The sequence below is a fragment of the Durio zibethinus genome, chromosome 4, assembly GCF_047325235.1.
Source record: "Durio zibethinus cultivar Kanyao isolate XHJ-2024 chromosome 4, ASM4732523v1, whole genome shotgun sequence".
Classification (NCBI taxonomy): domain Eukaryota; kingdom Viridiplantae; phylum Streptophyta; class Magnoliopsida; order Malvales; family Malvaceae; genus Durio; species Durio zibethinus.
Genome location: NC_143165.1, coordinates 11759704 through 11820651, shown reverse-complemented (window position 1 = coordinate 11820651; position 60948 = coordinate 11759704). Strand labels below are relative to the sequence as shown.

The 60948-nt window shown below is 28.5% G+C and overlaps 1 protein-coding gene and 1 pseudogene across 1 annotated transcript; both read left to right on the top strand.

Annotated features, from left to right (window-relative positions):
* Positions 1-6978: 6978 nt before the first annotated feature.
* Positions 6979-9991, top strand: LOC111288856 (G-type lectin S-receptor-like serine/threonine-protein kinase LECRK4). Its single transcript, XM_022879816.1, has 2 exons — positions 6979-8142; positions 8200-9991. Exons 1-2 carry the CDS (start codon positions 7487-7489, stop codon positions 9989-9991), a joined length of 2448 nt encoding a protein of 815 aa, XP_022735551.1. The 5' UTR covers positions 6979-7486.
* Positions 9992-58480: 48489 nt separating this feature from the next.
* On the top strand, positions 58481-60825 carry LOC111288858 (G-type lectin S-receptor-like serine/threonine-protein kinase LECRK3; annotated as a pseudogene).
* Positions 60826-60948: the final 123 nt, after the last annotated feature.

Below are 60948 nucleotides of genomic sequence, written 5' to 3'. Positions count from 1 at the left end.
ACTAGTAAAACAAGTAATGAAAATATTTTTTTAAAAATAAAAAAAGTAAGTCAAAAGAATACTTTTCTAAAAATAAGAAAACAAGTATTGTAAAATAAAATCAAGTATTCCGTAGGAGAACAAGTAATGAACATCAGTTTTATTTTTCTAGAATAAATCAAGATAGCTAATATTTTTAGCAAATATTATAAAAAAAATTGTTCAGGTGCAATGTCTTACCTTACGCGCAAAGGCCTACCTTATGCACAAAGGTTAGAAAGAGGATGGGTCATACTCATTTGTTAACCATTTTTTTTATTTTTGTCATGTTTCACGTTCATTTTGTTTGCTTTCCAATTGTTGTTGCAAGTAAATTTTTATCTGTCAAACATTAGAGTCAAAGTCAAAGAAACTATTAAAAATAAGTAGGAAATGTGTTTGTAATAAATACTAAAATCAAAGTGAGAGAAACTAATAAAAGTGAAATATGAAAAGTTTAATTTTATCAAGAGTATATATAGCAACCTTTAGTGTCCTATCGGCCAGGAAATTTTTTTACTTTTTTATTTTTTAAAAAATTAAAATAAAATTGCTAAAATGTATATTTAAAAATTTCAAAAAATTGAACTCACTTAGAACTTCATTTTTTTATAGAGTATTCCTTTGCATAAAAGTTCTGTTTTTTAAATTAACAAAGGAATCTTTCATGCAAAGAATTAAAAAAATGAATAATATTATTGAAAAGCTGCATGACAACTTGAATCGCCTTTTTTAAAAGAATAGTTTTGCTTGTGAACCGTTTCTTAAAGTGATGTGCTAGCAAATTGAGATTTTTTTTTTTAAAAAACGAGAAAAGCTTTTTAGAGTGATGTATGAGAATCATTTTTTAAAGAATGATGAATGAAAAATTTTTCATGGAAAACATTTCTTGGAAGTGTGCTCAAAGAATACTTTTTAAAGAAAAATATTGTTTTGAATGTTAGGAAGTATTTCTTGAAACAATATAGAAAGAGCTCTTTTAAAAGAAACATGGAAGTACATCATAATTTTTTTTAAGTACATTTTAAAGAGTGCATAAGAAGTGACTTTTGAAATAGCATGCTGAATTTTTTTTTAAGAATTCTAGGTAACAAATGTTTCTTAGGTAGATTTTCTTTGAATTATACATAAATAAATAAGATGTGTTTCTTGACAATCACCCCTTGAAATGTAGAAAACAATCCTTGTAAGAGTGTGAGAGAGGTACTTTTAAGAAATTATGAGCGAAAATACTTTTTGAAACAATATATGATAAATTAGTTTTAAGGAATCATCATTTAGATGTAAAAAAGTGTTTTAATATAGAAGTATGAATGAGAAATAATTTTTTTTTTTAAAATGATAGGTAATGAGAAGTGTTCATAAGAAGCATCTCTTAAAAATACACATAAATATTTTTAAAATTCTTTTGAATAATAAAAAACAACTTTTAGAAAAATACATGTGGAATACTTATTAAGTTATTACAAGAGTACACCAAAAGAAAAAATGAGAAATGCTTCTTAGGGTGGCAATTGACAACACTTTATTGGGATGATTTATGAAAAATTTCTTATGATAAAAAACTTTTAGAATAATACATGGGATGCTTTTCTTAAGAAATACTTGTACTATAAAGTAAAATGAATAGTAAAATATTTTTTAAAAATGATTTTTTTTTATGTTGTGTGAGGATATGAAAGAAGCAATTCTTGAAAATTACACATATAAGACATTTTAAGATATTGAATAAGAAACATTTTTTAGAATCATTTGTCAAAGTAACACATGAAATGAGCTTTTTTAAAAAAATTCATGAAGTGATACACAAGTATCAAGTATGAGTGAAACATCTTTTAGAGTAGTAATGCGAAGTTTATTGAGGTGTTGCATAAGAAGTTTAACAAATTAAACAAAAAATATGAAAGGTATTTCAATTGTCATTTTTTTTAAGAACTTGTATATAAGAGTAATGTAGTAACAATAAAAAAGTGTAAAATGGTTCTTTGTTAAGGTGAGGAAGCATTGCAAACAAATAGAACACAATGTGTCGGGAGATGGTGAAAAGAAAGACTAAAGTAAACCCTAAAATATTGAGTGCAGTAGCAGATGGTGAAGCAAGGCTGAGTAAGGAAAAGAATAAAACTAAGAAAAGAATTTAGGAAGAGAGAATTACAGATAGAATTGAGTAAATTTGCAAAAAGTCTCCAAAAGATCCCTTAATGAATTGTGAAAAATCCTATTTATAAGTTTCAAGAATAAGAATTACATATCTTGAGTATTGAATAATAATAATGGTGAAAATGATAGTTTTAAAAGGTATTACTATATTAAATATGACTAATAGTGAATAATGGGGTAATTGGCCATTACAAAAGAGGTTAATGTATTAATTAATGAAAGTATAATTAGCTTTTGATGATAGGCATAATAAATATAGAAGTTCACTATCTATTCTGAAAGAAAAAAAGAAGCACTCATATTTTAAAGAAGGATTCAGAAGAGACCTTTGGTTATTAATATATATTTTTTAAATTCTATAAAGTTGTTAAAGTTAAGAATAAATCAGAATAGGTGATAAGATTGTTTCAGTGAAGGTTATTTTACAAAAATAACTCTTTCATAGAACAATTGTTTATAGAACAACTATTTAATGAATAACTTTTTCACGAAACAACTATTCTCAAAATAACTTTCTTAAAGAACAACACTAGTACCTTTATTGAAAGCTCTTTCACCAAAAGTTGCTTCACTAAGAGTTATTCCACAAAAGATACTTTACCAAAAGAAGAAGTGAAAATAACCTCAAAATATAACAGGATTCTTGAGTTAATTCCACTATTATGATGTTTTAGAGAGTTTGGCTTGGTGGATTAGATATGGACTATTCCAAAGAGTTTTAAGCATTATGTACAGATTGTTTTTGTAGCAAAGTTAGCTTCTTGCATATAAAAATATGTGATATAATTGTAATATCTCCACTTATGAGGTAGGTAAGGTGTATAATAGTAACACTAATATAATTGTGTGTATAGTCAAGGAGAACTCTTAACTTCATGTCAGGGAGATAACTTCTCAACCCAATATAATGGAGATGTTCAATCCAAATAAAAGTATTGAAGCTGTGACCAAAAGCATCAAGAAAAATAATTTACATCATAGTACTTAAGAGATTGAGACTAAGAAATAAGTGATAAAACTATAGCCAATAATTGTATTCTTAATTTATAGGAGAGATAATTCTCAAGTTGATATCAAGAGAGCTCACTTGATAACAAGTATCAACAATAAAGTTATGGCCAAAGAATGAGCATTATAGCTGCGGTTAGAGAACAATTTTTCTATTTATAAGAAAAAGATGATTCTCAACTTGGTACTAATTAAGTTTATTTGATAACAAGTATCAATTATAAAGTAGCAACCAAAGAATGAGCGATAAAGCTGCAGCTAAGGAGTGATTTTCAATTTTATACTAAGAAGGTGAATTCTCAACTTGGAAAGAAAAAGATCAAACTCCACTATGTATTAAGAGGATAATTTTTTCTCAATTTAGTACCAAAGAGATTAATTTGATTTCAAAGCATGAATTGTTAAATTACGGCAAATAAAAGTGAATTCAACACAGTTTATAACAACTTTATATCTCAATTTGATTTTAAAGATTAATCTCATGTACAACCTAAACTAGAAATTATAGAATCATCAATGAAATTTTACTAACGAAATTATTCCTTCGCTAACCACTGATGGATTATCGATAGAATATAATTATAAAAAAATCCAAAATCATTGACGGAATATCAATGGATTTGGATCTATTGTTATTTCGTAGGTACATATTTTGTGAGAATTGGCATGGGAATTCCTGAAAGAATATTTTGTTGGTAAAAAATTTTGTACAAAAAAGGGTGGTTTATTTACGAAATATAAATTGTATTGTTACATATTTCATTAAATATGTCTCTAAACAAATTCTGTCACTTGAATTGCAACGAAAACTCACATTTATAGAAGTTTTCAATTGTACTCATAAACATTCAGAAGGATATGGTAATTTCATTGACAATAAGTCCAAATTTGTTAGTGTATTTGACTTTTCAATGACTTTGTGAATACTTTCAAATTGTTACCTTGCTTTATTGAAATAGATAATATATTGTGTGTTTTAAGATACAAAAACTTTATGAAAGGTGAAAACTGTTGTGTATTTTATTTTATGATTCTGGTTATGTATTGTGATTGTGAATGAACTACTTGTATAGTAATTCAAAGTAATAAATTTATAGGAAATTCTTTATTGAAGTAGATAGTATATTACGTGTATTGTGATGAGATCACATTTTCAAAAGGTGAAAACTATTAGGTATTTTGCTTTGTGATTATGATTGTGTATTGTAATTGTTGATGATCTATCTTTATAGTAATTGAAACCTTAAACATTGTAGGAAATTTAGTATTGAACTAGATGGTCTTTTATGTGTATTGAGATGTAGTGACTTTATGAAAGGTTTGCGTATTTTACTTTGTGATTCTAGTTTTGTGTTGTGATTATTGATGAACTATCTTTATAGTAATTGAAAGCCAAAAATTATTGAAAATTCAGTATTAAACTAGATAATGTTTTGTGCATATTTAGATGTAGTAACTTTGTGAAAGGTAAAAATTATTGCATATTTAGTAATAAAATCTTAATGTTTTAAATTGTTTGAAGTTGTTTTACTTTATTGAACTATGCGGTTAAAATAGAATAATAATTGTTTTAAACTTTTTGCAGAAAAATTATGGTGCTACATTATCTCAAAAATATAGTGAAGACTTTCAATTATCTAGATTTCAGTCCATACACATGGACTGAAGCTATTTGAGGGTTTGAAGCTGCACGCCCTCATATATATGGCTTTGAATCTATGGATAGATCTAAAGAACTACTTTACTCAAGTTTGTTCATTGTTACAGCAACAATATTTCACTCAGTTTGTGGTTCGTCATATTTTGTCTTCTTAGCTTTAGATATAAGAACAAATTAATGAGTTGAAGACTGAGTTTAGGTCTTTCATTGATCAGATAATGCAGTTGATGGGGTCTAAACAATATTCACCAACATAATCTTTTAGACCTAATGACAATAATGAAAACTTTAGATCAAGAGATGTAGCAACATAATGACATATTTTTTAGGACTTGTATGATGGATTTTATGGATTTCAATACTATATTTTAATGATGTTATGGATGTTAATTTATAATTTGGATTATTTTAGAATTTCTGTAGATATAAACCTTATGATGTGGATTTGATCTTTAATGAATAATAATAGACAAATAATGACTTTTAAAATAATTAAACATGTTTTTTTTTTTAATTTATAGGTTTTTAAAATAATTATAGATGGAATGAATCAAATTATCAATGAAATTATAATTTTACAGATAAAATTTTAGTATTATAAACGGAATTTCAATATTATAGACGTAATTTAGGCTATTATTAACGAATTACTGATGTAATATTGATGGATTATGGATTATAGATGAAGAGTAGCCTTTATTGATCGATTATCAATTAATTGCTGATGGATTGTATCGATAGATTATCAATGAATTTTACCAATAAAATATCGACACATTACCGACAGATTGTCGACACATTCAATGGAATTATTATCGATAAAATATTTACTGATGAAAATTAGATGGATTACTATTACCAACTTGTTTACTACTGACAAAATTTTTCATCGATAAATGTATTATTGATGAAATTTAGACTATTGCCGATGAAAAATGCCGTTGGTAAAAGCCTTTTTTCTGGTAATGAATTAGAGAAAATACTCAACATGGTTTAGGGTAATGACTTTTTTCCTAAAGTTATAGAAAGGCAAACATTTTTATCACTTTTGCAATATTTGATAAAGGAGCATGCATTAGAATAGACATTTGTTGGAATAATAAATGTTTTTTATTTTTCTCATTTTAAGTTTTTTTTAATTAATTGAAATTCTTAAATGTGTATGCACTAGATAATAATAGTAAAAAAATGCTTAGATAGTTGAAAATTGTAAAGGGTAAAGATTAAATATTTGTAACTGATTCAACTTTTAACATGAAAGAATAAATGTTCTAACTAGATTATTACTCCATTATTGAGTATCTTTGTGACAGTAGGATTTTTCATATCTAACATAGTTGTTCATGTCATGTCTTTAGTGAAGTTCTACTTAATGCCTTTGTTCCTCCTATGTAAAGTCATTAAACTGTAGAAGAGATTTTTGTTGAGGTAAGAAAGCATTGCAAACAGGTAGAATAAGATGTACTGAGAGATGGTAGAGAGGAAGATTGGAGTAAACTCAAAAGTATTAAGTGCCACGGTAGGTGGTGAAGCAAGGGTGAGTAGGGAAGAGAAGAAGGCTAAGAAAAGAATTTAGAAAGAAAGAATTGTAGACAGAGTTTGAGAGAAAATTGTGAAAAATCTATCAAAGTCTTAAAGTCTCCTATGTGAATTATGGGAGCTCTTATATATAGGTCTCCAAATGCGAGTTACATAACATGAGTATTGAATAAGAATAATGGTGAATAATGATGAAATTGACCTTTACAAAATATGTTAACATATTGTCTAATGGGAATTTAATTAGTTTTTGGTGATTGGCATAGTGAACGTAGAAGTTCACTATTTGTTCTTAAATAAATGGAGAAACACTTATTCTTAAGAGAAAAGTTAAGAGAAGACCTCTTAACTATCTTCATATCTTATCCACTATCGAATTCTCTGCAATATCTCAATAGTAGAATTAATCCAAGAACCTTGACATATTCTAGGGTTATTTGCACTTCTATATTTAGTAAAGTAACATTTGATGAAGTATTTTTTGTGGAATAATTCTTAGTGAAACAATTTTTGGTGAAAGAGTTTTCCATAAAGGTGTTGGTGATGTTCTTTGAAGAATTTATTCTGACAATAGTTGTTCCATAAATGTGCTGTTATGTAAAAGAGTTGTTCCATGAATAACTGTTTGATAAAAGAGTTGTTCCATGAATAAAATAGCCTTCACTACAATAATCTTATTACCTATTTTGACTTATTTACAGTGGTAACCAAAATTTAGAAAAATTTTAAAAATAAAATATTAGTAATCAAAGTCAAATATCTATAATGTCAGTAATAAGTTTGAGAAATTTCTACTTCACCGTTAAAGTTGGGGCTGACTCCAAGATTTGAAATAATTGAACCTAGTCTGAAATTATCAAACATCTGTGAAAAACATTTGAAAATATGCAATAATGCAGACATGTAGAACTATTGGTCGTGCCAATTTCTATTCTTTTTGCACTTTCCAGGAAGTTGTTCCCTGGAATCCTTTGATAATAAAAAACCAGCAAACAACAGGCTCAGTCCCTATTAAAGTGCAGAGAATCATACCAGACGGTACCAAGTTTTTGTTTTTGTCACATTTGAGATTCATACTTGAACTCCTATTGGAGAGATTCAATGATCTCAACACTTTTTCTTAGTTATCCTTTCTTGTTTATTCTTGTAAGCATCCATGGGATTCTTGCAACAGTTCATGCTCAACGTAGTATAAGTGTAGGTGATTTTCTATCTGCAAATGATAAAAACATGAATTGGCAATCACCATCAGGTGATTTTGCCTTTGGTTTTCATCCCATTGCAGGCAAAAAAAATCTATTCATTCTTGCAATCTGGTATGCTAAGATACCGGAAAGAACTATAGTATGGTATGCGAATAGAGAGAATCCAGCAACTGATAGAGATTCAAAGGTTGAGCTCACCAGGACCGGACATCTTGTGCTTAAAGACGCTAAAGACAAAGAGTTGTGGAGATCCGAAAGCATTACTAATGATTCTCAAGTGTCACATGCAGCCATGCTTGATACAGGGAATTTCGTGATAGCAAGCAACAACTCAAGCAACATATGGGAAAGCTTCAAATATCCAACTGATACCATCTTACCAACTCAAGAATTGGATGCTGATGGCAGTCTTTTATCAGCTTTGCATGAAACAAGTTACAATAAGGGGAAATATCAACTTCGTTTCGATGAAGGATCTCTCATACTTAATCAAATAGATATGTTCACCAGAAAACCTTACAATGATTATTTTAGTTTTGGAACCGGTTCTCAGTTGATCTTCAACAAGTCAGGGTATATCCAATTCCAGAATTCAAATGTCGAAACCAGTTCTCGGTTGATCTTCAACAAATCAGGGTATATCCAAATCCAGAATTCAAATGGAAGTCTACTGAACCTTGCACCAGAAAATGCTGTTCCAAAACCGGAGTCAAACTACTACAGGGCAACACTTAATTTTTATGGAGTTTTTACTCTTTATTCTTATCCAAGGAACCCCAGTGGTCGTGAAAGCTGGTCTGTCTTGTGGTTCAGGCCTAGGGACATCTGTCGTAGCTTTGTAGACATTACAGCTACACTTGGAAATGGCCCTTGTGGTTATAACAGCTTTTGTGAAGCTATCAATGGGAGGCCTAGTTGCACATGTCCCCCTGGATTTTCTTTCCTGGACGTAAATAATCCATACACGGGCTGCAAACAAGATTACACAAGCTACCCTGGAGATTGCAAGCCGGATGGATCCACCATTAGGGAAGATCGCTTTGAGTTCAAGTCAATGTCATTTGCTGATTTTCCTTTCAGTGACTATGGAATATTGCAACCTGCAACTGAGTTGGAATGTAGGCAATCTTGCCTTCTTGACTGTTCTTGTGCAGTTGCCATTTTACAGGATCCAACTTTAAGTGCAGATGGCAGTGGAACTTGTTGGAAAAAGAAGTTACCACTTTCAAATGGGTGGTTTGATAGAGATGCTCTAGATAGAACAGCTCTATTTAAGGTACCAAAGTCAAATGCCTCTAGGACAAACCAAGCCGCTCCAAATCCAAGCAATGAAAATCAGAATCAAGTTATCTTGATCCTTTCAGTTATCTTAGGCACCTCAGCAATTTTCAACTTCTTTTTTTTAGTTGCAGTTTCTCTGATCTTCTTCTGTTTATATCAAAGAAGACTTCGATACTTAGACGGTTTTTCTAGCAGAAGAGATTTGGAGACTAATCTGCGTTCTTTCACATACAAAGATCTTGAACAAGCCACAAACAGATTCAAAGAAGAACTAGGAAGGGGTGCCTTCGGTACGGTTTACAAAGGAGAGTTGCCATCAAGTTATGGAAATTATGTTGCAGTCAAGAAATTAGAAAGGTTTGCAAAAGAGGGTGAAAATGAATTTAAAACAGAAGTGAAGGTCATTGGCCAAACTCACCACAAGAATTTGGTGAGACTACTTGGATATTGTGATGAAGGTGAAAATAGACTTCTGGTCTATGACTTTATGCAAAATGGTACATTGGCTAGCTTCCTTTTTGGAGTGCTAAGGCCTAGTTGGCAACGAAGACTGCAAATTGCATCAGGGATTGCAAAAGGCCTCACATACTTGCATGAAGAATGCAACACACAAATCATCCACTGTGACATAAAGCCACAAAATATACTATTGGATGATTCTTTTACTGCCAAAATATCTGATTTTGGGTTGTCAAAGCTTTTGATCAACAACAACACTCGAACGCTGACCGGCATAAGAGGGACCAAAGGGTATGTGGCACCAGAGTGGTTCAGAAACACCCCAGTCACAGTGAAGGTAGATGTTTATAGTTTTGGAGTCGTGCTGTTAGAGATCATATGTTGCAGAAGATGTGTTGAAGTTGAGATGGAGGAAGCAACAATATTAACAGAATGGGCATACGAATGCTACAGTGAAGGCATAGTTGCAAAGCTGGTGGAAAATGATGAAGAGGCTAGAAGTGATGTAGTGAAAGCGGAGATGTTATTAAAAGTGGCAATTTGGTGTGTACAAGAAAATCCATTTTTGAGGCCATCCATGAGGACTGTTACAATGATGCTCGATGGTGCCGTCCAGGTTCCTACTCCACCATGCCCTTTCCTTGTCGATTCAATGATCTAGTCGATTATTGTTCTTATCTTTGAAGTTTGATCCCATAACTATGTACAAAAGTTGCAATTTACAAATTTATACAGTTCCAGTTTTCAATAATTTAATTCTCAGAAAAAGAAAAATTGAGAGGAAATCATCCCAGCCTAGATTGCCTTACTTACTGCTAATAAATGAAATGGCAGCTTTTTAGAAACATTAAATTTGCATTCTTATTCAAATAAAATTAGCCAAGAACCACAAATTAGTTCGTCATAAGATATCTAATAATTGAACATTTAGTTTAATGATTGACATAATTTTTTTTTTTTTACATATTTATTTTACATAAAAGTCCATAATTGATAATAAAGAAAGGGATTACAGATGTTAAAATTAAAATTTCAAATTTGTTGACTATCATTTTTTAAGAATGATTATATGAATCAATTAAACTATATACTAAATTCATTGACATAATCTCTTTTCTAAAAAATAATTGTCGATTTCTCGAATTAAAAAAAAATTACAATTTACAAAATTGGGTTGGAGTGGCGAGCAAAAAGAGTAGAACCATCAATGACTATTTTCGAATGGGAAATGCAACAACTTATGGTCTTTTGACCAAAGGCAATTAAATCAAATCAAGTGGCTTTAAAATATTTATAATAACCTAACAAGGAATTGTTCAAAGAAGTGAAATTAATTAATCATTTAGGTTGGCCCCGCTAAACATGATTAATTATCAAAAACAATATTTGGTGTATCAATTTTCTTGACTCACCAACAAGTATAGTTCTTTGGATAGGTTCGATGGTTTGATGTGATCATATTCATCATTAGGAGAAAATAAAATGAAAATGTAAGAATTGTTGAAACTTAGTCAATTCAATTGAAAATAGAAGTGAGAGTTAAAAAAATGTTTGATAATCAATGTTTTCTTATTCATTGATTTTATAGGACTTAACATCCTCGTGAATCATCAAATTAAAAAATAGCTGAGTGATACTCGAAACGGTTCCAAAATTGAAAGTATTGAATTTGAACTTTAATCATAATCCAAAAAATTATATATATATATATATATGTATTCATCAATCCTGCGAGAATTCAGCTGCTTTTATATTATGTGCTTGATTTTTGATTTAAGATAACACAAATATTGTTAGTATTTCATGTTGATTTGCTTGGTAAAAGGGAAAAATTAATTAAAAGAAATTCCTTTGGGGTTATTCTATAATTGTTGAGCGAAGATATTATTTCTTCTAAGGAGTCTTCATTCTTTATTGGTGGCTTATTAATTAAAATAAAGTCCACCTTAAATTTTAATAAATTCCCAAAACATAAATGGCTGGTTTTAGTTGGTCAGGTCCTAATCTAATACATGAAATAGTCTTTTATTAACAACAAAATCATGGAACCATCACTTAGTGGTCCTAAGTCCCTATACAAAAAAGAAATTGAAAGGCAACTCTCTTGGGACCACTTTGCGCATAGCCCATCAACTTCACTTTCAAAAAATTTTAGAAAATAAAAACCAAATTTAAATTAGAAAATAAAACTATTATCCAAAGAGAAGAAAAGATATTGTAATTTTAAATTTGATAAGGTCACACGAAAAAAAAATATAAAAGTGATGATAGTTTAAAATTTTTGAAAAAAATTCTATATAAATTTAACAAAAATAAAAAAAATTATATTTAATAAATAGATATAAATTATAATATAATAATTTTCATATTATATATATTTAACATAAAATAAATACGACATTAATATATAAATTATTAAACTTATAAAACTCAAATATACATCCAAAAAGATTAAAAAGCACAAACTTTTAAGCTGCTAGAAAACTTTTAAACTACTAGAGAAATTTCCTTGGAAGTTACGTTTGTTTCTTAATTAGGAGATTCGTTTCAAGTTTTCTTTCACAAATAATTTGTTTTTGTTTTTTAGCCCAAATCAAAAGCTTCAATTTTTGTTTCTTCTTGGCAAGATATATATAAAACAAGCGTGTGTTGTGCAATTCTTTTTTGCTCAAATTTTCTTTGATTCATTTGATTTGTTTTTGAAAATTGGATTTTGGTTGAACAAAACCGTGTTAATTCCAACAGAATTTGGCAATCCAACATCAATTCTATTACTAACTTTGAAGCATACCCATTTTGCCACGTGTCCCTTTGTCTCATGATTTCTTCATTGATAGTTTCTATGATAATCACTAGAGTCTTGACCACTCAATGTCGCAGGAATGATAGCATATTAAATTCAATAGAATAATACATTACAGCAAAATAACGTATTAGCGATAGTTTTGTAGTGATTTTTTACTTACAAATATCGTTAGTTTTTGTATTTTTATAAAATTTTAGGCATTTATTATCCAAACATCATCAAATATTCAAATAACGGCGTTTATACATATAAATACCATTAAAGATAAAAATTAATGACGTTTATCAATTAAAACGCCTTGAATAATCCTATTTGCTAAAATTGGAGTAATTATTGAAGGCGTTTCAAGTAAAAAAACGTCTTAAATAATCTGCTCATAAAAAATAAAAGTGATTATTGAAGGCGTTTTTAGCTAGAAACGCCCTCAATAATTTTCTTAAAAAAATTGTAGAGAATTATTGAAGGCGTTTTTTTTGTCAAAAACACCTTCAATAAATCTCTTTGTTAATTAATTTGTGAAAAATGGAGTAGCATTGATGGTTAGAGTATATGGTTGTTAATTATAAGGTTATAAGTTCAATCATTTCTTTTTGCATTTTTTGAATTTTTCAATGGATTATTAAAGGTGTTTCTGGTCAGAAACGCCTTCAATAATCCCTCAAAAAATGTAAAAAATGTTGAAAGAAGAGATCGAACCTACAACCTTATGATTAATAATTATATGCTTTAATGACAACGTTACTCCATTTTTGATAAATTTATTGATAAGAAAATTTATTGAAGGTGTTTTTGACCAAAAACGCCTTTAATAATCCTCTACAATTTTTTAGCAAAATTATTGAAGGCGTTTCTAGTAGAAAACACCTTCAATTATCGTCTTTATTTTTTATGAGCAGATTATTCAAGGTATTTTTTGCTTAAAATACCTTCAATAATCTCTTATAAAAAATTGAAAGAGATTACTAAATGTATTTTTTACAGAAAAGGACTTCAATAATCCCCTCTAAAAAAATTGAAGGGGATTATTGAAGGCGTTTTTTGTCAAAAACACATTCAATAAATATTCTTATCAATAAATTTGTGAAAAATGGAGTAGTATTGACGGTTAGAGCATACAATTGTTAATTATAAGGTCATAAGTTTGATCTTTCTTTTTAGCATTTTTTGAACTTTTCAAGTAGAAACTTCTTCAATAATTCCTCAAAAAACCTAAAAGATGCTGAAATAAAGAATCGAACCTACAACCTTATAATTAACAATCACATGCTCTAATTGACAACGCTACTCTATTTTTTACAGATTTATTGATAAGAAAATTTTATTGAAGGTATTTTTGTCTAAAAACGCCTTTAATAATCCTCTACAATTTTTTAGCGAAATTATTGAAGGCATTTTTGGTAAAAAACACCTTCAATAATCGTTTTTATTTTTTATGAGTAGATTATTCAAGGCATGTTTTGCCTGAAAATGTCTTTAATAATTCCTTATAAAAAATTGAAAGGGATTATTAAAGATATTTTTTTTATAGAAAATGACTTTAATAATTCCTTCCAAAAAATTAGAGAGGATTATTGAATGTATTTTTTTTTTATAAAAAACGCTTTCAATAATCTTCTCATTTAAAATGAAGGGGATTATTGAAAGCATTTTTGGTCAAAAAATGTCTTTAATAGTCCCTTTAAAAAAATTGAGAGAGATTATTGAAGGAGTTTTTTTTTTTCAAAAAATATCTTCAATAATCCTTTTTGCAAATAGTGACTTTTTTTTTTTTAAGTAAACGTCGTTATCATGACGAAATAGCACGGCTAAAATTTTTTTTCAAAATTGAAACCCCCTTGTTCTCTTCTATAATTTCCTTTCTTTTCCCAACTTCTTCTTGGAAGAGAATGGTGAGAAAGAAAATTCAAATCAAGAAGATTGACAACGTAGCAACGAGACAGGTGACTTTCTCAAAAAAAAGATAAGGATTTTTCAAGAAAACTCATGAGCTTTCCACTCTTTGCGATGCTGAGATAGCTCTTCTAGTCTTTTCAGCCGTTGGAAAGCTCTTTGAGTACTCAGCATAAAGTTGGTCTCACTTATCTCATATTTATATGTGAATGCTTTGCCTTGATTCTTGCTTTTTCTCTGCCAGTTTAATATAGAAATCTTTGCTTGTTGTTTGATTTAATGTGTTAAATGTGCTTAGGTGAGTGTGAGAGAAAGCGAGAAACATAATTGTTTTGAAATAAGATCTTTTGAATCAAGAGAATTGTATAAAAGTATAAATTCATGATAATGTACTTGAATCTTATATTCTATTACAAAAAGAACTTCTATTAATAATTTGCCAAAAGCTGAAGGCTTTTGAAGTGAGAGACCCTGGTTTCAAATGAATGTCTGTATGATATTTGTTGATGCTGGTTCATACTTTAATGAACCTTGTTTAGGCCATACTTTATGACTAATCATCTGTCTTATAAGAAGTTTATGCTTTCCATATATCTTTGCTGCTGTAACTTAGAGCACAACATTGATATTTTACCTTTTCTTTTTCTTATTAGAATTCAATTTTCTTAATTGAATCTTATTACAATTTTAGGTTTCCTACACTTTTTTTGAATGTTCTTTAAGGTTTTCATAATGAAATTTACAAATTCTCATGATTTCCTTTTCAAATTCTGTAAAATTCATGTTGAACTCAAATCTGGTTTCAAAATTGCGCACTTGACCTATCTTCAATCTTTTGATCAAAACTTAGTGAATTCTAGCTTGATTTACTTCAAAATTTTTTTCTAGATTCGTAGTTCATAAGGCTAATAACAATTCAACCTCAAATTCCATTTGTACCAGTACAGTTAATTTTTCAAAGTTAAGGGTGAATTCAGAAGGCAGAAACAATCCATGTATGAGAACTTGATGAATGATGATCCTCTCTCTTTCTAGGTAATCGATTTGATTCTCTCATATTTTACATTCTTAATTTTACATGTTTGCTTGTTATTTTTTAATTTACTGCATTTATTTTCATGAATTCATTTGGTGTTTGGATAGATTTAGTTGTTAATACTCTGTTTTTCTCTATTTTTAGTATCACTTGAATTGCTAGTTCATTAAGCTAGTTTTTCTCTATTTTGCTACCATTTTTTTGTTGAATTTGTAGCAAACTTGATTGATGAATTGTTTCTTAGCTCATTTGAAGTTCATTTTCATTATAAGCTTCTAGACCTAATTTTTTCTTTCATCAACTTAGTGAGTTTTGGTTGAATTTCACTTTATATTTTAGTTGTTTTTAGTTAATTCTTGTATTTTCTTGCACTTTTTGTTCTTCAAATCAATTTTCCTTTTGGTACCTTAATTGATCTTTTCAATTCCAATTTATGATCACTTGTTTTAGCATCAATTAGGTGTAGATCAATGAGATCTTGTATATCTTCCTTGATTTTATCTTGCATTATAAATTTTATGCTACATTTTATAGCTTACCCAATGACATTTTTCAATCAGGATGGAACATGAAGTTATGGAGAAGATAAATGAAATGTACTGTGATGCAATTCTAACAACACATTTTGAGGTTCCTAGAGAAATGTTTTCTTTAGCAATGGAAGCCAAGAGGAGGAATAGGCATTGTAGGCTCCACTCAATGTAAGTGCGACTCCCTCTATGGAGTCTGTTGATGGGCAAGAGAAAAATAAATGCAAAGTGGAATGTTATTACATATATTAAACTTTGTGTTACATGCATATTGAAACAAATTATGTATTTAGATATTTAAATATTTATAATATTCAGTTTATGAATTTAAATTCAATTTTATTTCTTTTAACAATTTTTATTTAATTATAATAATAAATATTAAAAAAAATTAAAAAAAAGTAAAATTTTTTATTTAGCGATGTTTGTATTTAAAAATATCGTTAAATACTAAATTTAGTGATGTTTGTATTAAAAAATACAGTTAAATTTAGTGGCATTTGTATAAAAAAAACACCATTAAATTTAGCGACATTTGTTCTTAAAAACGCTGCTATTTATTACGATGCATGAATAGGTGGCACTCTGTGTGGTATTTTTTTGCAAATGCCGTAACCTTATAGTGACGTTACTAAACGCTACTAAACAGTAAAAAAAACACCATTAAAAGCTAAAACCCTTGTGGTGATAGCATATTAAATATATAGTATATAAATCGATTGACAAGAATAGATATCAAAATGTAGCATATTAAATATGTAGTATATAAATCAATTGACTAAAAGATCAAAATGAAGCTAAAATAGTAGGTGTAAGTCATTGAAGAAAAATAAAAACACAATAACTAAAAAGTAACATAAGAGTTTACACAAAAGATCAACCAACATTTCACATATCTAATACCAATTAATAAGAATATAGAATATGCCTTTTTGAAAGATTTGAAAGAAATAATAGTCATAAAGGTTTAAATGTTCATTTGCCAAAACTTTTCTCTAATCACCTAAAAAAGTTTTATTTTTAGCTGAATACCTGATTTGAACAAAGTAGCTTATGTGATTTTTTGGAACCATCAATATGACATCGACATCAAGTGGTGGAGGATATTTTTTGTAGAATGCAGCAGGGATATGTTGCATTTTAAAAAGAGTTGAAGAAACAATAGTTAACAATGATTAATGCATGTGTTATTCAAAAATTTAAATTATTTAAACGTAATAGGAGTTATATAAAAGCAATTTATATATATTGTATTATCAAGACACAAGATGATTAAACATTTGTTTTTGTCATAGTTTGTTCAAATGATAGATAGTCAAAACCATAGTTGTCAGTTTCAGTATCAACATCCTTATCAAGCTCAATTTTGACATGTTGATCTAACTCATAAGTTGTATATTCAAGATAAATAACTTTGGTGGTCATCCTTTTTGAAGTGATTAACTTATAATGCTTTTGTTTTCTAATCTTTGAAGAAGTCGCCTAAGTTGCTTCTTTTTTCATTTATGAAGATAAAAAAAATAGAATTTAAAGAAAACATTATAAGATGATCACATTGTCTATAAATGAAAGATATTTGAAATCAAGATATTATTTATTTTTACTCGAATGATACTTCCTATGATAATAGTACCATTCTCAGCATATAGAAAAGCATGAAAAGATGCATCGTTATTGTATTTCAAGATTACTACATCAACATATTGCAAACAGTGTGCATTAATAAAAGCTTTCCAACCATTTTTAAACCATAAATAACCAGTCATCTTAATTAAGCACATTTTGAATCGAGTCGAGAGTAAACTTTTAAAAAGTATACTTATCGAAGTTTTAACATATTACAATTATCTTTTTATAGAATCCATTAGAAGTCTCTGCAACCATAGTGTTTATTTAAAATAATTTGTCAATATGGATTTGAACAGAGATATGCATGTATTGTTAATCAGGATTAACTTTTCTTTTTACACTATCATTATAGAAAAACAAATCAATAAATTGTTGTTTGTTGCCTTTTATCTCGAATGTATATATCTATATAAATATAAACTATACATATAGAACATAGAAACAAAGTTGTTATTTTAGTTAAAAAGCATTGATAAACTTAGAATATACAAAGTTAAATTGTATAACATTAAGATAACAAATCACAAAATAGAAATTAATGAATAGTTTATTGAAAATTTATATTGATATATTTAGAGAAAATACGTTAAAACAAATAGGTTAAATATATATATATATATATATATATACTTGCACATATGATAAAGCAAGAATTTGGCTTATTTTTTTTCAATCAGATTATATGTAAATGAGATAAAAAAAAGAGAAATTTGATTATATCTTTTAATAGGTATTGAATTAGCCAAAAAAAATATGTATTTTACGAAGGTAATGAGTAGAAACAAAAGGAATTATATTATTTGAAGAACCTAATTTTTTTTTCAATTAGGAAACATTTGCTTAAAGTGTAATTACAACTAATACAATAATTCAACTGAAAGGAATAATATGTAGAGCAAAATCATGAAAAATAATTACAAAAATAGTATACTGCAGAGCATTCAATTGAAATGTTGAGTGAAAGTTAAAGTTGAAAAGAATGATAAAATATGTATTTTTCATTGATTTTTATGATTTAAAATAGCAGAAAAAAGTAGAAAAAAGGGGGAATTGTTGTGAAACAATTTGGTTACATAAAATCTTTAAAGATATCCTCTTAATGCAAAATCTTGAAAATTTTAGCAACGTGGTCAAGATTCACAAGGTTTTGTAGTGATTCATCTTTTGGGTTTACCATTTTCAATGAATGAGTTGGTACATCACAAGTTTTAATTTCTTGAAGAATTTCAAAAGTTCGGTTTTAGGGTTTGTATAGTTTGAGAAAAAGAGTTTGAGTAAAGTTGTAAAAGTGTAAGTAGAGTTCTAACCAATTAAAAATTTGAATTTAATTGTTTTAAGGAAGAAGGAGAAAAGTTAAATATTGTGATTTCATGCCTTTTTTTCTTAGGTTTTATTTCATAGGAACATTTTATGTAAACCTAATTTTATTGCCTTTTTTTTAATGGGCTTTAATAAAAAAATATTTGGTGATGTTTTGTAAATTTTAATTGGAGTATGATAACATTTTTGTTTTTGTTTTAATTTGTTTTTAGTAGATTAACACTAATAATATCTTAATCATCAAAATTCATTTTTTAAACTAGTTTGAAATAGTTTTTTTTTACAATAATTTAAAATTGACACTTGAAAAGTTAAAAAAAATTATAAATGAAGCAAGGAAAAAACAAATATAAATAAATAGTTTTACTTATAAAATTTTATGAAAATGATACATTCAATATAATAGGTGCAATATTAAAGATACAAAGTATAAAATGGAGTTAAAATCAAGAATATAAAGATTAAACAAAGTGATATATTTAAATGATCATAGTATGAATGTTATCATTGATACATATATACATATAAGTTCAAAAAAGAACAAAAAAAAATGGTCATTCTATGATAAACATTCTTTTCAACCTTTTGAATAATCTTCTTTTTTAATGAACTATAGATCGTGAAATAGCTACCTAATCTAGACTAAAGATGATTTAGTGCTTCTTTGCTTCATAAACAAATAATGATAAATATAAAGTCTAGTATATTCATTATTTACAAAAGAAACAAAAAGTGATAGAACTAAGTATTATGATGATATACCAAAACATAACTGCAATATGATATGTTTGGCATTCCTTATAATGATGAACTTAGCACGGGTAATTAAAAAGCTAAAAACAAAAAAGTAAAAAAATTTGGATGTAAGGGATGGTTGACATGATCTTTCAATATATCATGGTTCTTTTTTTGGCTCTTTGCCCCTATCGAAAGAAATGATAAGTAATAAATGTTGATAAAGATATCAAGATATCTAAAAAAAGGTAAAAGTGAAAGAATAAAAAGAAACGCAACGTTCTTTTATCATTTCTAATATCATAGTTTATTTTATAGCCAAAAAGTTGCCTTGTTTTTAATTTTTTCAATGGAAAGTAATCAATAGTGGTTTTTTTTTTTTTGGGCACTTGTTTTATAGTTGGTGCAGTAGCTTTTTTTTGTTGGTTGCAAAGTAGAATAAAAATATAAAAAATGTCAATTTAAAAATAGTTGACATAACCATTTTTTTTTCAACTTATATTTACACCTAAAACTCAATTTTTGGTAGCTATTGATTTGGTGATAATTTTTGTTGAGGCAATACTTTTCTTCATAGCAGTTAAAGTTGGTTCTTTTATGCCTAAAATGTAGAAAAACAAACAATGACAATGCATTAATTCTATATAAAAAATAAAAGCATGATGTTATAATATTGTAAAGAATGATTTAAATGTTTGAATAAGGTATGTTAAACTTATCTATATCTAGATATTAAAAAAAATAAAGATTAGAAAACCTGATTTCTTGTAGTCTTAAAGGTTTTTTAAAAGGGAACAAATCAATTAGAACATTAAAGCATGGTTGTATGGTTGTTAGTTCTTTTCCGTGGTTGTCTCATATTGAACATTTTGTGCTTTTGAGTTAAGCATATCAGATGAAGAGCTACCACTAGTTGTAATTAATGTTTGTTCTTAATGAATGAAAAAAGTTTTATTAATTGCAAACATAGGGACGTTAGATTCTATTGCTTGTTTTGTTAGATTGATCTTGAAAATTCTTTCTTAATTGATGAGATTTTTTATTGTTAAAGGAATAACCATCTTGTCAAGTGTTTTTTCTATGACGATCTGCTCAATTGTTTTGCCAATAAGTGTTTTTTCATTTGAACAAAAGCAAACTAATTATGTGGCACTAGTTTTATCTTCAATTGTCATTGAAATTTTCAACTAAATGAATGTTGAATAACAAAATGATAAATTAGTAATATAGAATAACAGAAAAAAGTAGACAATTTATTTGAAGTAAATTAAAATTATTGAAATTAGATAAAAGAATTTGTCTCATGAAAACTTTGGAATTGTTGTCCTTGTTTTGCATCTAGACAAAAAAAATTGACCATTGATTTATATCGAACTTTTTGGACATTCATTGCAGGAATTATCGAACCATCCATTAGAAACATCAATTTCTATAATCTTGGCTTGACATATGAAGAATACATCTTATAAATTATAACAAAGGAAGATAATTTGGAGGTAAAATAGCAAATAAAGGTTTTAGAGTTTAAAAATAAGATTTACCAAATGAATTGATTAGTGGATCTTGTTTAACCTTGAGTTCACTAAGTTGATTTTCATGAGTAGATCTATTGTTTACTTATATTCATTAATGTCATCTAAGGTGATAGATCATGATTGACTGTCATCTTACAATAATTATACAACCAATAGTGCATATTAATATCTAAGTAAATGTAATATAATATAAGATAATGATATATGTGAACAAAATAATATAAGACATAATAAGGTTGTAAATCTTGATTTTAAGATTTTGGTATTAACACTTGTTAAATCAATGTATATCTTGGTGGTAAAAGAGCTGTTGAAAGTTGGATTTCCTGATTTAATTGTAAAAAAATTAATAAAAAAACTTGGATTTAGCTTCTTTAAAAAAATGTATTAAAATAGTGAATTTATTAAGAAATAAGGAAACTTATTCTGAAATTGTCTAATAGTCATACCAGCAAGGATGACAACAATATGACAATGATGTTTGATTGTGATTGCAACAAATCTTTTTTTAAAATATTAGCATTTGTAGCCAACAATGTCACATTTAGAGTGATACCATTGAAAATAAAATTATATTGACATCTTTTTAAATATGTATTAAATATAAGAGAAAGTCATGGCACATATATTAACTCTTCATTTTGCAACAAGATTATTTCTTTATAAACTTCATTATGTTTGTCTTTGCCATAAATTTTATAACATGACCACACCTACAAGAATCCTTATAAAATCTATAATTAAATGAAGATATAAATAGCATCAATAAATTATTAATATCTGAAATAAAAAGTTGAACACAATGATAGTTAATTTTGATGGTTAACTAAGAAATAATAGTAATGACCTGTTAAAAACAAATTGGTATCAACATGTTTTAAGAATGATTCAAAATGTTGAAATTCAAGGTAATGCCATGGGAAACATCCAAGAAGATAAAAAAGCTCAACAATTTTTGTTCTATGCACAAAGTAGATGACAAAAGGAGTAGAAATATAGTTGAAAGTTGATTTCCTTAGCCCAACGAAAAAAATAATATATTTCATACAAAAACTTTCCTTTAGTTTTGGTTTGAAATAGTAGGCATTATTTTTCTTTATTGAAACTTGCATGGCATCTTTTTAAGCACATGAAATATAAATACCATTGTGATTGTACCATGTAATTATTAATATATCATAAAAAGTTATTAATATTTAAGCTGTATTTTTACCTTTTCATCAATAACCAATAGATAAAAACTTATAAGTTTTCTTTCAGAACTGGGAAGTACTGAATCCTACATTCTAACAACACGTATTTTGATTTTTTAAAAATATTCATACTGTTTAAGCTAATCAAAAACTTGATAATCGTTCATTACCTACATGTATAAATAATTTTATAAAAAGAAGATGCAAAGAAGTATATAGTATAAACAAATAATAAAAGCAAAAAGAATACTTATTGATCACACACCTTATCAGATTGAATCAATTAGAAAAATTTGTTAACAAAAATAAATAAATATCTAACAAAAAACCATAATTTCATAGTGAAAAAGATTTATGATATTCAATATAAAAAGCAAAGAAAAGGTAATTTATTCATAGTAAGCAAAAAGATATCAAATTATGAAGAAACAATGAAAAAACATATAATAAATAACTTGGTGTTAACTCATCAAAATTTTCTTAATACATAATGTTTTTTGTGTAACAATATGCTTTTTCATTTAAATTTTTTATTAGTATTTTCAAACCCCTTTTATGGGTTACTTTAAAAATTGCAACATATAATTGCTTATGAGTGAAAACAGGTTTAGGCAAATAGATTCCAACAAATTCAAGAGTTTGACCTTAACTCTTATTAATGGTCATACCTTATGATAATTGAATAGGAAATTATTTTCTTTTAAAAATAAATGGCCATTTACGATTTTTAACTATAAAATAAATTCTAGGAATGAAAACTTTATTTCCTATATAACTACCACTAATAATTTTAGCTTTAATAACATTTATAGCTAATTGTGTAATGATAAGTCTTATACCATTGCATAAACCTAATGTTTGATTGAAATTTCTAAGTAGTTTTAACACATGCTCTAATTTTAATTGAAGTTCATGATTCAACACTCTAGTAAAAGTCAATAAATTCAAGAATTCTAAAGAATGTAAAGCATCAACATCACCAATATCACTATCAACATTCACAATTGAATCATAGTTGTAATATATTTTAATATCATCAGGAATAAAAAAAAAAACATTAGCATTGATTGAATCCATAATTTCATTTAACGAAGTTATTGTATAGCTCTCTCTTTAAGATATAAAGAATCAACAAATCTATGTTTTATGTTAGCATAAACATATTTCATCAAAGATAGCATATAAGACTCATCACATTTCAATAATAATTTTGCTGGTATTTTGATCCATGTGCACTAAGTATAGACATCATAAAAAAAAATTCAATTGTCCTATCACCCACATCAAACATCCATTAAGCAAATTCTTCTATTCTCATTTTTTATAGTCGAATAGATGACACTTATTTAAAATCTTCACCGGGCAATACAGTTTTGTCATCAAAAGGCTATTCTAATGATATATCACCACCTTCGTGCATAATATCACAAGCGTTCATTCAAAGGTCTTAAAACAGTGCCTATAGATCATTAGTGCTTCATTCTATATAATAAGAGCTGTTGTTTGAATCAATCTTGCAAGTTCAGTTCTACAATTAATTTGATAGGTTGAGATTTCATCAACATCTAATGAAATTTTGAATCTAGAGTAAGTAGTCTTACCACCAAAGAAGAGTAACGATGCAATACCAAGTGAAGCAATAACTAAAACAATTTTTTCAGTTGATTTTATTATTGTTATGATAGTTTTCTAAAGAAATGTTTCTCTTGTGCCACCATGGCTGTAAACAAAAAACAATTGCCCTTCATTTTGGTAAAATGATTTTAATACAACATTCAATTTTGCAAATGACTTCTCATGTTCAATTCGTAGATAATTTAAATTATAAGCTATCTTTTTTCTTAACAATCTATCATTCATGAAATCAACTGTTGATGATGTTGGCATAGGTAATTTATATTAAGTAAAAAAAGATCTATTTTTTTCAAACAATTTTTTTAAAGACACTAAAAGATTATTTTTTTAATACGTCTTCTAGTATATGAAACCCATCTGTTCTAAACAAATTATTCAATCTTTATTCAATGCCTTCAGTCAAATGTCTCCAATTATTTTTCTAATATGTATTTGCATCAATAACTTTACAAAACATGACCAAGTCACAAACAATTGCCTAAGTTCAAATCTTGTTACCCAAAATGATGCTTGCTGCAAAGCTTCTTTCCATTCTTTATCATCTCTTAATAAACCATGAATTCAACATGCAGTTTGAAATTATTCATAAAGAACTCCATTCATAATTCGCAATTCTTCAAAACTTCTTGCACTTTTGACAACTTTTAAAGGCATCCTCAAAAAATAAAGTTCACAAGTTGCTAGATGAACAAAATTGATACGTTTTATCACCTTGCCTTGTTGCTTTGGTTTTCAAATCTTGTCTCTGTTGATCCATGCCCATTTAGTCCAAAAATCAGTGTAAGTAAGCCATAGAGCATCTAGATATATCTTGTTCACTTCCATCTATTTAGTGAACATAATTTATCTAACGTAGGTTGTTGAATAACATTGGTCAAATTAGCATTTTCATAAAAAGTAATGTTATGATGATTTGACAAATTGATATGCAATTTGACAACAGCAGGTTCTTTATGATGCACATCTAATCCAACAAGACGTTAACATGCCTCATAGGCTAAGATATACATACAATTCAAAAATATTTTAATTTTATCAACTTTAATCGAGTCTTGTCAAATATCAATGGCTTAATTATTGGCACTTGTTCAATAATAGCTTTAGCTTTATCTAGTCTTTTGTTTATATATTTAAACAAATACTTTATTTATTTGGTCTTGCTATAGATTTCAACATTCATGTGTGCTTGGTGTCGCACAATTAGATCTACATTATGAGGTACAACAAGCCTTGAATCCAAATTGACTTTACATTTTATCGTAACTATATCATCATTTTGAGAAGGCCTTCTTCTATGATAGTTTCCTCTTTATATGACTTTGGATAAAATTTAGAATAGTTTTTATCATTTATACATAGAGCATTAGGATCAATAAAATCGCAAAGACCATGCATCATAAAAATTGTAACAAACTCATAAACCAGAGAGTTTAAATGCTTATATAAAATTTCAATAGAGATGATTCTGTCAACATTAGCAACATATGGCATTTGTTTCTTGGATGTAATCATAATAAAATATGTGTATGTAGCAACCCTTTTTTTTGAAATTCAATTGTATAAACTATTACATAAAAAAATAACAAAAATAAAAATTAGATTGACTTATTGAACAACAGTCAACAAACAACAGAATTAACATGAATCATAAAGAACTAAACAAATAAACATCAATGTAAGTAAAAAAAATAACTACCAAAATTTCACCAAAATGTTTATTTATTTATCATGTCATCCATTAAATATTTAAGCCTCAATTTAAATAATCTTGTAAGAATATCAACTTTGTTTTAAATTCGTCGATCATGAATCATAGATAATGCTCTTGCAACTTCAGGCCATCTTGGATTACAAGTGAAAATAATAAAAAAGATCTGGATAACCATATTGTTTACATATAGCCATGGCATCCTAATAATTTTGAAATAGAATTTTGGAATAGAAACTTAGGACTAGACACAAAACTAGATGGAAGGATAATTCATTTCCCAATAGCATTCATATCAACATCACCTTGCTAATTACATCTTTAACCCTTTAATAAACCTTAGATTTCAACTATGCTTGATTATCTCAATTTCACTGTAATCGCATCCGTTCAACACATAAATAAACATTAACTATAAAAAACTAAAAAAGTCTTCCACCCTTTAATAATGTGCATCCAGTTTCAATGCGCTGTTGAATCAAATAGGCATAATATTCCATCATGGTGAGTTTTCCTCTCTTTATCATGGTTTTGCACACCTCTTGATTGTGGTGTTTGATATTTAATCCCTAATAAGAATCTATCTTCACTAAAAAAAGGTATAAAAAAAGGTATTGTGTAGACACCAATTTTGTATGGGTCTCGGTTCAAACTTTCGAGTTTTATCGAGTTTGTGGACCAAGGCTCAATTTTTCTTTGGGCCCGAGCCCATTGTTATGGTTTCATTTTACCATTGTTTTTATTTATCAAATATCATTTATTAATTAAATATTAAAAAATACAAAAAATAATAAACAAAAAAAATTAAAAAAAAGAAGAAAACAAAAAGAGGGAGGTTGGTGTACGACACCGCTGCCGCCTTTTGTCCAATTCCTTCATCAGCCACCCGACTAGCCATCTTTACCTTAACCAACTATTTGTTTAGCCTCCTGTCTAGTTCTTTCACCAACCACCACTTACAACCTACCTTAATCATACTTGTAACTGCCCTTTACAACCACCACCTACAGATGCCCAGCCCTATAAAGCACCCACCCTCCTCCTTTTTCAACTTTCTTAGACATATAGAAAACTTAGCCCTAGAGCCTCTGTGTTCTGCCCACCAGTCACCTTGCTTAAGCCTTATGCAATCATAACCCTCTCAGATGCCCAGAAACCCCATTAAGCTATTGCCAAAGACCCCAATACCTCATACTCAGCATCCAGAAAAGATCCTAGCCCGTGTGAGACCAAGAATCCACACACCCAGCATCGAACCTCCTAACCTTCATCTAGTTGAGCATTAGCTCAACCCATCTAATCTAAACATAGATCCCACTAAAGCCTATCGTAAACCAAAAACTACCCTATTAAAATACCTACAACAACCTCCAACAGAGACAACTACCCACCAAAAAAACCTAATAAAAAAAATCAGCCACAATAAAAAAAAAAAACAAAAAATGTACAAAAAAGGCAAACACAGTCCTCACCTAATCTGACAAGGAACCATCAGTGCCAAAGAGTTACCTGTAAAAAAAAAAAAAAGTCATCAGTTTTGGTTTTACAAAAAAAAAAGAGATAAAAAACTTCAAACCCTGATCTACACTTTTTGGGGCTATTTTCAATAAAAAAGAGATCGGATCTGAAAAGATCGCATTGAAGAAAGCTTTTGGAAGTTTTTTACAATTTTTCAATCACTGGTGACCACCAGCAGTGACCTCAGGCGGTGGTTGGCGCAACGACACAAGGGTAAAAGGTTGAATGTCGACAAAACCCTTGAAGCTCTCCCTAGAGCTCTGAATTTTTTTTTTGGGTAGAAAAGATCAAATAAAGTAAAAAAAGTTGGTTTTATATAAAGAGATAAAGCCCAAAATGATGCCCTTTTAGCTAATGAGGATTCACGTGTGGACTTGGACCTGACCCAAGGTTCACGCACTTGACCCAACAATCCATCCTTTAACCAACTTTGAACCAATTCAACTGAATCGTTCATCAAATCGTTGATCGAGTCACCCAAACCGTTGACTGAACCACTCAAATCGTTGATTAAACTGCCCAAATCATTTATCAAACCATGAAATAGCCTGAACAGTTGACCAAACTGCCAAACCACTCGAACCGATCGAACTGGCATTGACTCGACTGTTGACCGATTGGGTTCAAGTATTTTTTATTTTTATTTTATTTATTTTTTATTTATTTTTTATATTGTTTTGGTTTTATTAATGTTATTTATGCATGTTTAGTACCTCTAAATTTGTTAGAATAAAAATTTTTATTTTATAATAATAATTGATAATAACAACAATAAAAAAAATGATTTCAAATTTTTGATAGATTTTTCTTTAATGATAATAACCTAGGTGTTAAATAGAAAATTATAAAATGATTATAAAATAAATTAGTTATAAGAAAATTTTTCCTGCCTAGATGTTGGAAAGAATTGAATCGTATTTTAAATAATGATAATTTCGCTTAGATGTTAGGGAATTATTATTATAAAATAAAAAAAATAAAAACAACAACACTAAATAAATTAGTAATTTTATTAATAATAAGTTATTATAAAAGAAAATAAAAAAGTTTAATTAATTTTCAAAAATTATAAAAGAGTCGAACTTGCTTCGAAAATCTGCTTAGATGTTGAAGATTTTCAAAAATATTCACGCTTTCTTTGAACCTTAAAATCCAAACCCTAAACCCTAAAATCAAAGCCCTAAACCCAAAAATTTCAAAACCCTAAAATCAAAATCCTAAACCATATATATCTTAAAATCAAAACCCTAAACCTTAAACCTTAAAATCAAAACCCTAAAATCTCCACACCTTAAAATCGAAACCCAAACCTCAAACCCTAAAATCATAACCCTAAACCCTTAAAACACTAAAACTAAAACCCTAAACCCTAAACTTTCCAAACCCTAACACTTAAGCCTTAAAATATTTAGACCCTAAAATTGAAACCATAAACCCTAAAATCAAAACCCTAAACCTTAAACCTTAAATCCAAAATCTCAAACTCTATAATCCTAAACCCTAAATTTAGCACACAACCCAGAATCATCATTAAAAAGTTGCCTAACCTTAAAACCCCATCATGCTTAAAATTATTTTGTAACTTTAAGGATATGTGTGAAAATCTCACATGAAATGATTTGTTCCCAAATGCCTCTTAGACGATGGGGTATTTAGGAAACTTTATTTTATTAAGTTTTTTCATACGAATCCTTAATTAGAATTAATAATGGGATTAATAAAAAAATATAATAGTAAATTAGGACCTTAAATATAAATAGTCACACCTAAGCTCTGCCTAGATGTTGAAAAGTTAGGGTGGTCTTATTATACTTAAAAACCCAACTTTAAAATTGCATTTCATCACCTCATATAACAACCATTGGCATACATACATCATCATGTTATTATTGACATCCGTTTTGCATTTCTCTATCTTTAATTTTTAGTTGTTATTTGATAATATCATTATTTACTTTTTCATATAAAATGTTTTACAAAAAAAGGAAAGAAATATGTATTTTAAAATTGTGATATTATAAACTAATATTCTAAATAAAATAATTCTTGGTTCTCTGCCTAGATGTTGAAGAGTAACTAACAATTATCTTCTACAAAGAGTGTTTTTTTTATTTTAAGAATTATTGTGTTAAATCTTAAGTGAAAAAAGTTATCTTAAATTCTGCTTAGATGTTAGAAAATTTTAAGATAATTCTTTAACTTAAAGATTTCCTTAATATTTCTAAATAAAGGGTTTTAACAAAATTTTATTTTTTAAAATGAAAGGGATTATTATAAAATTTCAAATTAAAAATATTTCATCCAATACCGAAAATAGCGCATAATTAATTGGCACCAATTTATAGGCATTGTATGAGTGCTAATCCTTCCCTACATGTAATCGACTTCTAGACTCAACCTAGTTTTTATAGACCAAAATTTATCTTTTTGATAAACTTTAAACCTGCTTTTATAGGTTTATTAAAAAGATAAACTTTTGGGTAGTCAATCACACTCTAAAAAAGATTGATGGTGACTCTTCTCATTTTTTCTCAATTTTAAAATTCTTTATGTCTAGCGACCCCAAAATCGTTATGGCATATTGCATCATCGTAAACAAAAGATGTAACTTACTAATCTATTTCAAACCATCATTGGTGTTCTTAACAATGATATCATGCTCATCAATAATAGATTCATCATCATTGATCAATAATCCAACAATCTCTACATTCAAATGATCATCATATTATTTATCCTATTCAATTTTATTTTCAATTAGTCGCAATCCAACAAGAAAAATTTGCTTCAACAAATTGATCTCTTGCTATTCTAAAAGCTTTCACAATATGATTGACTTCATTCAACATGTTCATCAAACTATTAACAATAATAGGGCTTGTATTAGCAATTTCATTGATTGTGTTATAAATGTATAACTATGCAAAATTCCAAGGATGAACTTGTAAAAGTAATAAAGATCTTCTGGCCACATGTTTTGAATACATATGGACCAGGTATTGTATTGATAAATGCATCATTCTTATCACTAACTGATGTAAATTGAAATATTGAGTTATATATCCTAATATTATCCTAAATTTAGCAACTTTTCCACCTTTTCTATAATTTAACAAAAAGTCAAGAAACAAATGTTTCTAGTTAATATGTGGCAATTTGACAATCCTTTCTTTGCAACAAAGATTTAAAATAAGATTATTGTTTCAATTGATATCAGAATCAAACCATATTTGCTCACCACAATGATGACTAATGTGATTTAACCCACCAAAATTGAATGGTTTAAAATATTTTCTTAAAATATAATGCAATACAAATAATCATAATGCATCAACAAAATAACAAAAAAAATAATGATAAAAAACTAGCAGTAAAGAAAAAGAAAAAAAATATGCAAAAAAAGAATAGAATTCACGATTAGTAGCATAATGGCCACTGTGAAAATGAGGATTGTTTAAGCTATGACCAGACAAACCAACATTTGATCGTAAAAATTTGATATCAGAGACTGCTAGCCTACCAATATTCACATTACAATGATACAAAGCAGAAACATTTAATATAGATTAAATATGACTTTCAATATTAATTGTTGAATGCAAGTTGACATACTAGCTTAATGTCAATATTTTGATGCAAATGAATTTTTCAACCATTGATTAGCAAGTAAATCAATCAATGAAAGACCATTACAAAGTTTATTCGATGAGGTTGAAGAGACGACTGATAGAATCAAATCAAATGAAGAAGAATTCTTAGAGCAATTAATCCTATGTCATCTAAGAAGGTTTAACCTCTTAAATCTATTGGTCCTAAAGATTTTACATAAATTCATCAACAAAATAATAAACAAAAGTAAAATAGCAACACAAAATATCAAATCAATGCATATAATATGAAACCATAGCCAAAAACCAATCAAATTAACAGTTCTATGCTCAAAACAGAGATTTAAAACACTAGGAAAAGATTGTTAAAAAACCTACAACAAACCTAGATATAAAAGTGCTAATTTTAACAAATGATAAAATTTAAAACAACAAACCAAAAAAAAAAAAGGCAAAATAAACTTGACATTGGCAACAAACACACAAACAATTTATAAAAGATAAAGTGCAATTCGACAATAAGAGAATTTATCCCTTAAAAAAAGAGGAAAAAAAACATGTTTAACATAATAACCAAAAAAGTAGTAACAAATAAACCAAATCAACTCAAAAAAAAAAAAATAAAAACTGATGAAAACATGTCAAAGATAAAAATTCACATAACATACTTAACTGTAGACACTCACTCATAATAAATAAAAAAACATAAAAAATTACATATATGTTGGAAAAAAAGGCCAATAACAAAAAAAAAAAAGTTCAAAGCTATGCATACAACTGTGAAAACCCAATTCAAAATAATGGCATAAAAATCAAACACACAAAAAAACTCTTTGGACACAATCAAATATAAACTTGAGATTCATTCATTTTAATCAACAATATAACAAAGAGAAAACTCCAACATTTCACAATATACAAAAGAAAGCTATTTCATATCATGAATGAAGAGCCATCAAAATGTCCAAAACTATTCTACAACAATTAAAACCAATTATATCAACATCAAATAATAATAGCAGAATATGAATAATCCAAAACTCACATAATAAAATGAAATAAAAGAAGAAGAAGAAACAAATAATAAAAAAAAAAAACAAAATAACAAACAAAAGTAAAATAAAAACACAAAAGACCAAATCAATGCATATAATATGAAATCACATCGAATAAGCAATCAAATGAATGGATCCATACACAAAATAGAGATTCAAAACATCAAAAAAAGGCTATCAAAAACCTTACAACAAACCTAGACATAAAAGTAATAATTTTAACAAATCGACGAAACTTAAAACAACAAGCCAAAAAAAAAAAGAGAGAAAATGAACCTAACATTGACAACAAACGCATGAACAATTTATAAAACATGAAGTGCAATCTGATAGCAAAAGAATTTATCACTTCAAAAAAGAGAAAAAAGAAAGAATATGTTTAACATAATAATAAAAAAAATAGGAACCAATGAACCAAATCAACTCAAATAAAGAATAAAAATTGATGAAACATGTCAAAAATAAAAAATTCACATAACATACTTAATCTATTAACACCTACTCATAATAAATAAAAAAACACAAGAAGCTAAATATATGTTCAAAAAAAGCCTAATAATAATAATAAAAAAAATACTTCAAAGCTGTGCATACAACCATTACAAGACCAATTCAAAATAATGGCGCAAAAACCAAATACACAAAAAAACTCTTGGGACCATTGAATATAAATTTGAAATTCAGTCATTTCAATCAACAATAAAACAAAGAGAAAAATCTAGCATCTCATAACAAACGAAATAATGTTGTCTGATATCATCAATGAAAAAGCGTCAAAGCATAAAAACCTATTCTATATTAAAACTAATTATACCAAGTTTAAATAATAATAGGAGAACATGAATAATCCAAAAAAAGAATAAAATAATGATTTTTCAAACTTTTAATTTCAACAAAAAACACAATCAATGGCATCAAGAAAAGTAGGAACAAATCAAAGAAAAAAAATAAAGAAAAAAATAATGAAATCGAAGAACAATAAAACTAACAAAGATCGTAACTAAATCAACAATAACCAATTGAAGTGTGACCCAAAGGTAAGAAAAAAGAAGAAACAAAAGGAAATCAAAGAGAAAGGTACGAACTAATTACTAAAACAAAGGAAACTAGAAAAGAAAAAAACCAAATGTAGTATAAAGAACATACTAATGATGCGGCAATAGGAAGGAATAGTGAAACATAGAACACAACAAGGCTTTTGCAACATGAAAAAGCAAAAAAATGGAGCAAGCCAATAATTTTGATAAGATATAATAATGTGGTAGATTAATTTTAATTTAAAAAAACCCAAATAAAAAAAAAACAACCAAGATAATTGAGAAGCAAAAAAGATAATTTTAAAATTGAATTATAAAGAAATGTTGAATAATTAGTAAAACCCATGACAAATATTAAGAGAGCTAGAAGATAAAAAAAAAAAAAAAAGGGAACAAAACACAACAATAGAATCAAAACATTGAAACAACAAATGGAACAATTCTCTCTTTGAGATAACTAAAAAAAAAAAAAGGATAACCAAAACAATTTTTTTAAGAAGATAAAAACTTTAGTGATTTAATTTTCTTAACAAGCTAAATAAAGGAACCCAAAAATGAATGAAAAAGGCACTATAATTCTTTCCTTATTCAATAATTTTTTTTATTGTTGGATTGAATAATGATTCTAAAAAAAAAAAAAGAAGAAATGGTGATCAAACAACAAAAATCCAATAACAAATCACTTTATCACCAACTCTTCTCATGAATCTACAAACAAATCAAATTCTCACCAATTGTTATCATAAAAAAATAAAAAAATTATAAAAAATAAAAAATACCATAAAAGTAAAATTCTAAAAAAGATTATTTTTTTCTCACAAACTTAGACCCTGTTAAAAAAAAACCATTATGCCCCCTCATAAAAGGAAAGAAATTGATAAATCGAGAATGAAATGAAAATAGCAAAGAAATAGTTGATCACATAAAACCCATAAAGCAAGTAACAAAATAAGAAGAAACAAAAAAGGGTTGGATGACATAGATAAAAACAAATCAACTTAAAAAAGGAAAAGCTAAAACGAAAAAAAAAAAGGATGGTTAATGTGGATAGGTTGAAAGCTCAACATTCTCTACAAAATTCATAATATGCATACAGCTAAAAAATTCACATACTCTGATGATCTTGGATTTCAACCCTTTGACTTTTGTCATCTTTTTTTGTTTATAGCATGTTTTTCAAGGACAAACATGAAAAAAAATTTTGATTTAAGAAAAGAAAAAATATTTTATTAGATATAAAATCTATACTATTAATTTTACTAACTTTGACCTAATTTTCAACTCTCATTTAGGATGTCCACATGTCATCCATTCTTTTCCTTATCTTTTTTTATTTTTACTTTTACAATTTCTTTTATCTTTCATCGCTTTTTTAACTCTTTTATTTTACTTTTATTTCTTCTTTCCTTTCTCCCTCTAATGGTTAGCCTCCCTTTAAAAACCAAATCTCTTTTTTTTTTTTTCATTTTCACAAAGCTTTTTTTAACTCTTTTATTTCACTTTTTTTATTCTTCCCTCTTTCCCTCTAACATTCACCCTCATTCTAAAAATCAAATCCCAAACTTTTGTCATTTGATGGGATGTTTTTGCCAATTAAAATTAAAAAAGAAAGGGTTTGATGCTTTGACACTAAGTAAAAAGAGAAAAGGGAATAAGCCTAAAAAAAAGAGAGATTGATTGAAAAGGGAAAAGAATGATAAAATATATTCAAGTTATCTCAAGTCATACCAATGCCAAAACAACTACGGCTTGCCCTTTCTTTTAAGGTTTGATTTTTTTTTTTACTTTTTTAATCAAAAAATTTTTTAGATCTAGAATATTTGAGATCATTTACAGTGCAACTAATACAATATATTTTTTTTCACTTTCAAAAAGTTATTAAATTTGTTTTTTATTTTAATTTCCCATTTCCCTTTGTTTGGTCTAGATTTTTCACTTATCTTTATGCTGTTGATTTTAATGGGGGATTTGAAAGAGATTTTTTCTCTTTTTTTTTATCTCATTTGAACCTAATGGGAAAGTAGAGTAAGTATGGCTATAAGTGCCTTTTGAATTCCTTGAGTACTGAAAGTAGGAGAGATTTTTAATCTCAAATCTTTTCAAGCATGGCTCCCTCACAACTAACATGTCTTTGCTTTTTTTTTTTTTAATTTATGGGTGTATATGTTTCTTCTTTCTTTATTTTTTTTCTCTCGATTCATGTATTTGGTCTTGCTCATTTTTTTTTTGAAATATAGGCAAATGTTTGTAAAATTTCATTATTTCAATTGAAGGTATGAATTTTAGGAATTACATTTTGCTTTTAATTATAAATTGATGATAGACAAAAATTTTTTCAATATGTATCTAAATTTTTTAGGTTTTTAATGGATCCATAGTTTTTGTTTTTAAATTTAAGAGACACAAGTCAATGAAAATGGTTGGCAACATAAAAAGTTTAATCTCTAATAAATAAAAATGAAACTAAAAGACAATAATGAAAACATATTTAAATCCTTGAAGTCGATGGTCAATGTAGAAAAATAATCTATTGCACTGATTCTTGCCTTCATTTTTCAAATTAGTGAATTTTATATTATATCAAAGTAAATAGCAATTGATTTCTACTTGCTTTTAACTCACTAAACTTTCTTTCATGAGACAAAGTATACTTAGACAAACATCAATTTAGTAAATATTTTAGATATTAGATATTTCATACATTGCTCTATACAAATTTGTTTTAAAATAACTTTACATTAATGTTTTAGAATTGTGGGGTTTGGACTAAGGATATATTTTTTATGCAACTTTGTTCACAAGTTGATTTATAGGAGTTGAGATGTAATTTGGTTACTTTAACAGATATTAAATATATTGGTTCTAGGAATAATTGAAAAATTCAATATGTGTTTAAGTTTTTTAGCAAAATTGATTGTTCTTATCCCTTTTATGTCTCCAAGTATCATTGTTAGCAAAACCTTTTTCATATTAACATTACTGTTAATCTTTATATGTTCCATTTTTCTTGATGGACATTTTATATTTACATGCATACTAATTATTTCACTTTTTGTGATAGCATTTAAAAAAAACGTGATGCCAACTTGCAAAGTTATTACTTATGGCTTTCAATTGTATAAATGAAATTGGTGTATCGTATATTTGTTATGTAAGTGATCAAACCACAATATGTTTGTCTAAAGTTTCTATCTTATATTTACCATGCATTTCTTTTAAAACTTTCTCTAAATTTACATTGTTGATTGCATTAATATTGCTTAATTCTTTTATATATAGCATGCAAAAGTTTAATATTTTAAAATTTTTAAAAGTTGCTATAGTACAATTTTTTGTTAAAGGCTTAAAGCCATTTCTTTCAGATTCAGATTTGGTCAAGTCTACAAAGTTTTCTAATGATTGTTGTACTGGGGGATAAGCCTCTTAACTTTTTATTGAGTATCCATCTATATTTATAGTATTAAACTTATATTAGTTTTTTTTAATCCCCATCATTTGGGAACTTTAAATATATATGGAGCATGTTTTATTATTAAATGTAATAATCTAGATTAAGAAAAATAAATAGATAGTGTTTGTTTTCCTCATTTCCAAATCCTTGATGGTTATAAATTGACTTCAAATTTTAAATTATTTGATTTTTTGTATTCAAATAATAGTACATGATTATGCTTAGTATTTATTCTATTTATTTATTATAATTCATTATCTTAGTTATGTAGGGACTAATAATCATAGTCCATCTCTTATAGTTTAATTATTGTTTTTTCCTCAAAATTTTCATTTTATAGTTGCTTCCTTAATTCAATGCATGTGACTTGAAATTGATGTTTCTTTGCTGCCTGTATGACCTAAGTGATACAATAATGAATGAATAGCAAAAACTCTTCAATTAATTTTGAAATACAATTTCATTTGTCCATTATTTGAACCTTTATTTAAGGACTTTGAATTTTTAGATTACATGATTTTTGATATCGTGTCATTGTCCTAAAAATTGCTGAAATAAATCTCTGTGAATGGTTATGATCAGTTGAAATTCCAAAATGATACGTTTACATAACTCTTTTACTCTTGAAACATGTTGATTATTAATTTAATGATACATAATGAATAAATAAAATAAATCATTATTTTTAAACTTTTGCATATTGTTTATGTCTAGGGATGATATAATACTATAATTATAAAATACAAAGTTAAAGGTATAGATTTACTGTCAGATAGGATGCCTTCATTAGAGTGCATACATGTTTAGGATGCTTTGTTTTGACTTTTCTTCATGGAACTAATATTTAAATTATTATAGTGTAGTGTTTTTAGTTTGATAGTACTTTTTTTCTAACTCTTTTTTTTTTTTAAATAGAAAAGTGTTTAAATGTAATAATTTAAATTAAAAATATGGATTTAAGTTAAGATTTACTAACTTAGTTGCAACTTTAAGGCAACAAAAATTAAAATGTTATATATTTTGAAATGGAAACTTATTTTATGCAGTATCATTTTTATACCTATTACAAAATATGTTTTATATATTATGTATATTCTTTTAGATATCTAATTTCTTTTTTTTTTTTTCACTTACCAATTTTTTAATTTGTTTAAGCAATCATATCTACTTGAATCAAACAAAAAAAGTATTTATTTATTTATTTCTTAAAATATTTTATAATTCTAATAAAAAAGTTTCAGCTTATGGGTTCAATTTTAACCTACGATAATACATGGGTATCTAACTAATTATGTTAAATTTTTATGATAAATATATGAAAAATACTTTTTTTTATTGATAGAGGTGTGTGGTTGTGGATGAATTAACATTTCATTCTTTTAGAAAGTGAAAACAAAAAGAAATTTATGCATTGGAAGTTTTTGAATGCAACTTTTAGACAAACCCTTTGCTCTATTTACATCATATATGTTTGAGATTTATTTGTACATCAATTTGAGTGAGTTTATTTGAAATTTCATTAGGTTCCATATTAGATATATAGGTGAACCAAAACCCTAATGCTTAAAAAAGCAATAATTTTTGTTTGGCTATTGAGAAATTTACTTGCAGTTGATAAGCTTTTAGCACTGTTGGACACCTATTCGATGAAGATCTTAACATTTACGAAGCTAGCTAATAAGGCTACCTATAAAATTGAAAATTGAATAAGGAATTAGCAATTTTTCCCTTTGATGCACATGACACTCGATGTGTAGCTAAAAAACCAATTGTTAAAGATCATATTCTATAATTATGTAATCAAACATAATATTAGGTTATGATATTTAGGATTACTACATCATATGAGATTGTTTCTTTAACTAGTGAAAGTCTTTTATAGACCCTTTAATATAGGTTAGAATGCTAACCTAAAAAGCAATTTTTCACTTGGATGTCACTAGTGAAGGATGAAATTAATCCGATGCTCAAATGTGGTAATTTGGAAGTTATATCTCATATTAGCAAATGCTACCATACCTTGGATAGTGACTCCCCATTAGCCAATGATTCCAGCAATTAAATAGCTATGATAGCACTTGCACAGCACTAATCTAGCTCTTTTTTTGTTATACTTAATTACTTGGTTAATTTAGTCAAAGCTTGGTCAATACAATCAAACTCTTGGATTATCTAGATAGTGCATGCCCGGATTGTCACGTCATCTATATCCAAAGAAATAGCTTGCCCCTCGCCAAGGAAAAGATTCATCCAACATTCTACTAATATCCCATCAAGGCATCACTTTAGAACTAAACACTTAGCCTCCAAGTTGCTTGGAACCATTAAATCTAGCCCGTGTTTGCTTGGGATTATTAAATGCAACTTGTAACCACCCACATGAAACCTTTTGGAGCTTCATGTATACATCCCATCAACTATTCTACTCAGGTCACTGTTCATGATCTTATATTTAAGGTAAAGAAAAACTCAAGTATGTAAAAGAGAACCGTTCATACTTACTATACACTTAAGCTTTTCTTCCTTTAAAGCTTCCTTCACACACCTTAGCTTATCTTTCCTTGCCTTTACCTCCCATACTTTTTTCACTTGAGCATTAGAACGCAACTTGAAGAAACAACTTTAGTAAGCCCTTGTATGTGTATATGTTTGCATCTAATGAAACAGTAGTAGTAGTATTAGTTAAAGAGGTAAATAGGAATCAAGTCCTAGTGTACTATGCTAACAAAGCTTTACATAATGGGGAAATCAATTACATGAGGTTGGAAAAAATATCTTTTACACTGATCACGACAGCTCACCATTTGAGATAGTACTTTCAAGCATACACCATAGTTATGCTAATAGGCCAGCCACTTAAGGAAGTCATTCTCAAAATAGACATTTCAAGAAGAATGATGAAATAAAGTGTCAAGCTTATTGAATTTCACATTGAGTATAAGCCAAGAAAGTTATCAAGGTTTAAGCTTTAGCTAGCTTTCTCGTTAAGTGTTCCTTTACTCCTAAAGTAAAGACCCCTGCAACATATTGAAAAATCCCTACTCTTACCTCAAACCTTCAAACAACATCCCTTTACATAAAACCATAAAAAATAAAACAGACAGATAAAACAACTGAGCCACCCACACCACCCTTCTAGATCATTTAGCATTCCCCACTATTAGGCCCTCAACCAAAGCAAACATGGATTATGTATGTTGATGGTTCCTCAGGGAAAAATAGCTTTGGTGTAAGGATATCATTATTGAGCCCTTGAAAGCAAGAATGGTAATATCGTTTATCTTTTGGTTTCTTTGTCTCCAACAATGCAATTGAGTTTGAGGCCTTAACTGCAAGATTATAACTGATCTCTAATTTGAATGTCAATAACTTAATTGTATACATAGAGTCATAGTTATTTACCTACTTGATGAATGGTTAATACAAAGTCAGGGATTGCACACTTGTCAAATACCATGTCATCATCTTTCAACTTATGTAGATAAACTTGGCAATTCATGTCATTATGTCGTACTTTGCATCAAACACAATTTTAGATATGACACAAATAATTTTAACATGAACACGACATGAATACTTAAATGACATAAATAACTTAAATATGAACATGACATTTTTATTATTCGTTTTACACGTGACATAATATAATTAATACATTTAAAATTACTTTATACTAAAATAACATGACATGACACTATATAATTAAATGATTATATGCGAATAATATGATTAAAAGTGATTAATCTATTTATTTAAACAAAAAATATCATTTAAATTAGTATTTAAACAAAAAAATTATTTAAAAATTGAATATTTATAATATATTTAAACACCAAAATGATAAAATAATATGATTATTAATTTATTTTTTAAATAAATTAAAATATATTTTTAATTTTTTATGTTATGAATAGTATCATGTTTTAAGCATATCATTACTATTTGACACGAACATGATACGAAAATGTTGTGTCTTAACTGTATTGATACGATTAAAACATGAAACACGATTACACTAAACTCATACATGATTTTTTTTGTGTCATTTTCATATCGTGTTTAAAATTATTAGGTCTACATGTAGCCTTTCATAATATTAATGTTGGAGTAAATCCCTTATACTAGTAACATTAAAGCTGACTTGTTGTTCAAATTAGTAGCCTTCATTGAAATTAAAAAGCATGAGAAGATCATATAGGAGTATTTACCCATATCCTAAAACTTGCAAGCCCCACTCATCTTATGTATTAAAGGAAAAAACACTTGGATAACTCCCATCAAGGTGTACCTTAAAAAAAAGTACCCTTTTGACCTTATAGAGTGTAAAAAAGGTTAGGAGAGGGCAACATGATTTGTATTAGTGGGAGAGACTTTGCATAAGAAAGCTTTTTCAATTACTCTCCTCAAGTGCATACCCTCATCTGAAGTAGAATATGTACTAAAAGAGATTTATTAAAGGGTGTGTAGCCACCATGTAACCGGGTGAGCACTTGTCTAGAAAGTAATAAAACAAGGCTACTATTGGTTGACAATGTAGAAAGATGTAGTTGAGTTAGTCAAGAAGTGTGACAAGTGCTAGAAGTTTGCCAAAGTCCCTAAACAACCATCAGAAACCATTAATCACATTTTTAGTCTACGGCTAATTGCTTAGTAGGGCATTGATATCTTTGGACCATTCCCTATAACAATCGCCTAGAAGAACTTTATGATTGTGGCCTATAATTATTTTACAAAATGGGTAGAGGCAGAACCTATGGCCACCATCACTGTTAATACGATAGAGGATTTTTTATGAAAGTACATTATGTGTAGGTTTGTCCTCCCTCACACCATCATGGCAAACAACATGGCATAGTTCCAAGTAGACAAGCTAAAATAATTCTGCTAGAATTTTAAGATAGTTTTAGTTCATAGTTCAATAGCTCACCTTCAAACAAATGGTGAGGTAAAGTCTATAAACTAGAAAATGTTAACTAGTTTGAAAAAAAAATTTGATGAAGCAAAAGGGGTTTGGGTAGAAGAAACTTTTGAAATCCCTTAGGCAATCAGAATTAAAGACCATTTAGCCATAAAAGAGATGTCATTCATGCAAACTTATGACAAAAAAGTAATAATACCTATTGAGATAGGTGTCAATATACTCGAAACATCATATTTTGATCCTAGCTAGAATGAGAAACTCTAAAGGCAAATTTTGATTTATTAAAAGAAACCAGGGATTTGACTAATAGGTAGCCTCTTTAATTAGTATTGCATAAATAGGCTTTTCAATCAGCACAATCATGAGCTCGTTGGGAAGAGGAACAACAACATTAGCATCGACCTCATAAACTTTCAATGCAGGTTTTACACTAAAACTATTGGCCTTGAGGTCTTCAGTTGGGGTAGGCAAAGCATTCAAATCTAGGCCTATCATGACTTTACCATTTAATCCTATAGAGGCCTTGAACCTTTTTAACAAGGTTAGATTATAAGAAAAATCCACATTAAACCCTATAGGAGGTAGTTTCATATAAAAAAAAATTAATCTCTTTCAAGTCCATAGGCCTCATATGGAGTTGCACCTGGTAAAGCACAAAGAGCCTGTATTACTGCCCAATAGTCAGGCAAACCTCAATCCATTCATTATCCTACTTTTCCCTCTTTTTTGAAGACTTTGCCTTTCCCCTTTCTTGTTAACCTTCAGCTTTGCTAACTCTTCTAGTTACAGATTATGCACTAAAGGTTGACCCCTCTCTATTATGATTTTCTTTTTTTATTTTTGTAATTGGTTGGCTTAAGCAACCATCTCTACTATTTCCCTTTGTAGTTTATTTCTCTCACCCTCCACATCCTTTAGGTGAGAGCTGGTATCGTCTAAGAGCTATTAGAAAGCCACACTTTTGCTAGTAGTTTCCTTCATCCAGGCTTCTGTTACTTATATTTTTCTACTCTATGAAGCATTGAGGCTTTCTAGTGCCTCAATAGAAACATCTCTCTCCTTCACTAAAGCTTCCTAGTTAGCCCTTATCTTGCCTTCCTTTTATAACTCATCTACTTTGAAAGGTCACTCATCAACCAACAACCTCACTTACTTGTCGATGCCTATCTTATTTGCTAAGGATTGCAACAAATACAAAAGTAGATAAAAGTTAGTTTCTTATATCAAACATCACAAACTTATACACCCCACTACCATAACTCTTACCTAGTAGCTAAAGAGAGCTCAGTTTGGAGATTGCTGAATAGAAGGAACTGTTGCACCTTATCTAAGAAATTTTTTTGATAAAAATTACGTTGAGAAAGAATATTAAAAAATTTAATAAATTTTTTTAAATTTTAGGCTTTATTAATTAGTATTAAATCCAAAAAATTTATATAAATTCACATATATTTATAATATTAATATTTTATATGTCTTTTCTTTATATTGTTAAAGTAAGAATTCAAATGAAAGTTTTATTATTATAAGTTGTCGTTTTAATTTGTGTTTCAACTATCAGTGCAAATGAAAAAAGAATAAAATAAATATTTAAGATATTGTTTTGAAAAGAATTGATTTACAAATAAAATATGAAAATAAATAAATAAATAAATATAATTGAATATGATATTTCTAAAATTAAAATTAAACCCTTAGAATTCAATCGAGTTTATATGTATATATATATATATATATATATAATATAAACATTATCCACCTTCTATTTTACAAAAAAAGCTTTTATTATATAAATCATCACTCTAACCTATATTCTAATTAAACAGTAGGTGCATAAGAAGAGAAATAAAAATATTTATTAACCAAGTTAAAATGTTGTTTTATGAATAGTAAATTGCAATCAATATGTAAAAAATAAATAAAATTTATTATGATTTTTATAGTATTTATCAATGTTATATTAAACTCTTAGTTTCATTCAAATTCATACAACATTTTTCCAAATAATTTTTATGTGTATTTGATCTTTTTAGAAGAAAGAACTATAAAAAAAATTATACTATTAAATCTTCAATTACAGCCCATATTTTAAATAGTTATTGTACAAGAAAACAAATATATCCATTTTTATTAGTCAAGTTAAGTTATTATTTTGATAAAAAAATATTAAATTTAAAAATAGTAAAGTAAATAAATTTAGTCATAAGATTGTACAAGAAAACAAATATATCCATTTTTATTAGTCAAGTTAAGTTATTATTTTGATAAAAAAATATTAAATTTAAAAATAGTAAAGTAAATAAATTTAGTCATAAGATTTATAAACCCTATATGTATTTAATATTAACATTTTCACTTTCCTTTTGTGAATGTTTGTGTCTTATAAAAGGAAAATTCTATAAAAAAAGTTGTATTCTTACAACTAAATTATTACCACTCAGTGCTCATGTTTAACAAAAAAATATAGTAAAATGAAGGGAAAAAGTCCATAAATATTTTAACTAAATATTTTGTGTCATAACATATAGATCAGAAAATCTATAGCTAGACTTAATAAATGGAGTCGCCACCAATCTTTTTTAACTAAGTGTGATTGGTCACCTAAAGAATCTATCCTCTTAAAGAGCTCCTAAGCTTGACTAGGGGTCCTTAAAAGAATAGGTTCAGGTCTACTAACCAGAATAGGGCTCGAGAGTTCGGTTACATGTAGGAAATGTTATAGCACCCCCACATGCCTATCCGAAGGATTGTACCATTTTATTTTAAATTTATCCTCGGGTTTTGAGTCTAATAGTTTTAAGTTTTATGTTGAAATATTGGAAATAATTTTTAAGATTCTCCATCAATCTGGTAGAATTCTTAAAATAATATTCTCCCACCTCAAGAGTATTCAAGGATCCTACTTGTTTTCTTGAAGAGGCTCCATCGTCAAAAAAATGTTTAATTATTATTTTTTTGTCAAAAATATATCTAATTATTTCACCATTTGGGCCAATTTAGAAATCTTTTCTTTTTTTGGAAAGAAAATAATATAACAATTATTTTTATTGAAATTTCACTTAAATTATTCCATCATTTGGGACAAATTTAAAGAAATTTCTCACTTAGAGATTTTTTAGAAAATTTATCATTTAAAATTTCTAAGAATTTCATTCTTGAATAATTATTAAATATTTTTAACCCAAATTTTATTTGGAAAAGAATACAATTACTTTTATTGAAACTTCATCTAAATTATTTCACAATTTGAGATAAATTTAGATAAAATTTCTCACTTAGAGATTTCTTAGGAATTTACCATTTGAAATTTCTAAGAATCTCATCCTTGGATCATTTGTATTTAATTTCAAAATTTTTATATTTTTTATGTTTGAAATAAATATTAATTATTGATATTGAAACTTTATCTAAATTATTCTACCATTTGGGATAAATTTAGACAAATTTCTCACCTAAGAATTTTATAAAAAAATTTACCATTTGAAATTTCTATAAATTCCATCATTGGATAATTAATATTTATTCTCAAAATTTTATTTTTTTTTTATTTTTTATTTTTTTCTTTTTGTTTAAATTTAATCATGCAAAAATACTCTTAAAAATAAACAAACACACAAATAAAAAATAAAAATAAAAAAATACCAAAAAAATCGAAACAACTCAGTTTGAGGGTTGGTGCAGCTTGGCTCCAGACATAAAAAACGACTCAAAAGTGTGGCTGGGGGGAAAATTGACTCGGCTCAGCAGCAAGGTTTACGAAGTAGGTTGAAACGAGTTGCACTATGGGTCAGGTTGCCAAAGTGAAAACGCGCAGATCCTGGACTCTTTTAAATGCCAAAACAACATTGTTTTGTGAAGGCTATAAAAGCCCAAGTTTTAGCCCACTGCTTCAGATCTTTCCTTCCCTTTCTTTCTTTTTCCCCTTCTTTTCATTCCCTCTCTCTCTAGAAATAAGATGAACTTCGGTTGAACTTTAGCCAAATTCTGGGGAATATCACCAGAATCTAGATTGGTTCACCAAACAATCGTAAAAAAATTCAATTTCATCGAAATCTTCATCGAATTCTGGAAAGCCTTGCTAGAAAATTTAACCAGCACCAAAAAACTTGCTGAAAAATTCAATCAAAGTTGAAAATTTCATCAGAATATGAAAATTTCCAAAAAAATTTTTTCCATAAAAAACTTTGAAAATTTTTTCTTTCTTTCTTCTTACTATGTTTTTATGTTTATATTTTTTGTATTTCATGTATTTTCTATTTTGGTTGTGTATGTATTTATAGGCCCAGATTAGAAGAGTTTATGATCAATTAGAAGTCCTCATTTGATTGGATTTCCTCATTATCAGAAAGCCTAAGGATTATCTTGGAAATATTGAAACCAATTGTAAATCTGCCAGTGCCTATGCATGGTAAATTTTGCATTTTCCCCTTTTTTTAACTAATATCCCATTATCCTAAAATAAAATAAAAAATAAAAAATAAAAATAAAATAACAAACATGTAGGCCTAACTCCTTAGCCAAACTGAACTAGGCTCAATGGGCTTAGGCCCAAAACCCATTGGATCAGGCCTAATAGGCTTGGGCCCAAACTAATTAAGGTGTCTATAGCTGTCCCTCTTTGCACATTTTTTGTGAAACAAGAATTGTGCAATGATGTAAACACCCAATCAAAACTCAACCCGACACTTCTATTGTTTTTATTTTTTTTAATTAAACAAAACTCCTCTAAACAGAGGCTTAACGATTTTGAGAAAAATAAAATGCTCTTTGACAACCATGTCCAAATGAGTCATAGGTCAGATCTAAAATTTGTAATGAAAACTCAAATATTCACAATTGGAGTTCGAAAATCAAAGGTTCAGATTCGCAATAACCTTTCAGCTTCGCAAGAACCTTTCAGCTTCGCAAGAACCTTTCAGCTTCGCAAGAATTTACTAAAATTTAATTATCAAAATTTTAGTTTCATAAGAGTTTGATTCATAAAATTTCAAGATTCGCATTTGCAAATCATAAGATTCGCATCTGCAAATCATAAGATTCGCATCTACAAATCATAAGATTCGTATCTGTAAATCATAAGATTCACATCCAACATTTAGAGATTCTCATTCAAAATTTTTAGATTCTCATCTAGAAGTTCAAAGTTTCTCATTCGAGTTCAAAGGTTCACCTAAATTTGATATTCACATCCAAAAAGTTTAAAGCTTTTTGTTTGAATTTTGGAGATTCACATCCAAAAGTTTAAAACTTTTCATTCTAGTTTGAAGATTCACATTCAATGAACTTTAGGGTTTCACATCTCAAAGATTCTCATTTGAAGACTCAAAGTTTCTCATTTGAAGATTTCTTAAAGATTCTCATTTAAGACTCAAAGATTTTCATTTGAGGATTTTTTAAAGATTCTCATTTAAGAAATCAGGATTCATATCAAAAGATTCATAATTTTTTTTTAAGTGACTCAAAATTTTATGTCATTATCAAGGATGCAAGTGCAATAATCTGGATTCACACAATAATGTAAATGCCATATCCTAAATCATAATTCCAATGTTTGTTGGCTGATGCATGTCTGAACAAAATTTTAAATATTCACCAAATCATATGCATATATTGTTTAAATGACGATGCAAACATAATGCATGTAATACAGATAAATGTCATGAAATTCTAATTAATTATGGTAACATGGTTCTCAAGATTCCACCATTTCTCATCTCCCTTAATAGTTCTTTAGCACTTTAGAACAAGTTTCGTCAATTGATATTTGACCGTAATTCACAAACCTTTCAGCACTAGCCATTCCAAAAAAAATTTCGTCCTTCATCATTTGATCAAGACTCATAGGCTTTTTAGCACTAGCTGTTTCAAAACAAATTCTATCCATTGATCCACATTATTTTTGTTGCTTGATTACAATTCATAGGCTTCTCAGCACTAGCCATCCCATAATAAATTTTGTCCACTGATCTTCATTATTTGATCACAATACATAGATTATGTCGACCAACCTATCACCATATTCATCTCTTGATCATTTTTTCCCTTTATTCATCTTGTTGAGCAATCCATCACCATGTTTATCATTTGGCCATCCCATGTGTCATTTTTTCAAGTTTCAACCATCTCTTCATCATTTTTACCTTTGATCATCTTGGATTTTTTTTCAAAGAAATGTAAAAACCTTTTAAGCACATAGTCATTCATTCATTATCATTTCAATTCTTGACAAACACAATGTAATCATACATTCCCTCAATTCATTCTAAGGATGTGAGAATAAAAGACCACAAGGTGCACTGGAAGAAAAGCAATCAATGAGGAGTGCGTCTTTTACAAAAGCAAATGAGGAAAGAAACAAGTTAGATGTATGTCATTGGGACGAATGACTATTCAGACAATTTTGAACATTAATTTAAGATTTCGAAAACTTATTCCATTGACTGTCAAAATCATTTTAAATTCATCAAGCTTTGCCTCAATTTTTTTAGATGCCTTGATCTTTTATATATTTGAACTGTTCATCCAACTTTCAGCTCAAAGATTTAGCTACCCAAGTCGCCTTTTTAGGTTTTCAATTTGAGTCTTCTTTTTTCTCCTTTCATCTTTTTTTCATTTTTTTTCATTTTTTTTACTTTTTTCTCTTTTTTTTCTTTTTTTTTCTTTTTTTTTCATTTTTTCTATCCCTTTTTCTTTTTTTTTTTTTCTCTTTCCCTTTTTTATCTTTTTTCATCCATTGTTGATACTCTCACACATTAATCTCTATAACAATATAGCATGATTCCATTATTCTATCACAAGCATGCTTTCGCTCAACATATGATCATTCAGTTTGAACATTCACACTTGATCTAAATGGACTTTTTAAGATTGTAATGTAGGCTATGGTGAGGGGTCACGAAAAAAATGGATAAAATGGGCTCAAAACATGTGTTTAAAGGGTTCAGAACCAAAGGATCATTTATTATTTGATGTAACTTGGCATTTTGCCCCATCCCACATTATTTCACTAGTTTTTCCTTTTTCATTGATCTCATTCTTCACAAAAGGATTCCCCTTACTTTGCTCCAAATCATGTATGGCATTCATCTTTTTTTTTCTTTTTTTTTCTTATATTTGAGACTTTTTGTGATCTTTTACCTCTTTTTTTTTCAAAAATTACCCTTTAGTGTGGAGGGTGATCCTTGGTTAGGGTTCTTTAAAAAAAATAATGATAAGCTCAAAAAGGTAACAATAAATGATTTTTCAAATGGTAAAAGAAAATTGATCATTTTTCATCTCAAATATGAATGCTTTCCTTGAACATCATCTATTGAACAAAAATAAGCTCCTAGATCTTTATAAAAGACTGCACATCTTCAAAACATATTAATTTTACATCTGTTAGTAGCTAGCTTCTTTTGCTCAAATAATCTCCTTAAATCAATGTGAATGATTTTTCAAAATTAAATCCCAAAATTATTGCTATCATTGTCTAAACATCCATCATCTGAAATTTGAGAATATGAATGAAAAGTTATGAAAGGTAACAAAACACGGAACAATGGTTGAATGAAAGAGAAAATGTAATGAAATGCACTATCCTTGCTTTTTATTAAAATGATAACAACTGAAATCCTATTGCATAAAAGAATTCTTAACATTACTATGAAAAAAATCTAGAATGATAAGTAACTTCCAACCAGCCTTAACATCTTTCTTAAAATTATGCCCCTGTGTAATCAAATGAAGAATTTTTATTGACATTTTGCCCTCCTGATTCGTTGAAGCTCATTAAGCCTTTCTGGATCAAACTTTGCACTTTATGTTTGAAAGTAAGGTAAGTTTCAATAGAATGACCCACATTCCCATTATGATAATCGCACGTCGCATTAGCATCATACCACTTTGGATAGGATGGCTTCAATGGTTCTAGAATAATTGGAGATACTAAGTTGTTCTTGATCAGTTTTGGGAATAACTCAGCATAGGTCATGGGGATAGGGTCAATATATGCCCTTTCTTAGTTATTTCGAGATCTTCTTAAATCTTTTACTTGGTTTTTAGGCTTTGAGGATGATGTAGGTACTTGAAAGGCTGATTGTAGGTAAGCTAGTTATGGATATGGTTAGTAAAGGTAAGATGAGATATTATTCATAGCAGGATAGTACGGAGAGTAACCTTATAGTGGATAGGGTTAATATCCCCTAACCTATCTGTAAAAGTTCATGGCTTGAGCTTCAATCTCTTTCTTCTCTAACGTCTTCCTGGTTTTTCTTCTTTTCAACTTACCATTTTTAATGGTATTTTCAATAATTTTACTTGAGATCACCAAATCGATGAAATTTTTTGTTGCATTCTCTATCATCTTTTTATAGTAGAGAGATTTCAAAGTATTGACAAATAACACAGTGGTCTATTTTTCAATCAAAAGGGACTACACCTGAAAAGCAATATCCCTCCACTTCTGGGCATATTCTTTGAATGATTCAGTCACTTTTTTTTCATATTCTGTAAAAAAAAAATGATCAGAGGCCTAGTCTATAATGTGCCGATACTGATTAATGAAGGCATGGGCCATATCACTTCAAGAATGAATACGGATCTTATCTAGCTGGACATACCATCTAGCAGCAGAGCTTGTAAAGTTGTCTTGAAATACATGCATTAATAACTTCTCATTTGAGCATGAGTTGTCATTTTTTTTACAATACATGGTAATGTGGGTCTTTGGACACTTTGTACCATCGTATCTCTTAAACTCGGACACTTTGAACTTCAGAGGAATAACAATATCTGAGACTAAACAAAGCCCAACAATATCCACTGAACCATAAAAACCAATACCTTCTATGGCCCGTAACCTTTCTTCTAACAAGTTCATCTTCTGTTTAACTTTTAAGGCTTCTAAAATCGCTTGCTCTTTGGGCCTCAGTCTTTTTTTTTTTTTTTAAAACATCCAAATTAGGATTTGGTATTGGCTCTACTGCCTTCTTAGTAAAGACAAGATTTATATAACTTTGATATTATCTCAAATTTGAAGCTGATGGTATTTTAAAGTATGTGTACCTTACAGGATAGGTGAACTGTTGTGGTGGTAGAGCTTGTACGGGTTAGGCTTGATGTGGCACAAAATCAGAAGGGTACAATGGGTCATCCACCTCTTGTGAGGGATGGTCTTATTAGCTAGTACTTTTTTTATACCATTTTCTTTGTTTAGTTTGTTCAAAGCCTCCAAAATCTTATTCAACTCCTCTTCTAACTTCTCTTGAGCTTTCTTTATCCTCTCGAGATGATTGAAAATTTTTTATTCTATTTGTTTAGGTTGAGCTCTTGTATTGTACCGGTGAGTTGATTGTGTGAGATTCTTGGTTGATGGAGCTATCCTTAAACCTTGATACTACAATTATGATCAGAAATAAAATGTTATGCTTTATGTATAGTATGTTGATGCATGAAGGGAATGTGGATTTTTATGGATGAAATCTAATATGAAAACGATGCATATGCATAACGTTACATATAACAATGAAAATGATGCATGATATGACAATGCAAATGCATAAAGTCAAACAAATAAAATGGTTAGATCACAAATCGTTCCTTCTTATGTCTTGTCTTCGAGTTATATCTATCATTGGGTAGGAATGGTTCCATCATAAGGCTAGCTTCTTAAGTGTAAACTATATGCAAGGTTAGGTGACTTTGACCACTAAAGGTTCTCAAATTGTTCCTTACATCATTGTCCATCACAAACTAGCAAGGCATTCTAATCCTCACCTATCACAGGCTACCAATGAAAAGTATTCAATTTGAGTGGGAGTATTTTGCTAGTCATTGCAGAGATTATCATCTCAAGAGAATGTAGGTACTTTACTCTTTCCTAAGAGAGATGGAGCCTGGGTATAGAGCTCATGTAATGTAAATACATGTGATAGTATGTGTAAAGGAACATATAGGTTTTTTGCCCCAAAAATAAAATAAAAAATATTAGTAAACAAATAACACAAAACATCACAATTTAAAACCATTAAGCCAAAGGATAAGATAAATTCAAAAATTATGGCTTGACTCTCTAGCTTCCTCAACGAAGTCATCAAACTGTCATAACATATGATCCAAAAATCTATAGCTAGACTTAACAAATGAAGTCGCTACCAATCTTTTTTAACTATGTGTGATTGGTCACCTAAGGAATTTATCATCTTAAAGAGCTCTTAAGCTTGACTAAGGGTCCTTAAAAGAATAGGTTCAGGTCTACTAAACAGAACAAGGTTTGAAAGTTTGGTTACATGTGGAGAAGGTTATAGCATCCCCGCATGCCCATCCGAACAATGGTACCATTTTATTTTAAATTTATCCTGGGATCTCGAGTCTAATGGTTTTAAGTTTTATGTTGAAATATTAAAAATAATTTTTAAGATTCTCCAGCAATCTGGTAGAATTTTTAAAAAATATTTTCTCACCTCAAGAGTATTCAAGGATCCTATTTGTTTCCTTGAAGAGGCTCTGTTGTCGAAAAAAGGTTTAATTATTATAATTTTTTGTCCAAAAATATCTAATTATTTCATCATTTGGGCCAAATTAGAAATATTTTCTCCTTTCGAATTTCTAAATTTTTCATCATTTGGGTCTATTTAGAAATCTTTTTTTTTTCGGAAAGAAAATAATATGACAATTATTTTTATTAAAATTTCATTTAAATTATTCGACCATTTGGGATAAATTTAAAGAAATTTCTCATCTAGAGATTTCTTAAAAAATTTATCATTTGACATTTTTAAGAATTTCATCCTTGGATAATTATCAAATATTTTCAACCTAAATTTTATTTGGAAAAGCATACAATTACTTTTATTGAAACTTTATCTAAATTATTTTACAATTTGGGATAAATTTAGATAAAATTTCTCACCTAGAGATTTATTAGGAATTTACCATTTGAAATTTCTAAGAATCTCATCCTTGGATAATTTGTATTTAATTCCAAAGTTTTTATATTTTTTATATTTTTTGTGTTTGAAAATAAATATTAATTATTGATATTGAAACTTTATCTAAATTATTCCACCATTTGGGATAAATTTAGATAAAATTTCTCACCTAGGAATTTTACAGAAAATTTACCATTTGAAATTTTTATAAATTTCATCATTGGATAATTAATATTTATTTCCAAAATTTTATTTTTTTATTTTTTTCTCTTTTTTGAATTTAATCATGCCAAAATACTCTTAAAAATAAACAAATACATAAATAAAAAATAAAAATAAAGCAATACCAAAAAAATCAAAACAGCTCAGTTGGAAGATTAGCACGGCTCGGCTCCAAAAACAAAAAATGGCTTGAAGGTGCGACTTGGGAGAAAATCGACTCAGCTCAACAACAAGGTCTAGGGAGCAGGTTGAAGCGGATCGCACTACAGGTCGAGTTGCCCAAGTGGAAACGCACAAATCTTGGACTCTTTTAAACGCCAAAACGACATCATTTTGAAAAGGCTATAAAAGCCCAAGTTTCAGCCCTCTACTTCAGATCTCTCATTCCCCTTCTCTCTCTTCCCCCTTTCTTTTCTCTCCTTCTCTCTCTAGAAGCCGAATGAACTCTAGTTGAATTTCAATCAAATTCTAAGAATAGCATCAGAATCTAGGATGGTTCATGGGATGGTCACCAAAAAATTCAACTTCGTCGGAATCTTCACCGAATTCTAAAAAACCTAGTCGAAAAATTTAGTTGACACCAAAAAACTCATTAAAAAATTCAATTGGCACTTAAAAATTTCACCAAATTTTGGAATTTTTTCAAAAAATTTTTTCCTAAAAAACTCTGAAAATTTTTTCTTTCCCTCTGCTTGCTATGTTTTTGTGTTTCTGCTTTCTATATTTCGTGTATTTCCTATTCTGGTTATGTATGTATTTATAGGACCAAAATAGAAGAGTTTCTTATCAAATAGGAGTCCTCATTTGATTGAATTTTCTCATTATCAGAAAGCCTAAAAATTATCCTAGAGAGATTGAAACCAATTGCAATTCTGCCAGTGCCTATGCACAGCAGAATTTGCATTTTCTCCTTTTTTTTTAGCTAATATCCTATTATCCTAAAATAAAATAAAAAATAAAAAATAAAAATAAAATAAAATAAAATAAGAAAATCTAGGCCTAACTCCTTGGCCCAATTGAATCGAACCCAATAAGCTTAAGCCCAAACCTCATTGGACCAAGCTTAATGGGCTTGGGCCCAGATCAATTAAGATATCTACATTTTATTGTAATTTTCTTCTATCTTCAAAGCTTATCTCTTTGATTTCGCTCAACTTAAGACCTATAAAATAAAAATGTTAAGAGCTAATTGTTAATTAAGAAAAAAGAAAAAAGAAAAAAGAAAAAAGTTTTAATCTTTAGAATATTCTTGGACACTTCAGTTGAGTATTTTATTTTACTTAAAATTTTATTATTACTATTATTATTATTATTAAATATAATGTTTATGGCAAAAAAATATTTAACTTTTTTATTAGTAATAATCTAATGTAAAAAAACTCAAGAAATAGATAAAAATTTTGAAAGTAACATGGATTTTTAAATATTCATAATCTCAAACTACAAAGAAGACTAGTTTTTTTAAAGATCCTGAAATTATAGCATGATAAATAATCAAATAAGTACAAAAAGATTTTATTTACTCACCACAAATAAAATAAATAAATAATTTTTTTGCCATTTCATTCATAAAAATTACTTGGTTGTTGGTGAAATTATTTGGAAAACAAAAAATAAATAAATAAAATAGAAATTATAACTTTAAATTTAAGATTGAAGAGTTAAAATGTTAAATATATTGAAAATAATTATCCACAAACTACATAAATTTATATCATGAATGTAATTGCAAGTGTAACATTTCATTTTTAAATTCTAAAAATTTGAATAAAAGTGTCGTCATTTTAAAGTGCATTCATTTTGCAAAACTTATCAATTTTATATGTTTTACATAATATATTATAAAATTATAAGAATTATATGATTATTTTATTCATATTGTAATTAGTGTAATTAGTTTTATTCTTTTAAACCTTTATATTTATCATTTCAATTAATTTAAGAAGTTTAAAAATAAAAAAGAAAATAATTTACCTGAAAGACGTATAATACTTTTTATGGAGAAAAAAGCTATATTGATATCGAGTTTTTGAAAAATCTACCTTGCTACCTTATCATAAAAAAATCAAAATATAATAACATAGAAAAACCATTAAAAATTGAAAGAAATCTTCTAAACAAAACATTAATTTGTTAATAATAGAAATGAATATAACAACATAAAATATATACATTTTATAGTTTAATTATCACATGAAAATTATGGCAAAAAAGAAAGAAGAAAAAAATTAGTAAATAGATTAAGAGAAAAAAAGAGAAAAACATGAAATAAGAAAAGGAATCAAAATCTTATAGAAACATTGAAACTTGAGTATCACCTTCCATAGTCAATAAGCTTATACAGTACCAATAATTTAGAATTCTTGTAAAAAAATCAAACATAATGAAAAAATTAAAAAAAAGGCAAATTTTATAATAACTTGATTCCCTAGAAATAAAATATCAATTCGTACTTTCAAAATAAAACAAAAAATTATGATATAATTGATAAATCAAACCTTTTTATTCTCATTGCAACAATTTATTTATCACTTAAAGAAGAAATCCAAAAGTCATAAGCAAAAATAAGTTTTAAACATGTCTTAACTGCCAAACAAATATATTTGAAAAGTAAAAACATTAATCATGGATCATATAAAAATAAAAAATTATAAAAATGCAAACATAAAGAGGATGCATATAAATCTCATGATTAGTAATATGCTACATACCAAAAACTAAATAATAATAAAAACTAAAGAAAAATAGCATACTCTCTTTATTACTTGAGTTGATTTATATGTAAACCTTTGATAGGCTTTTAAGAAAGATATTTGATAGTTGGTTGGTATTCTCCCTCCATATATAAAAATATAAGCATTCAAAATAATGTTTACAATAATGAAAATCAAAGATTTTTTGTAGCTTTCTTACTGTCCATCTCTAAAAAAACCCATTTTTTGTTGACAAAACAAGTTGTTTTTCAAAACTATGTTTGATTATTTCAGCTTTCTAGAACGTTAGTTGAGCAAGTATCAAAGAAGTTTAGACAGGTTATGTTTGGCTAATCAGCTCATCAACAAGTTATAAAAAATCTTTGTAAAGTTTGGGATTTCTAAGATGCTATTTTTTTTTATGATTTTTTATATTGTAATCATATTGATTAGCTCAATCATGATGTAGCAATATTTTTATCTTTTATAAATAAATTTTTTATTTATTGAGTTTTTAGAAAAAGTTAAAAAGTTGAATCCAGATCTTAAAATCGCTTTCACCTCATTAAACTTTTAATTGAAAGAAAATTAATTTTTAAGCCACTTATTACAGCCATTAATCAATTAAGAGCTCAATTTAATGAAAATAAACATTTGATCATTATTACGAGTAACAATTTGAATCCTTTAGTAATATTTTGAACAACTTTTTGAAGAGTGAAAGTAGTATTTGATTTTTTATATATTCCATTAAGAAAAATTTTATTTTCCTCTTTTATGCGTATCGCTTGGTAAAATGAACGAAGGTTTAGACAAATGGTAAGAGATGGACCAAAATAGAAGTACAAAGACACACAAATAGCTTGTTTTTACGGTAATAAGTTCGAGAAATCTCTACTTGACTGTTAAAGTGGGACCTGACTCACTGACTTAAGATTTAAATTAATTGGACGAAATTATCAAATATCTGTGGAAAATAATTGCAAATAATGCAGACATTTCAAAGTATCTGCCGTGCAAATTTCTATTCTTTTTGCACTTTCTGGGAAGTTGTTCCCTGGAATCCTATGATCATTCAAACCAGCTGGCAACAGGCTCAATCCCTTTTAAAGTGCAGAGAATCATAGCAGAAGGTACCAAGTTTTCGTTTTTGTTACATTTGAGAATCATACTTGAACTCCTACTGAAGAGATTCAATGATCTCAACACTTTTTCATACTCATCTTTTCCTGCTTATTCTTGTAAGCATCCATTGGATTCTTGCAACAGTTCAGGCAAAACGTAACGTAAGTTTAGATGATTTTCTATATGCAAATGACAAAGCCAAGACCTGGCAATCACCATTAGGTGATTTTTCCTTTGGTTTTCATCCCATTCAAGGCGAAAAAGATCTGTTCATTCTTGCAATATTGTAATACCCCAGCCCAAATAATAATTGGGCTAGACTAATATTAAAGCCCATCAGTTTATTACACATTATTTAGTAAAAAAAAAAGGGGTTGAAGTATTAAATGAAAGAAAACTAACTATCATGAAACAGAAAGGAAATAGAGTTTTTTTTCTTCATCTTCTTTAGGGTTAGAGAATATGAAAAATCAAGTTGGAGATTCACAAACAGAGGCTATAATTAAGTTAATCTCTTAAAGGTGAGTACATGCTCTTTTTTTATTTAAGAAGAAATATCAAGTTGATTGCTATTATTTGAAGTTGAAATTTTGAGAGAAAAACCAAGAAAAATCATGAAATCCTTCATTAATCTTGATGATCTATTTGGGTAAATTACTAGGCTTTGTTTATTTCATGTTCTTAAGATTTATTGATGATTATTGAATGGAGTTTGTAAGCTGAAAGTAAGGATTTGAGTTTTTAAAAATTGAAGGAAAAATTTTGTTTTTGAATGAGATATTGTGATCTGTAATAATAAATTAAAATAGAATTTTGTATTAATGGATAGATTATTGCTGTGATTATTATATATCATTGGAAAGCATGTTGAATCTACTTTCTAATGAAATAAACATAAGTTGAATCCGAGTTCTCTATGAAGAGTTGTCTAATATTTACTTAAAGATGTGCAGGCTGTCTAGTAGCAGTAGCAATGAAGAATTTCGAAATTCTTCTTAATTTTTATACAAGGAATTATGTATTGAGCCATATGTGTTTAAAAAAGTCATTGAATCTACTTTTCAACGAAATAAGGAGAATTGAATTTGGAGTTTCATGTGAATAAATGTGTAATTTTTATTAAAAGGTATACATGCTGTCTGGCAGCAGCATCTGATGTGGATTTCAAAACTTTTTATAATTAATCTATAAGGAATTACGAGGTGCGTCATATATGGTTAAAAAGCTTATCAAGTCTAGTTTCTAATGCATTAAAGAGATCATAATTCTGATTTGGATATATTGAGATATGACTGTTTTAATGAAAAGAGGTCAGGCTACCAGTATTAATTAGTTAAGTTAACCCTTTGTGTAACTTAGTTGATTTTTGTATAAATGGTCTCAAAAAGGATTGATTAAATTCTAATCTGTTGAAATGATCTTGGATAGGCCATTAATTATTTTGGGAGAAAAACTAAGTGGTGAAATCGAATGGAGGTAAGTAGAATCTCACACACTTTGCTTGTTTTCGAATCTATGTATATATATATATATATATGTTTCTAAATGAAAGAATGTTTTATTTCTTTATTTTCGTTATATGAAAATAGGATCAAACATATGATTATTTTGTGTTTTGCTATGTAAATGATGGATCATGCTTATGAACGAAATGAGAAAATGATTTATGTTTAAAGAATAATTTTATGATGGTTATGTTTTTATATCCCTGGGAGTGGGATCATTAACAGTAGAACTAGTTCTACGACCCTGGCTAACGAGTAATAGCAGTTAGCAAAGACATAATCATACGACCCTGGCTAATGGGTAATAGTAGTTAGCATAAAGCCTGGCTAGCGGGTTATAATAGTTAATAATGATTATGAGGATGAAATTATCGATACGGTCAATGTCACGGGTTATAGCAGTGACCGTAGCTAACGATAAACTAATGATAATGATGATTTATAATGATGATGATTTGTGATGATTTTTAAAGACTGTTCCATGATTTGTATATAAAAATGATTATGATGATTTTTAATGATTGATCCATGATTTAGTTTGATTATGATATTTGAATGATAGCATATTTTGCAATGATTTATGAAGTGACATATTTTGACATTGATTTATGAATTTATGAAATATTTGACAAAACGATGATCTTGAAATGTTTTGATGTTATGATTTGATGAATGTTTTGAATTATCTATATGATGTGTAAGAAAACAATGCTTGATCTGGTAAGGTGTGTAAGTCTATTCTTACTGAGCTGTGGTTTGCTCATTCTCTTTTTACTTTTTCTTTACAGATGACTAAGTGATAAGTTTGGTTAGTCTTGTGTGAAGCTAGAAGATGAAATGGGAAAGATTACTTAGTCGTCGGAGAATATGTTGGCCAATGAGATCTTAAGAGATAGTTTTATATTTTATATGATTTGTATTTAGATATATAAAGATGTATTATCAGTTGGATTAAAGATATGGATTTTACTTGGTAGATTGTTTTATTGAAGAATTTTAGAATGTTTAAAAAACAAGGTTTCGTATTACTTTGGGATTTTTTTCAAGGTAATACGGCCATGCTACGTCATGATCTTGGGGCGTGATAAATATGGTATGCTAAGATCCCGGAAAGAACTATAGTATGGTATGCTAATAGAGAGAATCCAGCAACTGATAAAGATTCAAAGGTTGAGCTCACCAGGACCGGACATCTTGTGCTTAAAGATCCCAAAGACAGAGTTGTGGAGGTCCCAAAGCCTCACAAATGATTCTCAAGTGTCACATGCAGCCATGCTTGATACAGGGAATTTTGTGATAGCAAGCAACAACTCAGCCAACATATGGGAAAGCTTCAAATATCCAACTCATACCATCCTGCCGACTCAAGAATTGGATGTTGATGGCAATCTTTTATCAGCTTTGGATGAAACAAGTTACAATAAGGGGAAATATCAACTTCGTTTCGATAAAGGATCTCTCATGCTTAATCAAATAGACATGTTCACCAGAAAGCCTTACAATTATTATTTTAGTTTTGAAACCGGTTCTCGGTTGATCTTCAACAAGTCAGGGCATATCCAAATCCTGAATTCAACTGGAAGTGCAAGCAACCTTGCACCAGAAAATACTGTTCCGAAACCAGACTCAAACTACTACAGGGCAACACTTGAATTTTATGGAGTTTTTACTCTCTATTCTTATCCAAGGAACCCCAGTGGCGGTGAAAGCTGGTCTGTCTTGTGGTTCAGGCCTAGGGACATCTGTCGTAGCTTTCAAGACAGTACAGCTACACTCGGAAATGGCCCTCGTGGTTATAACAGTATTTGTGAACTTATCAATGATAGGAGGCCTAATTGCACATGTCCCCCTGGATTTTCTTTCTTGGATGAAAATAATCCATACACGGGCTGCAAACAAGATTACACAAGCTACCCTGGAGATTGCAATCCGGACGGATCCACCAAAGGGGAAGATCGCTTTGAGCTCAAGTCAATGTCATTTGCTGATTTTCCTTTTAGTGACTATGGGATATTGAAACCTGCAACTGAGTTGGAATGTAGGCAATCTTGCCTTGTTGACTGTTATTGTGCAGTTGCCATTTTACACGATCCAACTTTAAGTAAAGATGGCATTGGAACTTGTTGGAAAAAGAAATTACCACTTTCAAATGGGTGGTTTAAAAGAGATACTCATGATAGAACAACTCTATTTAAGGTACCAAAGTCAAATGCCTCTAGCACAAACCAAGCCACTCCAAATCCAAGCAAAAAAAATCAGAATCAAGTTATTTTGATCCTTTCAGTTCTCTTAGGCATCTCTGCAATTTTCAACTTCTTTTCTTTAGTTGTAATATCTCTGATCATCTTCTGTTTATATCAAAGAAGACTTCGATACTTGGACGGTATTCCTAGCAGAAGAGATTTAGAGAATAATCTGCGTTCTTTCACATACAAAGATTTCGAACAAGCCACAAACAGATTCAAAGAAGAACTAGGAAGGGGAGCTTTCGCTACGGTTTACAAAGGAGAATTGCCATCAAGTTATGGAAATTATGTTGCAGTCAAGAAATTAGAAAAGTTTGCTCAAGAGGGTGAAAAGGAATTTAAAACAGAAGTGAATGTCATTGGCCAAACTCACCACAAGAATTTGATGAGACTACTTGGCTATTGTGATGAAGGTGAAAATAGACTTCTGGTCTATGAGTTTATGCAAAATGGTTCATTGGCTAGCTTCCTTTTTGGAGTGCTAAGGCCAAGTTGGCAACGAAGACTGCAAATTACATCAGGGATTGCGAAAGGCCTCACACACTTGCACGAAGAATGCAACACACAAATCATCCACTGTGACATAAAGCCACAAAATATACTATTGGATGATTCTTTTACTGCCAAAATATCAGATTTTGGGTTGTCAAAGCTTCTGATCAACAACAACACTCGTACGCTGACCGGCATAAGAGGGACTAAAGGGTATGTGGCGCCAGAGTGGTTCAGAAACACCCCAGTCACAGCGAAGGTAGATGTTTACAGTTTTGGAGTCATGCTGTTAGAGATCATATGTTGCAGAAGATGTGTTGAAGTTGAGATGGAGGAAACAACAATATTAACAGAATGGGCATTCGAATGCTATAGAGAAGGCATAGTTGAAAAGCTGGTGGAAAATGATGAAGAGGTTAGAAGTGATGTGGGGAAATTGGAGATGTTATTAAAAGTGGCAATTTGGCGTGTACAAGAAAATCCATTGATAAGGCCATCCATGAGGACTGTTACAATGATGCTCGATGGTGCTGTCCAGGTTCCTACTCCACCATGCCCTTTCCTTGTCGATTCAATGATCTAGCCGATTATCCTCTTTATCTTTGAAGTTTGATCCTATAAATAAAACTTGCAATTTATATAGTTCCAGTTTTCAATAATTTGTCTCAGACCAAGAAAAATTGAGAGGAAATCATCCTAGCGTAGATTGCCTTACTGCTAATAAATGAAATGCAGCTTTTCTGAAACATTAAACTTTAGTAGCAATTAACCGAATTTACATTCTTATTCAAATAAAATTAGCCTAGCTGGTAATAAAA

Coding starts and splice junctions, on each gene's coding strand:
- LOC111288856 (XM_022879816.1), top strand. CDS start 7,487: ATGATCTCAACACTTTTTCTTAGTTATCCTTTCTTGTTTATTCTTGTA. Junction 8,143..8,199: donor AGTTTTGGAACCGGTTCTCA/GTTGATCTTCAA, acceptor TGTCGAAACCAG/TTCTCGGTTGATCTTCAACA.